This window comes from Ochotona princeps, unplaced genomic scaffold (assembly GCF_030435755.1).
Source record: "Ochotona princeps isolate mOchPri1 unplaced genomic scaffold, mOchPri1.hap1 HAP1_SCAFFOLD_106, whole genome shotgun sequence".
NCBI classification, from domain to species: Eukaryota; Metazoa; Chordata; class Mammalia; order Lagomorpha; family Ochotonidae; genus Ochotona; species Ochotona princeps.
Genome location: NW_026700568.1, coordinates 366,562 through 438,650, shown reverse-complemented (window position 1 = coordinate 438,650; position 72,089 = coordinate 366,562). Strand labels below are relative to the sequence as shown.

The 72,089-nt window shown below is 42.5% G+C and overlaps 1 protein-coding gene and 1 long non-coding RNA gene across 2 annotated transcripts; both read right to left on the bottom strand.

Annotated features, from left to right (window-relative positions):
• Positions 1-13,519: 13,519 nt before the first annotated feature.
• LOC131479315 (uncharacterized) lies at positions 13,520-17,506 on the bottom strand. The gene is made up of 3 exons (XR_009244812.1): positions 17,466-17,506; positions 15,362-15,399; positions 13,520-13,626 (listed from the first exon to the last, which is right to left on the bottom strand). It is a non-coding gene; the product is annotated as an uncharacterized LOC131479315 (long non-coding RNA).
• Positions 17,507-33,685: 16,179 nt separating this feature from the next.
• On the bottom strand, positions 33,686-46,430 carry LOC131479313 (rho GTPase-activating protein 20-like). The gene is made up of 9 exons (XM_058659852.1): positions 46,310-46,430; positions 45,000-45,164; positions 43,246-43,389; positions 41,081-41,122; positions 40,325-40,409; positions 37,168-37,245; positions 34,363-34,429; positions 33,733-33,829; positions 33,686-33,695 (listed from the first exon to the last, which is right to left on the bottom strand). Exons 1-9 carry the CDS (start codon positions 46,369-46,371, stop codon positions 33,686-33,688), a joined length of 750 nt encoding a protein of 249 aa, XP_058515835.1. The 5' UTR covers positions 46,372-46,430.
• Between the last annotated feature and the right edge of the window lie 25,659 nt (positions 46,431-72,089).

The following is a 72,089-nucleotide window of genomic DNA, read 5'->3' as shown; positions in this document are numbered from 1 at the left end:
ACAGACATTAAGTGAGACAAAAAAAAAAAGTTTACACCCCAAGTCTCTTGCCCTCCATGAACTTTCTGTGCTTTGTGGTGATTCTTGAAGTTTAGCCTTTACCAGAAACACTTGGAAGGCATGACAATGCTGACTATGTGACTCACCCCTAGGCCCCCTGAACTCCTCCTGACTTGGCAAGGTTCAGGGACAGGACAATGGGATAAGCATTTTCCACAAGCTCCCAGGTTGATGCTGACACGTTTGGCATGTGTGGTCTGTGAACACACTTGAGGGTCCATTGGCTGAGAACCTCCGTGGAGGTGAATGAGGTGAAGGGTGGAGGATCTCCAAAGCTCTTAATTCCAAGTGCTAGGGTCCAGACATGATCTCCCAACTGAAGGGGTGTGGGGTGATGAGTGCTTGGTGACCCAGAGGCTGGCAGGCCGCCTCGTGACCCTGCCCCAGGTGTTGTTCTGCTTTGATCCTTTGTCTTAGGGACTCCGCTGAGCCTCAGATGAAATCATCTGTAACTTGGATTTTTAACAAAAGTTATTCAAGTTCTCCCCATTATCCTAGGAAAATCCCGGTGAGTCTCCTAGGATGTGTACGGATTTCTGGGGCTCTGAGTCCATCTCTCTGTGCCATTTCTCTTCCTGCTGCACTTGACCTTAACCCCTTCCTGTATTTCCTGAATACTACTCCTAACAACCTGGGTCCAGCAGATTTAAGGGGCATCTGCTGCTCTGGCTGTCCAACACCTCACTTCCCCCTTCCCTAATCACAGCGCCCCCAGTGTGCTTTGGGGAGCTGCCTCTCCCCCAAAGGGAAATGAATGTGGAGGAGTGGGAGAAGGTGTGCAAGTGTCGGGGCTTCCTGAACTCTGAATGGTACGCAGGGTGGCAGTCCCGGTTAACCTTCAGCACAGAGCCCTGAGGGTCCGCTGGCAGTGTTGCCTCTAGCTGGGCTCCTCAGCAGTTCCCGCATTTCTTTGTTCTGATGCGTATCTTCCCACCAGTTCTGCTGGAGGCTATCCACAGCCTTTACTTGGGAAGGGACAGACAAGTCTGGACACCTGGGGTTTTACTGCTAAGATACAAAGAAGTTACCTTGGAATAAATACTAGATGGCCCCATTGGTTAAGCAAATGCCTGGGTGGGGACTGCAGGTGCTCCACCCAGAAGTTAAGATGCCTAGGTTCTAGAAATTCCTGGCTGCAGCTTCCGGCTGATGCCCACCTGCAGGAAGCAGTGATGACTGGCGTGTTCAGGTCCCCAACACTCACATGGGACACAGCCCTGACCCTACCCTGGCCATTGTGGGCATTTTGGAGAAAATGACCCAGCAGATAGAAAACTTTCTGTTTCTGTCTCATGTAAATATTTGGGGAAAGAAGCAGTCTTTCGGTCACTCTAGCCCTGTTCACTCTCATGTCCCATCCTGTGACCCATTCTTTCCCTGAGTTCCAGTCATGTCCCTGCAGGGCAGGGTCTCCACACACTGTCCCTTCCCAGCATCCTCAGCTGCACTGTCAGGGTCTTCCCTTCAAGGGCCATAGTTCCTACCAGTGGGAGCCAAGGTGCCCTCTGTTTGGAAAATACTTTCTTCCCATGCTGCTGCTAACTGTCCACCTATTTATTGTGTGCGAGCCCCAGCATGTGCCAGGTCTTTCACAGAGACCCCGGGTGCATGCAGCAGGGAAAGCTAAAGAAAATGTCTACATGGGTCCGGTGTGGTAGCCTAGCAGCTAAAATCCTCCTCTTGTACACACCAGGATCCCATATGGGCGCTGATTTGTGTTCTGGCAGCCCTGCTTCCCATCCAGCTCCTGGCTTGTGGCCTAGGAAAGTAGTCAAGGATGGCCCAAAGCCTTGAGACCCTGCACATGTTTGGGGGACCCAGAGGAGGTTCTGGACCCTGGGGAGGTTCTGGGCTCCTGGCTTCAGATTGGAGCAGCTTCAGTCGGGAGTGAATCAACGGACATAAGGCCTTCCTCTCTGTCTCTCCTCTCGGTGTGTCTGACTTTGCAATAAAAATGTATAAATCTTTAAAAAGGAAAAGAAAACATCAACATGCTGTTCCATAACCCATATAACAACTAATCCTTTAATGTGAGTAACAAGTCAACTGATGGGGACAAGGGCTGTCAAGCTGAGTCCTGGTTAAGTACATCCCAGGAACTTTAAAAATGGGCTGCAAAGGAAAATGAGTATGTAACAAATGCCTATAAGGCTTGCAAACCCCTCGCCTCTGCTCAGATATGTATTTTTCTGCCTGGCTATTTACAGCAAGGTTTCCTAAGGTCTGTTGGCTGGGCAGGGCTGCTCCAGAACAGCCCTTAGGTGGTGGTGGTCGTATCACTCCTGTTTGTGACCAACTTCCAGCACCCTGAGGCACAGCTGCCCCTGGCAGGTGGGTGGGGCAAAGAGGAGGCTAATTTTGCTGTTGAAAGGGAGAGTGGGGAGATTCCATGACCTCAGAACAGTAGCCCAAGGTCTGAGGAGGCCATGGGATGGCAATCTCTTTCTCTTTCTCTCTCTCTCTTACTTCTGCATTCTACCCACATGCCTGCTGGCCCAGTGCCAGGCCTAAGGGACAGAGAACTTCTTTTGAGTTCGCCTCTTACTATGGGTACTGGGAAATAGAATGGCGAGTCAGAGCCCAGAATCAAACCCAGGCACTCCAACGTGGGTCTCCTAATTGGGATCTTTATCATTGATCAAAACCCTATTCCTAAAATGTTTGATCTTTTCTTTTAAATAATTTAGTAGGCTTTGGCTTGGAGCAGCTTCAGTTTACAGAACAACCGGGTGAATAGTTCCGTGCTCCCATGCATACTCTACGCCAGCACAGGATCACTGTCATTAACATCTTGCTTTATGTCTTAGTTGACAAAATATTTTTTTATTTAATTACATTGTATTATGTGACACAGTTTCATAGGTACTGGGATACTCCCACCCCTCCCCAACCCCCCCCTTGCTGGGTTACTCCACCTTGTTACATAACCACAGTTCAAGCTCAGTTGAGATTCCCTCACTGCAAGCATATACCAAACATAGAGTCCAGCATCTTGCTGTCCGGCCTAGTTCAACGGCTTCTTAAGGAGACCCTTCCCATATACCATCAGCAAAAATTTACATCATTATGGAATTAGTTGGCATAGCAATGAGTAACCAATATGTTAAAAATAAATGTGAGTTCTTAACCACATTCTGTGACCACCTCATTGACATTTCAATTTTAGTTTATGCACAACTTATAACATAACATACATAGCATTACATGTTTTGCATAACATCATATCATCTTAAATTAAGGCAAACATGTGGTATCTAACCTTTTGGGATTGGCTCATTTCCCTTAGCATTATGGTTTCCAGTTTGGCCCATTTGGCCACAAAGAACTGCATTTTGTATTTTTTTAATAGCTGAATAGATGCATTATGACCTAAAGTTAGCTCCCATGGTCTAATTTACACTGGTTATATGGGTTTTGACAAAATGTCAGCACTCACCTTATCATACCTATCCGAAAGAGCTTCTGTACTTCTCCCGCTCACGTCTCTCTCTCTCTCTCTCTCTCTCTGTCTCTTTCCCATCAAATCTGCGTCAAACATTAATTTCCCATCTCTATAGTCTGTTCTGTTCCAGAATGTTCTATGGTTATAATTACAAAGCACATAGTTTAAGCAAAAAAAGAGCTGCTTACTCCATTTAGCAATATGTTCAAGGTTTTTCCATGTCTTTTTGTGGCTTGGAAGCTCTTTTCTTTTATCATTGAACAGTGTTTTGCTGTATGGATGTATCACAGCTCTCCCACTAATTTCCTGAAGGGGATCCTGGCTTATTCCATTTTATGAAAAGTCTGGGTAAGTTGCTTATACATACTTGAATGAATTCATCGTCAGCTTGTTTGGATAGTTGCTTGGGAGCACAACGCTGGACTGTAAGACTGCCTCTGTGAGAAGCTGCCAAGCTCCCAACGTGGTCCCACTGTTGCACTCACACTGTGATGCCGGAGTGCCTGATGCTCTCGGTCCATGACAGGTGTTCTGATTTTAGCAATTCTCACAGCGCAGAGGTGCCTCGCTGTTCTGGTTTACAACGGTCTCAAGCAGACAATTGTGCCTTTTGTTTTTGATTCCTTGCTGTCTGTATTTCTCTTGGCAAGATGTCTTTTGCTCATTGTTAAATTAAGTTGTCTGCCTTCTTATTGTTGAATTTAAAAGTGATTTATATATTTTAGCTGTATATTTCACATGGTTTCATGGTTCTCTTAGTTTGTGTTTTTCTCCGTTAACTCACTGTGCATACCACAGAGCATTCATACACACACTCCAATAAAATCCAACTAACATTTTTCTTTCAAAGACTGTGTGTTTGATATTGTACTAAAAGGCATGGACAGCCCAGGTGACACAGATTTAACATCATATTAAAACATTTCAGGGGTCTGGCGCAAAAGTGTAATGGTTGAGGTCCTCACCTTGAATGTTCCAGGATCCCATATGGGCACTGGTTCTAATCCCGGCAGCTCCACTTCCCATCCAGCTCCCTGCTTGTGGCCTGGGAAAACAGTGGAGGACAGCTCAGAACCTTGGGACCCTGCACCCATGTGGAAGACCCGGAATAGGTTCCTGGCTCCTGGCTTCAGATCAGCGCAACACCAGCTGTTGCGGCCACTTGGGGTGTGAATCATCAGACAGAAGATCTTTCTCTCTGTCTCTTCTCCTCTCTGTACATCTGCCCTTCCAAAAAAAAAAAAATAAATCTTACAAAAAGTCTTAAAAAAAGTTTTGTAATTGCCAATGCTACACTTATGTACATGGTCCATCCTGAGTTAATTTTTATGAGATGTTTGTGATTTGTGTCTAGATTCATTTTTAAAAATATGTGAATGCCTGGTTGTTTCAACATGCCCTAATGGAAACCAACAGTCTTCTCTCCAATAAACTGCCTTATTTTTTTTTTTTGTCAAATACCAGTTGACAACATTTGTATGGGTCTGTTTCTGGTTTCTCGCTGTTCCACTAGCACATTCGTTTGTTCTGCCACCAAAGCCACCTTGCCATGATTACTGCAAACTTTACATGATGTCTCGATGTCTGACGTGTCAGTCTTTTGGCAGCTCTCCAGTATTTCTTCAGTCTTATCTAGTCTTTGACCTTTACATACAAACTTTCAAACACCTTGTCCATAGCCAGAAAATAAGTTGATAGGATTTTGATTTTGGTTACATTGAATTCATGCAGTACATTGGTAAGAATTCACATTTTAGCAATATTGAATCATCTTGTCCATGAGTATGGATTATCTCGGTTTACTTAGCGCTTTGATTTCTTTCAACACAGTTTTGTTGTCTCAAGGAATTAATTTTTTTATTATTTACAAATGGTTCATAACTTGTAAGTGTTAATACAAATAGCATTATGTTTTCACATTTTAATTCTAGCTGTTCATATTGACATGTAATGGCATGCCACACATACTGACTGATTTCTAAGTGTGCTCTTCCTCGCTATAGAAGGAAATCCTCCCAGCAATTCCATAAGGTGGGTTCTATTAGCATCTTCACTTTAGACCCAGGGACAGTTAAGAGGAAAATGCAAGTTGTCCATCTTCACAGCCTGTAGGTGGCACAGCTGTCATTGAAATCGCATAGCTTAACCGTATCACCCTGATACAACGGGCTTCTGTGTTTTTTTTCACCTTAAAATTTATAAAAATCATTGTTAAAGAATTTTGTATGTTGTTATTTGGCATATACTATTTCATTGAGAATTGCACCTGTGATCATTTAAAATGTTCTCTTCCATCTAGGACATATTGCTTACTGTATCTGTTCTACATACACTGAGATAATTATGTCTTATTTACGTATGTCAATGTATGTTTGACAACTGTGTTACCTTTGATATTATAGTTTTTATTACAATGATAATGCTGTGTCTTCTGTTAGTGTGCTTAGTGCCCCCCTCTGTTTGCTTTGTGCTACTTATTTTTGTATATGGATTGCTTTCCTTTTACCTTTTTCTTCTTCAGGTGTTTGAATGTGCAGGACACTCTCTTAAATCCTGGGAGTGGTACTCTGAGCACACAGGAGTGATACATGCTCACTAATGCAATTGCAGTAGCCCAGAATACATCAGCTGAAGAAGTGAAAGCCCAGCTTCATTTTTCACCTTCCCTTTCCCCACACAAAGACTTTCTTCTCACCAGAACGATCTTTTGCAGTTTGGGTATTTTAATACAGCGAGGCTTGTCGATGTTTGCAGCTACTTAGTCTTTCAGAGAAGTTGTCTCCTTCTCTAACTGTTGAACATCTAAGTTTTACTCTATTTCCATTATTGATTTTAAAAATATCTTTATTCAGAAACCTTAGTTACAGAGAGATGAACACTCACACAGAGGGAGAGAGGGAAGGAGGAAGGGAGAGAGAAAGAGGGAAGGAGAGAGAGAGAGAGAGAACCTCCCATCTTCTGGCGACAACAGCCAGGGCTAGGGCACACGAAAGCCATGCACCTGAAGCTTCTTCTCAATCTCTCATGTGAGTGGTAGGTAGGGACCCAAACACATAGTTCATCTTCTACTCTTTTCCCAAGCCATTGGCAGAGAACTGAATATGAACTGGAACAGCTGAGACACAAACTGTCACCCAAATTGGATGCCAGCTTTGCAGGTAACAGCTTTACCCACTATGCCACAATGCCAACCCCTATTTCTGTGTTTTTTTTTAAATCCTCCAATATTTTCTCTTTATATCTGTGCAGATTTCTATTTAACAGATTTCTAAAATGGCATTGCTGATTGCAACGGAGGTGCATTTGAAACAAGCACAAATATTTTCAAACGACTTCATACTGGTTGTAACTTATTTTCTCCCTGGTGACCAGCAAATGTGAGGATGCTCATGCTATCATACTCACAGACGCTTCAATGGCCTCGGAGTCGGCCAAACAGATGAGGAGAGATGAAACTCAGTGTCAGTCAAATACCAGTAAACCAATGAAAAAATTATTGAATACCTTTGTCTCTTACTTTTCTCATATGTTTTCATTGGCCAAGCCAATAAAGAGCGATGTTGAGAGTCTCTTGCCTGGACATGTGTGTTGGTCAGGGAGGAACTCAGGTGACAGGGAGGGAGCCCGCTCACACCGCCTGTCTTGGTACTCTTCTGGCTTTAGTATACAGCACAACAGATTTCATCCGAAGTCAGTACTACTTTTTTTTATCAAGTTGTTTTTATTTTTTTACCATGCTTTTCAAATAAATAATAGAATCTTCAAAAAGGAAAAAGATGTAATTACTGAATACAGTATGTGGGTTGATGAACTAAAAATGCATTAAGATACTAAAGCAGAAGTTAAAAAATGGAATATGAATTAGCAAACAAAGCAAAGAAAATGGATATGCTTTTGAAAATCAAAATTCCTCTGGGAGCTAATAAACTGATCTTTTGAAATCAAAAGTTCCCAGGAAGTTTGGTTCAGATCATAATTAGTTCTGAGAACAATGCATCATTCATAGCATGGAACACTCTCATACAGAAGGCCTGAAAATTCATCAAGTTTACAGGTGTTAGTATGAAGAACTCACAGAAATGCATGTCACAGAAAAGGTCAACATTGCTGAAAGTAAAAAATCCCTGGTTTCACTTTCAACTGAATGTTACATGTTTATTAAAAAGTCCACGCAGCGGAAAAGCACCTACCTGCCTGGGAACAGGGTGCTGTAGCCAGAGAAGCCTTCCAGGGCCCCGCAGACACCTGCACAGGGGTATCCTTCCGGGCAGGGCTTTGGGCTTTTCCTGTACAGAAAGATGGGCCAGCTCTCAGGGCCAGGCTTCCTTGGTTCTCAAGGGGGTGTCTGGGTGTCCACTAAGAAATGAACCCAGGCACCCAGCCCTCCCAGGCGGGTCTCGGGGAGGGCCTTCTGTGAAATGGGGTAACACATGCCTTCTGAAGGCCATGAGCAGTGACAGGGTGGGAGGCCCCAAATCTGAGTGCCTGGGAGTCCAGCCCAGAGGGCTGCCCACAGGAGGTCCGAGGGGACCACAGGGGTCTTTGGGGCAAGGGGAGTGGCCTTGAGTGGGCCCTGGAGGTTTGGGAGTGGGCTTGGTGAAAGCTGAGCCCAGTTCCACGGAAGTGGAGGGCAGAGGTAGACAGGGCGGGGGCGATGAAGAGGCATCCACAGCTCATCCACGCAGTGCCCAGCGTGGGCCACCGCGACGGCCAGAGCGAACCCCGAGGCTGGGTGCGGCAGGTCCCCGTGAGGACTGCAGTGCCCAGTCTCCAGTCCTGACTCGGCCCTGGACTAATGGGGATCGAGGAGGCGGCCATTCCTTGCCAGGAGGGGAGCAGGCCGCTGGATAAAAAGAAAAAAAAAAAAAAAAGGTCAGTCAGTATATGGAAAATATGATGAAAAAGCATGAATTTTCAAACCTGGCCTATGAAAATAAACTTAGTTTTTCAGAAAGATCTATTTTCTTGAAGAGTGGTGGAGGGAGAGACAGAGTGCAATTGAGAGCTTCCATTGGCTGGCTCACTCCCAACATATCAGTGGTTGATGGCCTAACATGTTCTCCCACATGGCTGATAAAGGTCCAAGTACTTGTGTCATGTTGCTTTTGCACGTGCAGGAGCAGGGAGCTGGACCAGAACCAGAGCAACTGGTACTCAAATATGTGCTGCAACTGAGATGCTAATCTTGCAGGTGGCAGTTAAGTCACAGGTCACAATGCTGGCCTTCACACATTCCCTGTATGATTCTTACTTTCCTGTTTGCACTTACTTCTATCACAGAGTTAGTTAGGAGGAACAAAGAGATTTCCCAGCTGCTGGTTCCTTCCCCAACTGACTACAACATCCAGAGGTTGACCATCCCAACCAGGAGCTTCATGTAGGTGTCCCTCATCGGTGGCACATATGTCATCCCCACTTCTTTCCCAGGTGCACACTCAGGGAACTGGACCAGTCCTAGGCGTGAATCAATATCCACTCAGGCTTCAGGCTTCACAGGCAGAGGTTGGTCTGCTGCACTACAATTCTGGCCACTTCCAGGCATCTTTTGCTATGTGTGCATTTGTAAATATTTACAAGCATTGTTATCATGTCATATATATATATACATGTGCAGACAACAGCATTTTGTAGTTTTTTTAATATCACTGTCTAAAAGGTTTTGATAAAATAAACTGAAGTTTATAACAATGCATTTGTAGTGTGCATGTCTGGTTTACTTCTGTATTACTCTACTCCATTGCCTCCCACCCCCACACAGAACTAACCTTTATCCAACATTATTGTACTTGGTGTTCTTTCTCAACCTGTTACATATTTGCCACTTGTGGAACATATTTATTTTCCTTTTTCAGTTTTAGAAAATTACAAACATTACCATTTGCCAGCAGTATTTCTTTTTTGTTATTCAGCGAATGCTTTCATTCTTTCAAAGACCTATGCATACCAAAGTACTAGCTTATATTACAGGCAAAAAAAGCCAAGGCAAAATTATATTTACCTTCCATCAATCAAGCTACAGACAAATTAAGCATAAGAAGAAGAAAAAGAAATGAAAGAAGCAGCTGTCTACTACTGATCTTCACAGTATTGGCCTATTTGCCTAAAATGGAAGGAGTGAGATTAAAGAGTCCAAGATATTGCCCATTGCTTTGCGAAGAAAATGGTGCTTGTTCCATTTCCCCAGGTTCTGTTGTGTTGCTTTTGTACAGCAGAAAGTAAATGAATGTTTGTGTGTAAACTCGACATTCAAAGAAGTTTTGGAAGTGAATTAAAATATGCATTTATCTTTGTGCAAATAACTTTAAAATATATTTGTCAAGTTTTAAGGCACACTGTTCATGAGTAAATCTTATACACATGGATCTCAGAACTTCAGCATTGGTAACCTAGAAGATGTTTTTTTCAATAAATATCTCAAGGATCTTTATTTCTCTGATTAACATGTTCCATCTTACACCACTAAGCATAGACCTATGATTATACTATCTTTCTCCTATCTGCCAGAAAGACATGTATCTGGCAGTGTTACTGCATAACATTCATTTTAAGTTCAAGTTTGGAGCAGTTCAGGCCTTAGGATATCCCTTTAAAACGAAGAAATTACCTTCATCAAGCAGATGAAAGAAAACCCCGATTATTAAAAGTTTTCTTATGGTTAGAATGGTGCTCATGGATTGCAATTGGCAAATCCCTTGGATATCAGATTTCCTCTATTTCCTATTGTCTCCTTCTGAAATTTTATGATCAAAAAGTCACAGACGCACCGTGAAGGCGGGTTATTTCTGCCTCTTTTACTCCACAAGTGTTGATGTGCAGCAGAACCTTCATATGAGCATGCAGCTGTTTCTGAAGCGATCCCATTGGTGTTCTCGTTTTGGGGTGCTTTTAAACTGATGTGAATGTAGTGATTTCCAAATGAAGATGGTGTTTTCATCACTTTGTTTTAAGTACACCTTTTTGTCTTTTCTTTGGCATTTTTAATTATGGCATTATCTCCACTCATGCAATCTGTGGGCATTGTGAAGTGGGGGTTCCACAATATAAGTACAAAAATATCCTGATGGCTGAGTGAAAAACCAAACTGTACACTAAGCCAGAGGGGAATGGGTAACACATATTATGTAGGTAAATGACATAAAGGGATTATTCATGTTCCAGTCCAGAGCTGGATTGCATGAAAATTGTCGCACAACTCAGAATGTGACAAAAGATTGATAATTCATTTAATGGGATGTACAGTAAGTAATAGGGTATTAAATACATTGGACAATAGGACGCTGGACTCCATTGTCTATGCCTATGATGTCAGGACAAAATTAAAGGGCAGAATGATGGACTTATGGCTGTTTATGAAGAACTATAATATTTTAATGATCTGGGGTGAATCAGTGGTGGGAGGAATAAACGGAAATGCAAGAGTCTGGAGTTTTAACATAAAATACTAAAAAATCAAAATTAAAAATATTTCTAAACCTCGCATTTTAAGTTTGGACTGAGATTGGTCAAAGGTATTTAATCTACGAGAATGGCACTGTGGAATAGTGGGGATAATGCAATTAGAGGGGCCGATTGTCTCTTTCTGGTAAAAGTTAACCTTAGCTCAACCACGCACCTCTGAACTTTGACCAATGGGAGATTTGCAAATGTGATGCAAGTAGAGGTGTGAAAAGTGACATTTTCTGCCCCTTCCTATCTCCTCTTTCTCCATAGACAGAGGCAGAAATTACCTGCTGTCGCCAAAGAGACTAAAAAAGAGGCAGCTGAAAGACCAACAAAACATCCCCACACTGACATTGTCAGCTGACTACAGGACTTGATTGACCAGTGAGACCAGAAATATTCAACTGAGCTGGACCCCCAGTAAAGCTGTACTCACGAGCAAACAAAATGATCAAAGCCAGTAAGTCATCAAATGCTTTTATTTTGTGGACAAATGAACTTTATAATGAAATCTAGAATTTCATGGGGGAAACATTGAAAATAGTTTCTCAATAATAAAAAAATGTACTTTGTAAAATTAGAGTTTGATATGATATGGAATCAATACATTCATCGTTATGATGGATAATCAGTAAGTTAGGTTTATAAAAGAATAGATCTGTAAGATTCATGGGATACATACATATGATATTTCAAGTAGTTACAGTATACATAGCTTAGTGCTTTTGTCGAAAATTGGTCATCTGTCTTCCTCTACTAAACAGTTGTCTCATGTAGAGGTTATTTCTTTAAGTCATAACATCAGGCATTACAACATAACATTTTAACAGTAACTGTAATTCGGTAAAATCAGGCATTAGAACATAAGATTTTAACGGTAAGTGTAATTTGGTAAAATCAGGCATTAGAACGTAAGATTTTAAGAATAACTAATTCGGTAAAATCAGACATTAGAATGTAAGATTTTAATGGTAAGTGTAATTTGGTAAAATCAGGAATTACAACATAAGATTTTTAACAGGTAGTGTAATTCATTAAAATCAGGCATTAGAACGTAAGATTTTAACAGGTAGTGTAATTCGGTAAAATCAGGCATTAGAACGCAAGATTTTAAGAGTAACTGTAATTCAGTTTTTAGTTGTTATATGAGCTCTTAAAATCATTTTTTCCAAGTAGGTCAAGCTAGGTATGTCAAAATTGGTATATATGTCAATATCAGTATAAGCGAACAGTACCCTTTTTCAATAAATATGGTACTATTACTCTGTCATTCAGATTTTTGAAGTTCATGAATATTCGATAATAAGTTGTTTATTATCACACAAAATCTCTGTGACTTACTATGAGATTGCCAAAAAGTCATGTTTCAGAAAAAAAATTGTTTTTTGTTGTGACCGATATAATGAAGACTTATGGACATATGAGAAGGCAATGTAGCTGATATTTTTGAGAAATGATTTTTGCATTGATAAATATATTCCAGGAATTAAAAATTTAGAAGACATTTTTGATGAAATTCTGATTGGCTTTTTGTTATAGAAAGTACGTCTTTTGATTTTTCCTATGCATTGAATCTTTTGACTCTTAATGTTCAATTTTATAATTACTCAGCTAATGTTTTCAACAAGGGCTAGGAATCACTTCATCATTGTGTGCAGTATTTAACTAATAACATTGTCATAGGTGTTCGATAAATTCATATTTAATCTTCAGTTTCTACAGAATTTTAAAACCATCATTTCTCCTGGGGATAACATCCAGCTTATTAATGGTATAGAAGCACATTTGTTTCAATCCTACAAATGAACAGATATTTCAAAATAAACAAAAAAAGATAAAATTAAAAACTATAAAAATGAATTTAAGGGCTCAGCGGTGTGGCCTAGTGGCTAAGGTTCTCGCCTTGATCCCATGTGGCCGCTGGTTCTGATCCCGGCAGCTCCACTTCCTCTCTCTCTCTCCTCCTCTCAGTATATCTGACTTTGTAATGGAAATAAAATAAATCTTTAAAAAAAAAAAATGAATTTAAACATGAGTTGGTATTGGCACAAAAAAATTACATCCATGCATATATTTCTCTGGTATATATTTTCATGAAATTTTTTCTGAGATCTCTGAATATTATGTTTATATTAACAGAGACAATCTCGTAAAAAAGTTTATCAAAATACATACTAAAAAATCTATGCATAGATTTAAAGTTTTTGTACCAACTCAGCTCACTTTTTAAATTCATTCTTACAGTTTTTACTTTATCTTAAAACATTCCTTATGTAGGAACTAGAAATCCCCTTGAGTAATGACGATGAAAACTGAAGGGTGACATTAACTGAGCTGATATTTTGGAACAGCTTATTACTCTGTGTGCTGTTTAAAGTCTCTCAATGCTAAAAGAAAAAACTGAGTTTGTAGTGATTCCTATGTTGTTAACAAAAAAAAAATTGGCTATTTCTGGGCATAAATTTCATCCCAATTTTGAATTTTTGCATTTTCTTCTTAAAAACAGAGTTTGGGTTAATATTGAAATTTAGAAAATTAGACATACAAAAGTGTGGAAAATACTAAAAACTGAATAGGTGGAACAGAAGAGCTGTGTGGCCTTCTACTAGATGTGTCTTCTGTCCGTAGGATTTCTTGAGCCTTCTTGCCAATCATTTGGTCTTCCAAGTTGCCAGGATGTTTCTCTGTTGAAGAAAAAACCAGAAAGAATGTTCTGGTTAATAATCATCTCACAGTGTGGAAGCACCCTGAATCCTGCTTTAAGGACTTTCACCAAAGATTTCCTCCAAGCAATGAAGGGACTATCAAACCATTGCCAATAATCAGCAGTTTGAGGAGTAGGTGTTAGAACTGTTGCAGGGAAGGTAAAGAAAGAAGTCCTAAGGAATCATGCCAAATGAACCCTTCAGTGACTGACAAGACAAGGACAGGAGACATGGCGGTGAGCATGCCAGGATCACTCCTGGGATCCTCTCCAAATAGAAAACCCAGGTAAATCGCTGAAACTGAGTGTGGATCACATCTGGGAGTGGTGTTATTAATCCATTCAAGAAAAATGACTTTTTAAAAATTTATTTATTATTTTTAATTCATTAATTACATTGTATTATGTGACACAGTTTCATAAAAAGTCTCAGTGTCAAAGAGTGAAAAAATAGATTATTATAAATCCAGCCATAACACTCATCATGATGATGTTCATGGGGTTTCAGAACATTTAAGAAAAATACAAGTTGTGAGAAAAAAATGGATACTTAGTCTTTCTGATCCCAAATGAATTCATGTTCAAAATTCACACTACATAGGTTATCTTTGAATTCTGTGTTTGTAGAAAGCATTCACACTGAAGGGACCTGGCAGCTCAGCATGTTAACATTCAATGCTCAACTGTGAGACAATGAATCACTTGAAACAAAATGGTTGTTTTAGTTTTGGTAACTCAATTTTGTCCAAAGAACTGCATTCATTCTTCATGGACAGAAACAGAAGATGCCAAGCAAACTTTTTTTTAAATGCAATCATTCTAGAAAAAAAGTAGTTCTTAGTGTGAGGTTAAAAGATGTGCATAGCAAATTTAAAAACATAGGGAACAATGCCAACTCAGCTTCCGTCTTCAGTAACTCTGAAGGAAGGGGACAGTAGACAGGGGTGGGCCTACGCTACACTCAGGCTGACACCATCTCTCACTGTATAATTTGGTCATTGATTACACTTGAGCTTCTCTGTTTTGCATGTGTAGCTTAATTCCCTCTGCTAAAGAAAAACAAGTCATTTTCTTAGTATATTTTCAAGCAACAGTCTTGTATCAACATCTGAGCGCAGGAAAAAAAAATAACAATTTGACCAAAATACAATATACCCATGATACTTGTGATGAGGATTTTAAGGAGGTTTCCAATTCACCATGGAAACAAGCTGATGAAAAAACTACAACTTATGAGAAGATAATGATTTGATACCTTTTGGACCAAAGTGACCCCCTATTGCATACTTCTTCACACATTTAACATTTTGTATTCAAATGTAACATTGTATCCCTAGAGTAAGAGCTACTCCTTGGAAAAGCCAGAGTGAGGACATAAAAAAAAAATAAACTAGTGGCTTGTAAACTGCAAATTCAGTGTTCTACTGACCACCAGGATGAGAGACATGAGGAGTAACAGGAGTCTTAGTTTAGGTGCCACATGCACAATTCTCTGCCAAGACACTGTACCACTTTAAGAAACTTAAGATTTCAAGCCAAGTTAGAAAAATGAAACATGCTGAAAAAGTAATCCTTTGACTGGCACACAGAGTATCCAGGAATTATGCTAAACCAGCTTTTTAGTACCACAGAGGGCCAACATATGACATATGTGGGATCAAACAGAATCAGGCTAGGCTTGTTTGACATTGGGAGCTTTTGGTCGTTCAACATACCTGGCTCGGGCTCAATTCTGGCAGCTACATTACATGATCTGTTGAAGAAAAAACAAAACAAAACAAAAATTGTCAAAATACTTGTAGATCACATATCCAACTCCATATCTGACTGCACTGAAAGAACTTATTCAAAATCCATGCAGTACCAGTTCCTATTGCATACTGATACTTTTCTGATTATTTTCTGAGATTAGCTTATTAAAATATGTATACTAAAAAAAAGGATCATGGCTTTAATAACTTTTGAGAAAAAAATGTTTATAATTCACCCATTCTTTTCTTTTTCTTTCATTCTTGACTATCATTGGTATTAGTGACTTACACTTACTCCAGCAGGAACAAAAGGTAAAGAAAAACCAAATGGTCTGATAATCGGAAAAGTGCTGTGTCCACTGGTGTTCCACTGAGAGCTCAAGGAACTTGCAGCAGCCTGTTCGCCGTTCAGAGGTCCTGGGTTGGGTCAGACTCCATGTTTGGGGTCCTGGCTGCAGCCACCGTGACCACGTGGTGAGCTGGGCCTAGGCCTGCCTGGGCTCAAGAGGCTTCTCCCTTCCTGGTAGGTAGGCTGGGAGGGCATCTCTTGGGAAAAAGGCAGGCCCTGGCTCAGGACAGAAGAGCATGCAGGCAAAATGACGGTATTTGTTTAGGGGCCTCATGGACAGTCCTCCTGAGATGAAGCGCAGGCCTGGCTTCCTCCCTCAGTGGATGATGCTTGTACAATCAGTGTTATTAAACAATGGGTGGTGTTCCAATGTGTATTTATTTATTCTGTTGCAGGAAAATGAAACTTTATTTAAAAATTTTACAGAAATAGATTCATCTAAGTATTGGACAGTGGTAAAATATTCTGAATCCCAGCATTATGCACTTATACTGAGGATTTTCATGAGAGTTTTGAGACCTCAGGCCAAAAAATTAAGGGTAGTACACATTACGATAGATAGATTTAAGCTTTTTCTTTAACAAAGTATATTTGTATTCTGGATTCCTTTTAAACATGTGTTATTTTTATCTTTGAATACCATTTGTGCAGAAAGAATTGGAGTTACACTACAATATCAAAGAAGGATAAAGACAGATAAGCCGAGTGCATCTGGTCATTTGGAGTGTGTCCATTTAGTATGCAACTGTAAGACAACGACGGAACAGCCTGAAGCAAAATGGTTACGTTCCACTGCAGCACGTGTTCCTATGGAATCCCATCCACTCCTCATGGACAAGGATTTACAGCAATGCTTGCAAAATGCTATGCAAGCATTTGAGAACCAGTAGTCCCTCATATGAGGTCAAAGGAAGTGACTGAGAAGTAAAATCCTAAAGAACATGCCAACTGTGCTCTTCCAGAGATCAGAACACACTAGACGCGGATGGGCCCACGCCCTAGGTCAGGTGTCAGCTCCCACTCAAAAGTTCTGGTCAGCCATTCTATGTGACACTGATCTTGATGGCAGTGCTGGTATCACTTCTTCTGCTAAAGCAAAGCCTGGAGTTTTCTCAGTATAGCTGAAGACAATATACTCATTTCAACCTTGAGTGGCAATGAAAAAAAAACATCAAAACCTGATAAACCCATGGGACTCATGTGGCTTCTGAGACACAACAGAGATAAGTTTACACAGTTACTGCTTGATGAAAATTTGATGTCTAGTCTGAATACTTTTGAGAGAAAAACGCCTGTATGCTAAATTTATTTTTAGATTTTACATTTTTGTCACTGATAGCATTTTTGTACTTGGCATCACAACCACACTTTGATAAAGCAAAAGACAAGGGATAAAGAAGCTGACAGTGCTGTTAGTGTTCCATAACAAGTGATAGGAAAACATTAAACTACAGCATGATCTCAGTTTGGCTGCCTCTTGGCTGATTCTCCCCCGAAGAACCCCTTCCTCCTTATGTGTAAGCTGCAGATTTCAAATGAAGCTAGAGAACTCAAACATGCAGGTTTTGATGGAGTTGCCTTTTGAGTTACATTAAAGCAAGCTCAAGGAAAATCAAAGAAAATGCTAAGGAAGTAGGCTGACTCGACTCTGTAGTGACTAAGAGATCAAGGGACAGAAGTCACCAATTGGCATTGAAATAATGTGTTCAGGCAACATACCTGACAAGACATCAGACTCCATCCTGATAGAACATCACCTGTTGAAAATGGGAGATAAAAAAAATTCTTAGTGTGTTTTTAAATATCATTTAACCAGCTGAAAACTGCAACACAATATTTTTCACCACAGACTTATTCTCACAATGTGGGTGTTTATGAGACTGCCAGCATACAACACACTCTATGAAAACTTATCCATAATAACACAGTTTATAATTTTGAAAATCTCAGAGCAACACAAGTATTAATTTTAAATGCATCATGAGCTTTCTAATATTTCTCAGTCCAATTATGTCTTTACCAGTGTAGTTTACATCATTAAAGAACAAAGATAAATACATAGAAAAGGAAAGGTTATAGGAAGTAGAAAAGTGCCAAGTCATCATTCTGCTTGATCCGCGCAGTTCTGAAGACTTCATCAGATGAGGAAGGTTACTCAGTTTCTGGCAACTTAGTTTTTAGTGGGCATTTCAACTAATTATAGGGCAGAAAGAAGAAAAAAATCCAAGAAACCATGCAGACTACTCCATTAAGTCCCTCAGAAGACAGAGGGCTTCTGATATGGGTGCACCCCTTTCCAAGCTGTAGTGGTGCCCATCCACTGATGCTTAGAGGACTTGGTCCAGTTCTACTCATGGACTTGGACACTGGGTGGCATTCCCAAGTGGGTTTGATGATGACAAAGCAGAAAAACTGATGATGCCTGTGGATGTGTTCAGAAAACTGTCTCACCTCTGGATCAGAGCACACATGGGAGATTTGCCATCCCAACATCACCTAAAGTGGGGTTTTCAGTGAGGCTAGCCTCAGCAACACAACCAAACTTAAACACAGATCATGAGATAGAATGCAGCGATGGAGCCATTTGAATGTTGAGCGAACTCCTTCATAATTCCTGTCAGATGTGTATTTTTGATTCACAAGCAGTGGCTTTCAGAGCCTCGCAGTTACCCCTTTCAGAAGTTAAAGTATAAAAAGTATAACAAACTTCTTGGTGTCCTGGGAAGTGCCTCTTGAGTGTGCTACTGAGAGACAACACTAGCACCATAGGAAAGGAAGTGGTTCCCTCAGTGCATGTGCCCTGTGGGAACTTGTCACTCAGGAGTTCAATTCTTAGGCAGAAAGAATGTTGGAAAGCACCAATGCAGTCTTGCAGAAAAAGCATCCCTTATTGTTTGTTCTGTGTGTGAGTGGAGAACATAAGGTGCTTGAACAAGGGATTTGGCTAATTAAACACATGAAATAGGGGGCACAGGTTAGAAAATAATTGGGGCCCATAACCAACTCAGGCTTGGCATCATAGGCCTCTGGCTGACCGGACTTATTTGACACATCATTCCAGGTTTCCTGCAGGTGGAATGGGAAACAAAACACGCCTTATGTGAGCTCCAAGCAAGAGTCAACAGCCCTCAGATGGCAGGCAATAAAAACTGCTTACAACAACACAAAATCCATGCCTAAAACATATTCCTGGAAGAATTTTGACTATCCTGTACTTCATACAATCATGTAGCAAGGGAGAATAGTGCTCGGATAGAATTGAGTGTAAGAACATATAGACATCTTTGTATGTTATTTCTGAGAGCATTTCAATTGGCCAATGAGTGTCACCACTATCTCCTGAATATCAAGGACACTTTCAGAAGGCATTAGGATAGAGAACGGTGAAACGATCAGATCAGGGGCCATGGTGTGCAGGGAGACAATGGAATCGTGGTTGTCATAGTGAAGTGAGTACCCAAACGGTTCCCCAAAGGATCACCACTCATCCTGCACAGCTCATGACAGATTGCAGCAAAGATAAAACCTCATGTGAACTTGTATCAAAAGGGAATTTCATACAAGGTACATGATGACATAGGGCATTGAAAGGGAAGCCTGAGGAGGCATGTTCTTGGGGCTCCCTAGCAACATAGGAGAGAGGAAAGGATGCAGGATGAGCCAAACTAGCACTTGGATTTGGTGCCCATTAACACGTGGTCACATGAGCATTCTGCTCATTTATACTATTGGATGCTGTATCCCATTTGTGTTCTGCTGTCCTTTGTCTTTTTAACTGAAAAAAAAAGGTTAGTCTGTCTTCATAGAGTTGCAGAAAACAGACTCAGTATCAGATGAAAATAAGTTCTTTGAAACCCAAGCATCAACCTATTGAGTGATAAACTGTATGAGAACAACAACAATTATCAGTGATGTAAAATGCATGTGGGAAACAAAGTGTAGAGGTAATAGAGCTTCTGAGTAGACACTTGTCATTTGAAATTCATTCTGTTGGAGCAACATGCATAGGTCCAGCATTGAAACACCCTTGTGATCTGAACAAAGGGTACAGCTGGAAATCCTGAAAGGCTCCGGTAACACGCAGAGTAACTATTCAGTGGGCAGTTGTCCATGCAGAACGGAATAAGTAACTGGGTAATTGTAGGGTCTCAGTACAAATGCCAACAGGGCAAGTCACCGTCCAGAAAAATCTATCCCTCTGGGGTAGAGAGATTGAGGATGTCAAAGACATTGGTGGTAAAAAATCTAGACAAACTATAAAAAAAAGAACCACAAGGGTCATGCACAAGAATTGTGGCAGACATAAAAGCCTAGCTCAACCTTGGGGTCAATGTTTATCGGGAAATCAAACTTTATTCCATACCTGAGTCTGATGTCGAACCCATTGTGAAATTTAATATCTCTGTTGAAGAGAAATAAAAAAAACAAAAATCTGAGTGTATTTTTCAGAAAAAAGACCCATATCCACATTTGGGAACATCACAAATATTCATACACCCAGACATCACAGAATCCTATGGTGAGACTTAAGACATTTCCAAGGTTCCATGATAAAAAGCCTTTTCAAAGCATTCTATGAGAGTTTGACAGGGAGATGTCAACCACTTTGGGGCCACAACACTCACATACAAATAATTTTTAGAGATGGAATTCATTACTGATATTGCTTTGTGTTTTAACAACTGCCCCTTATAGTTCCACAAAGAAAAGTAACAGGCAATTAGGGAACCTGGGAGGCAGATGAGTGCCCACTCAACGCTGTGGTGGATCAAGGATATAACAGGTGACTACTGCCTTGCTTTCCAGGACACAAAAACAAGTCTCCATCAAGAAATTGGTCTACCCTGCACAACTACAGGGAGTAAACCCAGGAGAGGAAGGCTGCCCACCACACATGCCACTGACTCTGTCTCTCTACCACTTTAGGAAAGTGGTTCCCCTGGGAGCCGTGGTTCTTATTTCCTACCTGAATCGGCACAGTCAAATCTGTCACTTTGGACGAGTCTGAAAGGAAACAAAACAACAATCCATCTCAGATTGCTTGCATAAAACACACCCAAAGTGACATCTTGAAACAGCAACACACAGCGCTCCAACAAGCTCCAGCTTGGCATCATGTTCCCCTGGCAGCCCTGGTTCTTATTTCCTACCTGAATCGGCACAAACAGCCAAATCAGTTATTTTAGATGGGTCTGAAAGGAAACAAAACAACAATCCATCTCAGATTGCTTGCACAAAACACACCCAAACTGACATCTGCAAACAGCACCACACAGCGCTCCAGCTTGGCATCATGTTCCCCTGGCAGCCGTGGCTCTTATTTCCTACCTGAATCGGCACAAACAGCCAAATCAGTCACTTTGGATGAGTCTGAAAGGAAACAAAACAACAATCCATCTCAGATTGCTTGCATAAAACACACCCAAAGTGACATCTGCAAACAGCAACACACAGCGCTCCAACAAGCTCCAGCTTGGCATCATGTTCCCCTGGCAGCCGTGGTTCTTATTTCCTACCTGAATCGGCACAAACAGCCAAATCGGTCACTTTGGATGAGTCTGAAAGGAAACAAAACAACAATCTATCTCAGATTACTTGCATAAAACACACCCAAAGTGACACGTGCAAACAGCAACACACAGTCTCACAGATCTTCCTGCCATCAGCTTTGAGGTTGAGACCCATGAGATGTCTGAAGCTCATTCATAAAGAGTGCGAGCAATGCTTCCTAGTTGAACAGAGTGGCTCCATTTCACCCAGACTGGGCCAAGGCACTTCAGATGCCACTGCGATCTGCTCACTGCCACCAAGAGCCAGCAAACAAAGCCCCATTGGCCACGACAACGCATCACTGGCAGAGTTGGTTGTACCCTCAAACACACAATGCCACGCAGCATGCAAAGATGCCAACCAGATCTCATTGTGTCTGAGCAAAGCTAAGTGCCCTTGCAAGTTGTGTCAGAGGTCGTCCAACTGGTCCATGGACGAGGTCTCCCATGTGTCCTTAGTCTCAGTGCAATTGCACATCCCATGGATGGAATTTGGGCCATCTCCTAGGACACAGGGACCTTTTGAGGTCTGTTGCTGACCTGGCACTGACCATGAAAGGGGATTCTCAGACACATTGCAAAGGGCACCTGAGTCACACCAGGAAAGGCCACAGTTGGCAGAGGTGCCCCCAACAAGCTCCAGCTTGGCATCATGTTTCCCTGGGAGCCCTGGCTCTTATTTCCTACCTGAATCAGCACAAACAGCCAAATCGGTCACTTTAGATGGGTTTGAAATGAAACAAAAAAACAACCAATCTCAGATTACTTGCATAAAACACACCCAAAGTGACAACTGCAAACAGCAACACCTAGTGCTCCAACAATCTTCAGCTTGGCATTATGTTCCCCTGGGAGTCCTGGCTCTTATTTCCTACCTGAATCGGCACAAACAGCCAAATCGGTCACTTTGGATGGGTTTGAAATGAAACAAAACAACAATCCATCTCAGATTACTTGCATAAAACACACCCAAAGTGACACGTGCAAACAGCAACACACAGTCTCACAGATCTTCCTGCCATCAGCTTTGAGGTTGAGACCCGTGAGATGTCTGAAGCTCATTCATAAAGAGTGCGAGCAGTGCTTCCTAGTTGAACAGAGTGGCTCCATGTCACCCAGACTGGGCCAAGGCACTTCTCTCATTCAACTTCTCTTGGTAGGTTGGATTTTCTATTGGGGTTGCTTGAGTGTTTGGGAATTGTCTTTCTTCACAGCCTTTCATGGCAGACCAAGTTTCAACTCCACCCAGGCATCATTCTCTCCTACCAGCGACTCCTTGGCCTTACTTAGGTATCTTTAGGATAGCATTAGGCTCTGTTCAATGAAGAATCAGGGGTGGAAAGATAGGTTTAAGGATAGAGCTACACCAGTGATTCATGTCAACCTCTTCTTTTTCAGTCCTGACACTGGCTGCTGTGTGCATGGCTCTCCCGTTGCAGGAGGCTGTTGATAAGTATGAGTAGAGCAAAAGCTGAAGAATATAGGAAAGTTTCTACTTGGACTTCCTAGTTGTGTTCCTATTTGGTGTTGACAGTGCAGTTAAATAAACTGAATAGTTTGTGACAAAATAAATTTAGATCTGAGAATTGCATCGGTAATCTTATATTATAGCTGCATAATCGAATGTAGCAAAGACAGAAAAAATGCAAATGCCCTTGCAAATATGAGTGGCTAAAACTGTGGCACATACACTCCCTAGAATATTATTAAGCTGTCGAAAAGAATGAAGTCATATTGTTAGCAACTAAGTGATCCCAATTATGGACCTTTCTGCTCAGTGAAATAAGTGAAGTATCAATGAGCAATACCATATTTTCTATCTAATAGTAAAAATTCAACTTCTAATTGGAATGCATGGTGTCTAGAAAATGGAGAATTTAATATCCAGATATCCAGATTCTTTCAGCATACACAGAGTTATCCACCTAATTAGCATTGACAAGTGGATAGTGAGATCAACAAAGAGCTATTCTTACAGCATATCTCTGGGATCAGTAAGTCTCCACTCCATTCATGTGACATTCAGTGACATTCAGTACAGTGGTCAATAATTCCATACCAATACTACTTGGTGTGAATAAGAACCCAGTGGGTGTGGTAAAGTCTACCTCTCCTCTGATTCTGGTCTTGGTGTGACTACATGAATCCTCTTCACAGCGCACATGCTTGTTGTGGTTAAAGCACAAGCTAATATTTTTCTCTAACTGTGTTGGCTATATTTGGAGATATGTCTGGATTAGATGTGAATGATATTACCACCTTTTGATTTCTGTGATTTCCACTTTATCCTCATCAAGGACACCAAGCCAACTATCGTAGAGTTCCATTGTAAAAGGAGTTCCAGTTATGATCCAAAGACAATCCTTTAATGCGGCTGCCACTGTCCTGTCCAGCAGGACAGTCAACGGGGTCGCAGCCACCTAGGAGAGAATGAAGGGACAAGAGACACAAAGAATGGACAGCAAGACAGTAGGTCTGATCAAGCTGTCAGTTTATTGATTTCAACTGAGGGTTTTTATATTCTTCAGTAACTAAGGCTCAGGGAAAGAGAAACTGGGACGCAAGCCATGGTCTCAAGACCAATTGTTCTTGAGCAGCCACCATATCAACAATAGTAACCAACATATCGACAATAGCGTAGGTAATCAGTAACAAGATATCGGTAAGTACAGCATCAATCACATTCTGAAACAGTTGCTAGGAACAATTGAAGCTAAGCGTGTGATTAGTTTCATAACTTCTTTCCCAAGCATCTAGCCAACCGGGGGTTTTCCACTGTCCCATAGGTCTATATTCAAAATGGCTTCAGTGTGGCTATAGTGCACGGCTCCTGACATCTCCCCTTTTTCTATATATCAGTGAAAGCGGCAAAAAGAGAAAGGTTTGTGAAGCAAGATAAGCACTGCCTGTCTTAGGTTCATTCTGAGGGACCCTCAGCTCTTACCCGTCTCTGGGCAGCCCTGCCAGTCATCCAGCGCTCCCTGTCTTAGGTTGGCAGGGTATCAGAAAGGTGCCCGTCATTGGCTAAACACTTATCTGGCAAAGGCTGTGCTCCATTATATTAAACAAGCCTCTTTGAAGACTGGAGCCGCATGGCATGAAGTGGGGGGTTATCACTTGGAGAGTCCTGTCAGATCTTATCTGTCTCTGATCACCTATTAACACATAACGCTCAGCCAAACTTGAGCGCTAGGATTTTCCACAGCCAGTGCCATCATGGCTTGTCCAATGACAACTTGCTCCCAGGTTTGCTGTTTGTGCATGCAGTACAGGAAGAGCATGGCAACTACTAGTGCAGCAACCATCGAGGTTTCTAAGGCCATAATCCTGCTCCATTCCTTGAACATGCAAGCTGCCAATTTAATGCCATTTAGAATAACTTCTCCTGACATGGGTGGTACTCGGGTCTCATTTACTTTAATTATACTGGTGGCTAACTGGTGAAATTTAGGAAGGTGCTAGACCATTGTCCCTGGAGGTATTGATTGATTTTTATCACTTTGGCCAAAACATTGTGGACTTTTACTGGAGTGACACATATATGATGGTATATTGGGGAGTAGCTGGTGAGATTCAAAAGGACATACTTAACAATATATAAGTATTGTTGAAAATACTAACATTTAAGAATCTCATAGTGCTAACATTGTTACATGTATACAAGACAGTTTTACCAGGAACTGGAGACCCTAACTGCCCATTATTCCATCTAGCTCCTACATTTCCAAACAGAGAAATGGACCCCAGCTGCTTTTAGGGAAAAGGGACGGCATCATCTGTTCTTAACTACTTCCTGCTGAGAGGGGGGTGCCATTGGGTAACAGTAGCTGTAGGGGATCCATCTAGTGGTTCCTGATAGAAGGCAGAAGTCATTAGGTGTTCGATGTACATCCTGGCACTTGAAAGGTTTCTCTTTCTTGAAGTCTAAATAACAAGACATAACATAGTTAACTTTCCCAGCCTAGCAGGTTGTGAGTTCGGTTAGCAGTTTGAATACTTGAGCTTCAGAACTTAGATGTAAAAGAATTGTTAGGTTTCAATCTTTGTCAGAGTAAACTTTAATTTAAGACTGTGGACTAGATTTACATCTAAGTTAACTCCTTTAAGTCTCAAATTTTGGAACATATTCAATGAGCTCAATGCAATACATGAAACTTCTTTTAGCTGCATAAATTTGCTAACCTAGATCAATCAGAAGGCACAGTAACAATGTAATGATTAGCATACAGCATCAGGATATAAGCCCATCACAGGACAGGTAAATGCAAGCTGACTTCTTAGAGCAAAAGAGTTAAATATTCAGACATAATAAGAAACTGAGATGATAAATCTTTATACTAAAATACAGCAAGGTGTACTATTAATTTTACTATGACTCTGAATATACAGCCCTGCATGGGAAGCCAGTGTACACAGTGACTCTAGTGGATTTAACAAATTAGCACTCTTATGTGTGACGTCAGTGATCACCTGAGGCTCCAGACACGCAATGTTTAGGCTGTGGAAGCCTCTTGAATCAACAACAACCCCATTAGACCTGGCAACACACAAAGTGGAAGTTCTCTCTTCCATTGAGAGAAGAGCACAACCATCCTCGGTGGTTGCTTCTTTGCACTGGGGCGTGGACCACTGAGCTCCTTCACGGAGGGACACTCTTAGCTCAGTGTCCTGGCTTTCCACACTGATATGCTTGCTCTCTTGCTGGCTCTCCTGTCAGACCAGAATGGCGTTTGGGCTGATTCTGAGGCCACTGAGTGCTACTCAAAATTGTCAGTCTATTAGTCTGCTGTAAGAGCTGTTTCCCATGTTGGAGCATTTTAACATTTTCTGACATCTGAGTCATCATTAAGCACTTACATACATATACCCATATATTTTCCATCTAACTTTTGAGGATTTGGGCTCCCATGGCCAATCTTGAAACTGTACGCTAGCAGTAAGTCCATTTAAAATCGTGTAGAACTATTGAGCTGAACAGATCTTGTAGGTCCTAAGAATACAGTAACAGACATGACTCTCTAAGAGCTTAATTATGCATCTATACATAATTTAAAAAAGGATTTAGCTTAGCAATTCTCATTCATAAACATGTACATGTGTACCGGGTAACACATAAAACAAAACAGCTTTTGCAACAGGTATTTGAGAATTCTCTTAAATATGTAAAAGTTACCAATTCTTTAGAGTTATATTTTGCTTTTAGTAATCTGAATAAACCATACCTATAGTTTACAATTAAACTTTAGCTTTAATGGATACAATAGGCTTGCTGGAATCCTAGAAAATAAAATATCTATGTTTAGCATTGTGATACCACCTGTAGGATTTTACACACTCTTGTACTTTTTAGACTTAGCCATCCTGGCTCCCCACTGGCAAGGTTCCCCACTGGCAAGGTTCCCCACTGGCAAGGTTTCCCAATGTCTTTTCTGCAATCCCCTCTCACCCCCAATTTTTTTTTTTTAGATTTAATCAATTATTTGTCCCACAATTAACTTCATTAGCAGAAAGATACAACTTTTGAAACACATTCTTCTGACTTTGAGACTGTCGGGCCTATCTAGAAATCCCAGAACCAAAAGAGTTAAGCCTATTAAATATGCCAAGAGGCCTTAAAGTATCTGGTCAAAGATTCCTTACTATAATATCCATTCATTTAGTCAGATTGATTCAAACAGCAACAGATCAAAAAAAAAAATTTTATCACTTATAAATGATCACCCAAACATTTCAAAATAAACACATACCAGAAAATACCCTTAAACACAGTTCTTTTAAATCATGAGAATTTAACAAAGACAATATACAGAACACAAGGGATTACCCAACTGAAAGGCAAAATGTGTATTTCCTTAGTCAGTCACCAAAAGGGAAATATAACCTTAAACACAGGATTAGTGCATAAAATCAACTCATAACTTTTTAAGAACTTTAACAAATTTAAAGATTGGAACAAGAATAGAGCTTACTGAAGCTGGATAGGCAATTGACAAAGTCACCAATTAAACAGAGGCTATTTAAAGTTCAATACTTCAAATTCTTCTTCTTCTTCTTTTTTTTCTTCAATGCTTACATTTTTTAACAGTTTTCACAATTGAAGATATTTTTATTTTTAGGCATTTACTAGCATTGCTATGTATGCACACTTCAAAAACTGTTTTTTTTTTTTAACACAGATATCAATCTTAACGTCAGCATGTATTAGGTATCAATGTTAAAGACTTACACAATATTGTAATAGTATCTTTAAAATTATAGCCAATTATATGTAAAGCTTACAAGATTCATTCCTCAACTTTTCTTAAGACATTTTCTTAATAAAAGCATACCAACTTTTAAATACAATGGCTTTAAGCAAATTTCAATCATTTCTCCTAATTCATGGAAACACATTTTAGCACAAATCCTCCTCAAAACCAGGAAAGAGAAGTTTTTTCAAACAGTCTTTTTCTAGCTGATTTGGAAATTTTTCCCTTTTAAAATGAAGGCAGATAAAAATCACCACAACAGCGACAAAGTCAAAGTCCCAAATTTTTCAAAAGGCAGACTCCAAGCATGTCCCTTCCTTGTTTTATGGCTGATGGGCCTGGAGCTTCCCCTAAACTTCTGTTTTATTGAAGTCAAGAGAGCTGAAAAAACTTAAATTTAGCTGTTGTCTTGAGAGACTACCTTGGAATTTATTGAAGTTAGTTAACAGGTTTGGTTATCAATAAGATGAAAATTAGTTAAAAGAAGATGTTAAAACACTGTTTTTCACAAAGAATCAGACTTCAACTCCATTGTTTTAAAGGCAAACATTCAGAAAACATACACATTATGACCCATTTTACTATACATCTTTAAAGAATTCGTTGTTCTCCTGCAAGTCAAAATTTCACATATTTCCTTGTAAGTAAGAACACAAGTAATTTACAATCTGGATCAATTTCATGAGTAGGAAACATTTTGACCAATGAACATAAATGCTCTTCTATTTTAATAGCATATATGATGCAATAAATTTAGCATAATTTTGTAATATTGTGAGATTATAATCCAAATTATTTTAAATGACAAGTACATTATTTAAATTTTATCTCAATCTTTGAGAGTTCCAGGTATCCTACTAGAACCCTCAAAGTCATGAGACTTGGTTTAGAACTCTGAAGAATTTAGAGGCCTAAATGAGTTAAACAAAAAGTACCTTTAGCATTTAACTGAACATGTTGAATACTGTTAGACCTAATCAATGCCAGGACAACACTGTAATCTGAAGACCAAACAGCAAGAAAATGACACACGAATTTTTTTCCCCAGTGGAGGTGGAGAGTCTGGTTTGGCCAGGTCCTGTTAAATTTGTTAGACCTCTCTAAAATTATTTACCAGGAGAGAGAAAAGGGGCTAGTCATGGTCCGTCCCATCTCGTCTGTCAGTCACACACGCACCCAATTCAGAACAAGAACAACAACTTAACAATTCAAGACAAAGACACAACTGGAGAAAGAATATTAAAACAAAATTTAGTTTTGTCCGGACAAAAATAATAGAACACCAACAATATTGACAAAACATAAGCACAAACACCAAACATGTCAGAACAGAGACATATAACTCTCAAACCTGTTGCAACTTCCAACCTCTTCTTCGACACACTTTAACCTGGAGATATTTTGTAAAACAAGCACACATAGGTTCATCTCATGCTTTAAATTAATTTAACAGTGGATTTGGACCACTCTATATCAGATTACTTTTGTTAAGTCAAGTTACAGAACACATTTTTCTTATCTTTTTTTTCTCTCTCTCTCTTTTTTTTTTTTTAATAAACCTTAAGTGGCTTATCTTACCCTGCCTCTCTCAGCTAAGGGGTTGGGTAAAGAAGTGGGAGATGCATGCCTGAAAAGGACTCAATAAAAGCAAGAGTAAAAGGTGTCTGAGTACCATAATCTTTCACTGCTTGCTTAATATTTTTTTAGATCTTTAAACTGCAGAGGTTGATGTTTGTGATGTGGTGTCCACCACCTCTTGCAGGGGTCTGAATAACAGGGCAGCATATTACACTCTTCTTGGGGAGATCTGAAGCCTCACTCTTACGGGGTTCTATTACAGGCTCCTCTTCTAGTAATGAGGCAGGGGCTGAAGGAGCTGCTGCTTCTGAAGCATAAGGTGGAGGTGGGTGAGAGGCGTCATGATTGACTATTATTCTGAGAGAGTATAGCTTCTGGGGCAGATTGATCAAGGGGTTTGGCACTGGACTCTGCCTCAATATCTATAATGACAGAAGATGGTCGAGAACCAGGGGAAGGTGAGGGGATAGGTGTGGACAGCCGAGAGTGACTTTCTTTAAGAGATCATTCTCCCTCAGAAGCCAAAATCTGTAAATCTGGATTCTGAGACTCAATCTTTAGGATATCATAAATCAAAGTCCAATAATTAAAGGCAGTAACAGGAATTTTCTCAGGCTCAAAAACCTCACAATAATCTTTAAAACAATCACCTACTCTACACCAAGTTTTCTCATCAATAGAACCATCCTGGGGATGCCAGGAACAAATCAGACCAACAAAATCCAAAAAGGTTTTGAGGTCTTTCTTTTCACCCTAATTCCTCGTGTCTTGAATGAATCTATAAGACCTTGCAAGAATAGGTCATGTTATGATAATGCTTGTCCCATCTTACCTTGGCTCCGTAAGATTTGCGCCGTGAATATTTCCCACGAGCTCGACTTCCAGCGGGTCAACCGTGAAACTGCTCAACCGGTGTTCCTTTTTGACGAGAGGCCTCTCCATGAATGATGGCACGGCGTTCTCTCTGTCGGTGGTCTGCACACATCCACGTTGGGCGCCAATTTGTCCTGTCCAGCAGGACAGTCAACGGGGTCGCAGCCACCTAGGAGAGAATGAAGGGACAAGAGACACAAAGAATGGACAGCAAGACAGTAGGTCTGATCAAGCTGTCAGTTTATTGATTTCAACTGAGGGTTTTTATATTCTTCAGTAACTAAGGCTCAGGGAAAGAGAAACTGGGACGCAAGCCATGGTCTCAAGACCAATTGTTCTTGAGCAGCCACCATATCAACAATAGTAACCAACATATCGACAATAGCATAGGTAATCAGTAACAAGATATCGGTAAGTACAGCATCAATCACATTCTGAAACAGTTGCTAGGAACAATTGAAGCTAAGCGTGTGATTAGTTTCATAACTTCTTTCCCAAGCATCTAGCCAACCGGGGGTTTTCCACTGTCCCATAGGTCTATATTCAAAATGGCTTCAGTGTGGCTATAGTGCATGGCTCCTGACATGCCACGACAAATGGAGACTCATTCTCCCAATTTAATGTATTTCCAAACATAATTCTTTCCTTGAGACACAGAAATGATTTTATGTTGTCAATGTTTTGAAAAACACCCTTTGTTGATGGCCCATTTTGCCTTAAAAAGCGAAGCATCTCCTGCGAGGAATAAAACGTAAACAAATTACAGGATGTTTCACAACCACCAGCCCAGAACATGAGCCGGATCTGCAGAGGAACAGATACAGTGCATGAATTAACATGGCAAGAGCTGATTGATGGGAAGAAAGGAAATCTGCTTCAGTGCCTCTAAGTATATTTTCCAGTCATCCATCTAACCAATGCCCATACACTGAATGGTTTTGAATGCTGATTTTAACCTCATCTTCCTCTTCCAAGAAATCAAACTTTTAAACCAAAGTTTTCTTCTTCAAGCTTCCAGTGAATCAATCTCTATCATCTACCCTGCTGTTACTATTTCCAAAAACCTGTTTTTCCCAACTAGGAAGATATCATTGCCACCGTTATTGACATCAGCCCATCCTTATCTAAATAACTACGGGCTGCATTCTTACATTCTGTGGCTGCCCACACTCATCTAAAACCAGGGTGAAGGCCCACATATGACAGAATGCCTTCTTTGACTGCATGCCTATTATACCAGATTTACACTGCCTTCTACATCTTAATGCCAATAGAGCAAGACGTGTTTCACAAATATCACAGGGAATTTGTCATTTATTAGGCTCTTTATATTTTATGCCTGCAACATAATGTATTACCTGATACTTTTTCACCCATTGATGACATCATCTTGATCAGGACCCTGGGAGCTCCTTGAACTTGTGAATGGAGTAAGGTCTGGGAGAATGTCCAAGATGGACCTAGTCTGATAAATTCCTTCCCACCCAGGAGGTATCTCCTTATACACAGGAGAGAACAAACAGATACACTGGGCAATCAACCAGTGTGCATGCTATTAAAAATCCTTGTTGGAAATAACAGGGCCAAGTTCTGTGGCCTTTATTCAACACATTCTCTTATGATAGAAGTATGAACACATTTGAGAATAATGTGTTTAAGCATTTTAAATACAAACCAAACTCATGTGAGAGAGGTTGTGTGAGAAGTCTGAGTCATCTAGACAAAGGGAGTAGAGGAACACTTCAAGCAAGAGGCTGCAAATGAGGGGCTGTGGACTCAGGGAATCAGATATGCACCTTTCCTACGTCAGTGAGCAAGTCACTGGAGGACACTGCTGAAACCAGTGAGATCGACTACCACTTTTCCTGTTGTGTTTCAAGTAAGACTGCAATTCCTAATCAGACTGTGCTTGTTTTTGAGGTCACAATAAGAGAACCAGTCAGCCAAAGCCAAGGGCTGACAAATGATTGTCACATTTGAAACAGTTGTAAGAGGACACTTAATACCTCAGGTTCTCAGCGCTCAGGAGGCATAACGATCATAATGATACCTAACAAAATGATTGCTGTAAGATCATTCATTTGAAGCCTAACCGGCTGTGCAGAAGAATCAGTGTCCAGAGACAGGCCGTCCTGGCTTGCTGCAGCGCCCAGGCAAGACAAATAATTTCTGAAAAATGCTGAAGAGAAAGTAAATTGATTAGATTACACCTACAATGACAGATTTTCTTTCTACATTTTCCATTTGACAGATTTTTTTTGAGGGGGAGGTCAGGGTTAGAAAAGAGAGGAACTGAGTCCTTTCCACATACAAGTTAATACCACCTGAATTAGCTAGTTACATCCATGTGGCATTATGAATTTTCCTCCAAATTACCTATAAGGTGCCAGGCAGGTGTTTAGTTTATTGACTTAGATGCCTGAAGCCCATATCAGAGTACCTGAGTCTGATGTCCTCCAGGTTCCAATTCCAACTTCTTACAAATCTAGGCCCTGGCTAACAAAATTAAGTTCCTGCTTCTAGCAAACACAACATGAATAAGCCCCCAACTTCCAGCTCCAGTCCTGCCTCTCACAAGGGTGACATGGGTAAGATCCCAACTTTCGGCCCTGACCCTGGCACAATCATGGCATTTATGGAGTGAAGAAAAGAACAGGAAGCATCTATCTCCATGTGTCTTGCTCTTTGTGTCTCATCTCCTAAGGATGAGGATGCTTTTCAAGCTCAATTCTTCTGGCAGCGATACTTCTCAAACAGTTTTTGCCTTTGAATCATGAACACCCCACACTGGACTGTATGTATATCCTGCTAAGCCTAATCAGTGGATTCAGAAGTCAGATCTCAAGGCCAGAATTGGAGGAGAGGTAGACTTTAACACACCCACTGAGCATAAAATGTTGTTACATAATAACAAAAATCAATTTAGCACACTATCCACAGTCACTTCAGCCCAAACAGAATCAATCTGAATTCAGTGCCAAAACTTTTAACTCTCCTTCAGATCTCCCACCTGAGATGGGAAGTCATCATTTCTTGGACCTTCAGAAGTGATGTGATTTCTGGTAAAGATCTATTTGCAATGCATAAGGACACACCAAGAAATCTTCAAATCACTCATTCACTGCTGCAATTGCCACACATCAAGGGATGTGGCTGAAGACGGGAACTCCACCTGAGTCTCCCACGTTGGAGGCAGGGGCCCAGGGATTGGGTAACCCTCTGCTGCCATCTCAGGCACACCGCCAGCAAGGTCTATTATCATTGGAGCAGCTGGGAGTCAAACTGGTGCTACAACGGGATTCCAGCACTGTAAGATGCATCTTAACTCACTGTGCCCTTACATCTACCCCTCAGAAGGCAATTTCTGTAGATACCCAGGTTTATACATGCTTAATTTTATTGGGAAAATGCACAGGACATCTAGAGCTGACAGAAGTTCTAACATTAGAACAAGCATAATCCTAAACTGTGCTGGATTCTGATTTCAAACCATTTCTCTCAAGCTGGTTTTGTTTTTTCATATTCATCCTCCCACACAGGGAAGACCTTGGTGTCAGAACACCTTGGTGTTATAATCTATTTGTGTTCTGATTTTGTTCTCAGGAATGCAGATATGTCCTGAGAGCAGGGCATTGCATCTAATAAAAGTACTCACCACCTCTACGCTGGGGTCTTGGCTTGCCCTGGCACGTCAGGATAAACTGCAGTTTTCCATCAGCTAAGATCTCTGGGGTGGACTCCAGAAGGATATGGGGAGAGGTGGGCTTCCCCAGTGCGGACTGACGGATGGAAGTTCGATAATAGTGCTCCTGAATTGTGTATGGATTTTCATGGCCTAGGCAGAGAAGAATCTCATTTTATATCAGGCTGATGGTGAGAAGTATAATCAATCACACTTACTGTCAGTGTAGGCACTGCACTGGTGCAACTCAAGCTCCCCTTTGCCTATGGAACAGCATCAAGAAAAGAAAAACACACAAGTGTCTTATGGAACATAAGGTGAAATGGGGAATTTAAATGACATATGTATCCATCATCTGCTTGAGAAAATGAAGTTCGATTCAATTTTCATTTCATACCAAAGGAACAAGTCCAAGAAATAACTTTCATCTGCACCTGTAAAAGCAGGTGACAAACTTTATTTTTGTTCCTTCTATATTAAAAACCAGTGTATGAAGTCAGAGATCAGGCACCTGTGTCTGCCGTGGAATGAGCATGTGGCACTGCACTTTTAAATGGGTGAATGACGATTGCAAGAGGTTGTCTCCTTTATGAGAGCTTTTAACCTTTTGGGCAAACATGGATATACAGGTTTTTTAAGTGCAATTTTGAAATAATTAATATGTTTTTATTTTCCAGAACACTTACCCATGAGTGGGAATGGGGCCTCAGTCTTACCATAATGGACCCACAGCTGGTAATCTCTTTCTGAGCCCTTGGAGAAAAAAAGGACTTGGCCTCAAAACATGTTTTCATCAGAGAATACTTAAACATGTATTTCCAGAGCATTTCTGCATTTCCAAAGAAGAAAATAACTGGGACCAGGGCCAATACTATCTGATCCACAATTCTGCTCAACAAAGTGGCCTAAGGGTTAAGGAATCACATTTATGCTATTACACTAACGAAGACAAGTCTACTCCTGATCATTCTTTCAGCCATCAGCAGACTCCTAGGAGAATGGTATGATTTTCTTTTCCATGACTCTGTTCATGTACAAGTACTGTCTGCCAGGACTGCCTAAACAAGGTGACACCTACATGACATCATAAGCTCAGCCATCCAGAAAGAACAGGCACAGGACCAGAAGGCAAGGAAGAGAAAGCAGAACTAACCCATCAGCTTCCATTCCCACAACTCTTACTGTGGGGATGGTAGAAAGCAGGGTTCTCAGCTGGAAAAGCAGGCCACAAGAACGTGATTACCCACGCAACTCTAGAAATGCCAGTTGAAATGAGCACATCAATATGTTTCTGTTCAATGTTTTAATTCCTTTCAGGAGCGAGCAAGCCAAAATGAGATTCACAAGGAGTAATCGTTCATTGCCTGATGATAGCCTTGATTATTCAGGAAATGCACTAGCAGGCATGGAGGCTCTCACACAAATATCCATTTACATACACATAGCTTCACTGCCTAAAAATTACTCAGGAGCAGGAAGATCTAACGAAACTCTTGCTTGAAGGTATGGAACCCTTATGCTGCAGTGCCTTAACTGGCACATACAGATACAAATGGGATCCACTTATCTGTAAATTGAAATTCCTTTTTTTCTGATAAGACTCCAAGAAAAACTCTGGCCATTAGATAAAATCAACTATATTTAAAGTCAAATCTTTGTCACCAACCCCATTCATATAACAACTCACTCTCCTCCAAGGCCTAGCTCTTCTTCAGAGTTCACATATATTACTCACTAGACTTCAGTGCAGAGGTGTATGTTTTACTCAGTACACAGAAACTCAGCAATTCATCCTTCTTTCAAATGTATAACTCATTTGTGCTGCAGTGAAATAATTGGTTTCTTATACCAACTCTGCTTGCCCTGGCAGCTTTTAGGAGACTTGAATACATTAGAAAAATCTTGAATATTAGAACAATATAGAGCTTTCACAGTTATAGGGAACATTTTCCAGGAACCCATACTATCAAACTGTTCCTTATTTTTCTGCTGATAGAATGGCAAGCTCTTCAGTGATAGTGAGGATAGGATTCTGATGGTCCCAATATAAATGCCATTGCATCCTTGGCTTTTAGTCACTTCTCATTTGTGTGGAATTTTCACTTCATCTCAAATACCACATATACATATTAAAAATCTGCTAATTTCTATCAGGAAAAACATCAACAATAAAGGCCACATGTATGCATCTGTCAGGATGCAATCACTTAAAAAAGAAAAGTAATGGGTTAGAAATCAGATAGGAAACTCACTACCCACAACAGAGGGTGTGGGGTTAAGCCGGGACACTGGACCCGGGACACTGCCACTGGATCCTCTCGGAATCCTGAGGATGTGCATCCCAACACAGCACTGATGGCCCATGTATCTGGATTCCCACCACCTACACAGGAGAATTGGATGAGCTTCTCAGCTGCAGGAATGAGCCCTGCTATTATGCTAAGCATTTGTGGAGGTTGTCCATAGTAGTGAACTCTCGACTACGTGTGCCTGTGTGTCTCTGTTCCAAACAAAGGAAATTAAAACACAAAACATACAAGAGGTGTCTATACACATTCCCCAGAAGCCCAGCTTTCACTCACACCTTACCTTTACTGAATTTTACAGGTACAGGGCATGTCATTCTCAGGACCAGTATCTAAAGCACGACTCTATTCATATATTTTATGTCAACATTCACAATAAGAGGATTTTTAGCAGGTGGATAAGATCCTTGAGAACTGTATCACAACACTTGGACTTCAATTCCAGCTCTAGCTTCCTGCAAAGGTACACTCTGGGAGGTAACTGAAAATGCTCGAGTAATCAGGTCCTTTCAAATACTCGGGGTTCATCAGTTATATTCCTGGCTCCAGGACATCCTAGGGCACTCTAGCCATCTGGAGACTGAACCAATGGAAGGGAGAATGCTCCTTGTATCTGCTTTTCTCTCATCTTTCTGCTTGCTTCTCTTTCTCCCCCTCTCTGCCTTGGTATGTACTCTGATTCTCAAAACAAACAAAAAATCAGACATGTACTTTAGGGATCTTCATGCTGAGATTATGAGATAGAGCAATAGGGTCAGCAGTTATGGAATCAGGGTAATCACAGTGTACAGAAACAGCAATCCAAACACACGTCTACTATTTTCTTATTAAGACATTAGAAAGCTGACAAAATGCTTTTTACCTTTATGAGATTCAAATTAAAACCTGTGGAAATAGTCATCTGAAATTATACCCATGTTTTATTAAACTATGCCTTCCAGCTCATGCAAAGTTTAAAATCAAAACATAAGAGCAATGACCATACACAAATATCCCTAATGCATTCTACCCCATGATTTCATGTTTCTATGGGCAATACACATTGTATATGCAGTTGGTCCCTTATGCCTCATAGTACATCATACAAACATACACACTGTAGGTACCTATGTACCAGTAGCAACATGGAAATACATTTATCAAAGATCAAAGTTGTTATTTTAAAGCAGTTCTCAGGTTACTTACAGTTAATCCTAGCCCTGGCAATGCCATGTTGATAACATCCCTGATGGTGTCTAAATTATGAGCTGCTAAAATGGCAGACTGTAAAAGAGAAAAGGAGAATATAAACTGGTGATATGGAGAAACATTTCAGCACATGATTACACAATTATAAAATCCTTACCCAGTTAAAGGACAAATTTGAGGACTATCAAATAAAAAATAGAAAGTGTCAATGCTGAATAATTTATTTGCATCACTTTACATAACTCAGAGCCAGGAGAAAAACTTTCATTAAAGTATAGGAAATAATTTAATATGGTATGGAAAACATAACATAGGATCAAAGAGAAAGAATGTCAATTCAGGCAGGACCCGTAAAGGGACTGATTCTCTGCAGCAAAAATTCTTTCCTTCACAGGGAATTGTTCTGCAATGAAGGGCTGGTCCCGCTCCTTCCCTGGCTGGTTGCTTGTTTATGTTCAGTCTTGGTCATGTGAGGTTAAGAACCGACTGTGGAGGACATTCTTACTAAACCACTTTGTAGGAAGCGCCCTCACAAAGACAGGCATCACACCTACTTAGATTTTCACTCCCCATATTCATTGACACTGTGAATCCACAGTTCAAGAACAAAAATGCTCAATATTTAAGTCCTATTTTTGAGCTACCTGAAAGCCCTTCCACAGAAATTTGAAGCTCTGCATTATCCATTTACAGATAATTTCCCTTCATTTTGAAGGAGAATCATCTTTTTATAACACGCAGATCATAAAATAATGGTTTATCATGATATACAGAAGCATTACATTCAAAATAATCATTACCAGGATACCTGCCTCTCCTTGTGATCTTGATATCTTTGTAAACAAAATAAATTCAAGTAAAAGAGTTGGTGAAGATGGATGACTAGGAAAGGTTAGCAAAGGAGATGAGAGTTGGTTAGAATCCTGAGGTAGAAATTCTGCAGAAGCCACAAACACACCACAGAGCAGTGTGGATGGTGAGGTCAAGCAGCAGTGGGAGGACACACAAAGCTGGAAACTGGAGGAAATGCCAGAAGCAGAGACAGAGATGGGAGCAGACCATGGTGGCCGGAATCACGGAGACCGAGATGGGAGCAGACCATGGCAGCCGGAATCACGGGCGACATTATCAGATGTGAAGTCTTGCACACCCACTGATTCTGGGTTCAGACTGCAGCCAGAGAGGAAGAAAGACTCCTGGCTGGTCACTGCAGGGAAGGCGCACAGTTTTCCCCATTCATCCGCAAAGCAGCTGGACCAGAGAGCACGAGGCACATTTAGATGCGAGGGGTGGACCAGCTGTCGTTTAGTTAGGAAGGAACTTGGAGGGGATGGACCAGCATCTCATGGTGGCTGTGGTGGCTCTAATGCATGCCTCACTAAGCACAAGCAGTTTACTCTACACAGAGGAATGTAATTCTCTGATTCTGTCAAGAGGACAGGTCCCCAACTGGTGTTTAACCTGGGCTAGTGGCCAGGAAGGGGGTGGTGCACAGGTCTGGAACTGTGAGGTGCCCAGATTCACACCCTTCTACAGGCCGTTGGCACAAGATACCAAGAGAGGGCCTTCATAGGCTGCTGGTGCTGGCAATCCCTCTGTTCTCTGCAGTCAGGGGAGACTCAAAGACCTGAGGTGAGCTTCAGCACCCTGTGACTGTTCTAACACAGTACTGCTGAATTACTCCACACCAGAAACAGAAGATACTGAAAACAGGATGGGAAGCAGGAAAGACGTACACACATGTGATCAGTAGAGGAGGCTTAGACTAGTCACCAGAAAGCATGTGGAACAACAGGCAGTGGAGCAAAACGTGTGCAGAAGAAAATATCAGCTAAAACATCTTTTTTCAAGATTCGTCAAAAAGTGCCATTCAGTAGTGAACTGGAAACATCCATTTTCAGGAGAAAGAACTTTAGGAACTCAACATGCACTAGAACTGGAATGTACTATAGGAAACGATTGTTTCTGTGAGATAAAATTAATGAACATTAGAAGGAAACAGATCTCCCAATATGAATGAGTAGCATTGGTGTTGTATGAATATCTGCTGCAAACAACTCTGTTGAACTATCTTTTTCCCCTGCAATGGCATTTTGTGTGATCTGACACTGGCATAAAGCACAGAGTACATCTGTTGTGTTGGTCACACCCAATGACATATTGGCTAGTGTACCCTAACTTCAGAAATCAAGTGTGATCCCATTGAAACTGCTCCTTCCAACAGCATTCAAAAAAATGAGGCAGACACACTCTGCTCTCCTAAATGCTTCATCCCTTCAGAATTCTACTCAGTTCTGGCAAAGTAGAAGTTAGGTGTAAGTAGCTCAGAGCAGCAGCTGACCCTGGAGTGGGTCCTGTCCCAGAAAGGGAGCATCACAAAGTGACTATCAACTGGAATATGAAAAACAGGTGGAAGCATTGTTTTAATTGGTGTTCAATTTCCAGGTGAGGACTGGACGGTGGCTGCACAAGAATATGATTTTATTTAGGCTTGTGCAGGTGTTCAAGGATTAAAGGGTACACCACATGGAACTGACTTCAGAAAAGGCACATGAAGACACCTATCTAGAGGGACAATGAAAAGAAATTTTTAAAAATCCAAACAGGACAAAATGTAAACCAATCAGGCACATCTGGGTTACAGCCTATACTGTGCATGGCATACCCATCTCTAGTTTGTACATTGCATTCTCTTAAAATATTCCATCAGAATAAATGAAAGTATTTTAACAAACATGAAAACTGGAAATGAAATCATCATCTGAAAGTAGTAAAAATCAGAGGGAAAGATTTATTTCCCAGAACACTGCCTTAGAAAAATAATGTTTTTAAGAATGAAATTCTATGGATATTCAACAGGAGATTCTCGTTTTTAGCACAAGCACTGAATCACCAGATTCCATTGCTTCACATAATCTCTTACTTGATACACATGAAGTACTGAATGTATATCTGAAGATACATTAATACAAGGTTCTTCTATCACGCTCTCACTAACCCTCCAACACTCCCAGTTCCTCTCCTCTCCTCTCTTCCTCCCTTCTCTCTTTATCACTCCTGTCACTTTTTCCAGCCCTCCTATCCCTGTGTCTCTTTCATTATGGCTAAGTCATATAATTGTAGTTTAAATTTTTTTGGTGAAAAGCATACTTACACTGGAAGAATTATTAATATTACTGGTAGTGATTTTAACCAGAGTATTCTGCAATCCATCCATCTTCTGGCTTTGGGTGATTGATCTAATAAAATCCATAAAATACACAAATAAATTAGCCAATCATTCTTTTCAAATCAACCCATGTTTATATATATATATATATATATATATATATATATATATATATATATATATTTCATTATATGTGAAAATTTTGTTTGAGTTATTGAAGACACATATTTGTAGACTATGCATGTCTATGCTCATATATCTGTAGCATTTTTACTCTTATAAGATGTATCCATGGAAAACATCTGCATTTAGAGTGCCTTACCAAGGTCAAAATATGGGTAGGAAAGTAATTTGGGAAAGGAACATGTGGTCTTGAAAATAATTTCTGTGATATGTCAACTGAGCATTCTTGCCTGCACTGAAGGAACTGACATCACCAACACACGACCTAAAAAGGGTAACAGGCAGTGTTGCTGTGAGACTCACCCAGCACAGCAGCCTGGATTTACGGGAATTTACTATATACTGAGGACCATGGTTGCTTCATTCAAAAGGTTTTAGGCAGAGAAAGAATGAGGGGTGCATCTAGAACTTCCTCAACAATGAATATATCCAAGGGAGAAACAGTCTGAAGATGATCTGAAGTGTTATTAAGGAGGTTTCATGTGGTGGCACTGCTTCCAGAGATTATGTTCTCTGATCACAAACTAAAGACACAAAATGTGTATCCTGCAGAAATACCTTTCCAGAAAGCGATGCCATTTATCCTTCAGTTCCACAGACCTGCAGAGAAGAGGGAGAAAATATTACACTATGTAAAAAAATTGATTCCATGTGATTTAGAATTTCAATTTAGATAAATATATTAGCAGGCATTCGACAGCAACAGTAGTTCAGGTGTAAGTGCTACTTTTCCCTGCCTCTACACGTGGGCTCTGGATGGATTCTGCTCTTCCACAGCAGAAACTGATCTGAAACTAAAGCCCGAGTTTCAACAGTGGGATGCTTACTCAGTGACCACAGGAAAGTTTCCACTAATTAAACCTGAGTGCTCTTGTATTTTGAAGTGTTATATAAATGTAAAATACACTATGACTCAGGTTAAGTCCAAATGAAGAAACTACCATGTGGATGGAATACTCAATTCAGAAATAAGGATATAACTTGTGGGGGGTGGGCGTGTGGAATCCATATTACTGTAATTGTTCATAGGGATTGTAGAATTAGCGTATGTTAAACAAATACATAGGAAACATTTTTCAGAAGTATGTGTGAGGAATGTCAGCTCTCCTACTGCTAAAAGACAAATGCTTAAAATCCTTTCTGAAATATCATGGATGTATCTGCTAAGGATCAAACACACATGGACTTATAAATTGCTAGCATTCAGAACAGGTATGGCTAACTACAGATCACATAAAATCGCGCACTTGTGAGACTGGGTACATTCACCATCCTGTGCATGCCAAACTCTGTAATAATATTTTGTTACAGAGTATTTTCATTATCCCAAGAATAAACTCTGAACTCAGTAAGCAGCCATCCCAATTCCCCACTGCCACCAGATCCTACACCACATCACGTAATTCCCTCAGCACCACAAGCGTCACGCACTAACATCTATACCTATAAGAGGGTTTTCCATTCCCATTTTCACCAATCTTGAGAGGCATGTTTATTTTTGCAGCATGTGTTTTTAACTTTGTGCTGATGAAACTTCATCATTTTCCCCTGTTGTGGACTGTGCTCACTGGCTCTGTATTTCAGGGGATATATAATGGAAGTGTAGTGGGGACTGATCCATTCAGATATGGAGACAAAGCACTCTGTGTCTCTGTGCATACAGACCAGAGATGGACACCCAGTGAAAGAACTGAATACATCCAAACAGTAAGCTGATGGACTCGCTGACAATGTCCGTGCCTGCATTGTAGGGAAACACTTCAATAACAGCATGATGGACTTGTGACTGTTCATGAATGACATCCACTGTACTAGAGGGGAAATCAATGGGGAAGACAGGGACCTTGGGGAAGGGCACAGGCAACCCCAGAGCCTGTGTCCACATCATAAAACAAAATACATTTTTAAATGTAATAAAAAGAATGTGAGAGACAATCAGAATTCCAATTCGCTGGTTCACCTCCCGATTGTCCACAACTACCAAGTATGTCTCTGGGAGCTGAGAATTCAATGCAGGCTCTTCCTGTGGGGAGCAGAACCCCAGTGCCTGAAGACATCACCAAGGTCTGCTTTAACAAGAAACCGGAGTCAAGGTAAGAACTAGAAGTGGAACCTGGGTTTTCCAACGTAGGATAGAAGTTTCATAAGTGCTAGGCTAAACACTCATCTTGTAGTTTTTTAAAATCACTGTTGTTAACCTAGATACGCAATCCAATTTTGAATACATTGCTTGTAATTTGACAGCTGTATTAAAATGAATAAAGCAGTGTAAGGGGGTGGGGGTATGGCGAAATAAATGCACCTCACTTCAAGGCAGCTAATTTAGGTCCTGGCTACTTCACCCTTTCGATCAGCTTCCTATGAATGCATCTGAGAAGCAGCCTGTGGTGGCATAATTACTTGTACATCCATCACTCACAGGTGAGATCTAAAAGGAATTGTGAGGCCTGGAGCCAGTTTGACACAGCCACAGCTGTTAAAGGCATTCAGAAATACACCAGTGAATGAAAAAAAAACTTTGACAAAGTAGAAGACACACAAATGCCATGACTGAAGGCATTGCGAGTCAGTAGTAATTATAGAATCAGATCAAAATGTTTCCTTTTCCCAAAATTACGTTTGTGGGGGATTTAATTACACATATGTATATTTCCTGGGCTAGGCAAAATGACTACTACTATTCACAAAAAAGTGATATTACAGGATTCAGAAGTGGTACTTACGAGAACTTAGCAGTAAAATTTTGCAAAGGCCATCCCAACTTCAGTGATTTTAATTCAGGACTGTCACCATGCTCCACAGTATTTTTAGCAAGCCATATGTTGTTTATTGGAACCCGGAGTTTGATTTTGAACTGCTTTTTGTACCTAGAGAAAGATTATCAAATGAGATGTTTATTTCTCAAATGTGATGGGAACAGCTCATTCCTACATATTCCCTCTTAGTGCACAAAACAAGTGAGGGTCAGATGGGCCATTGCTGGGTGTGTCCTAAGTGAGGGATGACCCAGGGCACCTACAACACAGATGGGCCACCGCTGGGTGTGTCCTAAGTGAGGGATGACCCAGGGCACCTACAACACAGATGGGCCACTGCTGGGTGTGTCCTAAGTGAGGGATGACCCAGGGCACCTACAACACAGATGGGACACTGCTGGGTGGTTTCCTTTCTTAATACTGAGTGCAGTAAGTACACAAGAAACTCTATCTTAAAGACATTACATTTTAAACTCATTCCCTGGTTATCTATATCTTACTGAATTCAACGGTGTTGTGGGGAGTTGGAAAAAAATCCTTAAATACTACATGAATTATTTCCAAATAAGAGAGACAGACTCAAGTCTTGGAATAGCTTTAGTGTGGAAAGATTTCAAATACGTTTGAATCTCGAGTTTTTAGAGCAGGAGTGGGGAACATCTGGTTCCCAGGCTGTATGAGGACAGAAAAGTCATTTGGGATAGTTTGGTCAAGGCAACTGCAGGCTGGATTCAAAATGCAATAAATTCATACTTTTTAATGTTGGCACTTCGACTCATTCAATGAATGATGTTATAAATATTCAAATGGCCCCCGGCAGAAAACAAGTTTCTTCACCGCTGTAATAACCATAGCTTATTTCAAATTTCCCTTCTTAAGGTCTGGTTCAAACAACGTGCCTCAACGATTCTGGCTAAGGCTGTACTGCCATAGCCGACAGTCTACAGCCAAATCACAACCACAATGCAAAATGCATCCCAGCCGAGTGCTCAGAGTGTGATGAGTAAGTGCAGAAAACAGCTCCCACTTTTCTGCTACAGTCACAGGGTGATCAGCAGCTTCAGCAGTGTCCTTGCTGGACACAGGTGTGGCCCAACCCAGCTTCACTTTGACATGTTGTCTTCCTCATTGTCAACTCTAACTTTCAAGTGAATTATAGAAGCAAGCAGTGACAAGCCTGAAGAAAGATGCTCAGGGTTCAGGGCACAGCAGTGTAGGACTCTTGGAGTCCATCTAATCATGCAACACAGGAGACCTCGTGTGGAAAGACCCATAGCATCCTGGGGGAAGGAGCCTTAGCACAGCAGGGCCTCTGGTCGCCTAAGTCAGACAGCTTGGGGCACTCAGTCTAGAACAGGTGGCTGCTTCTCATGCCAAAGGCAATTTAAATGTTGCAAGGACTCCTCTCTGCTACTTTACCTTATTCTCTGCACCACCTCTATCCTCCTAAAAGAACACAGTCTACATTTGCCACAACCTTCAATTATCTGCTTGCTATTTTATCATATGTATGAATCCCAAGAAAAGAGGAACCCTGACCCTCCTATTCTTGATTGCATTCTCTACAAGCAAAAGAAGCAGAATAAATCTTCACAGAATAATTCATAATTAAGGGAGAAGCCCAAAACATTTGCAGAGACCAAACTAAACCACTCTGTTTACTTAGAGAAAGTACACAAAAATGATTTTAAACCAGGAAAGCATGCTTGGAATGTACCTACTTGTTGTTTGTAATGAGCAGCACATCACTGTACAGAAAGGCATGACGCTTCTTGACCTGGTTATTACTGGTCAGCTTCACTGGTCCATGCAGTAGGAGGCAGCGTTGGGGGGGCTCCGGTGAAGTCATGGCTGCTGGGCCATCAGTTTTACAACCACAGTTGGGCCTGCTCAACATCAAACACCACAGAGCCATGGTAAAACAATTGACAGAATGAGCTTTATGCAAAACATCTGGGGTGACACATGACCAAATTATAACCTCACTTTCCCAAACAAGGATCTCCAACTAAATGTAATGGGGTGCTGTTTTTTAAAAGTCTGAAACAGCAGAGGTCAGAGACGCAGACAGATGGGGGAGACCCTCAAGGGAGAATCTAGGGGAAACCAGAAAGCAGCAAGTCGGAGCAAGAGGTGTCAAGCAAGAACAGAAAGAAAAGGTGGAAGCCACTGGTCACATCAAATGCTGTGGAAGGTGTGGTGCGAGATCAGCAGGCACTGATCATTGGAGTCAGCAACATGAAGGCCATTGGTAACCTTGGACAATTGTTGGTGGAGTGCCGGAAGGAGTGCTTGCTAGATAGGCTGGTAGGCAGAATGTCCCCCCATCAACCCACCCAAAACGTAAGTCTTAAACACTATGTGACGTAACCTAGGAATGTGTCAATTGCAAAAAGAGAGTACAGATTGAAAAAGTGTGAAAAACCTTCACATAGGGTTGACTGCCCTAGTAGGCCTAAGCTAATCAAGTGGGATCTCCAGATCAGAGCTGTCATCCAGCATTTTTTAATGATGTTTGTCAAGACATACTTACAATTGGGTCTCAGGTTGGCATGATTATTTATACACTAAATAGGCTCCCCATCTTATCTAAATCAGTGTTCTCATTAAGGCAGTGTGGGAGTGCTAAAAAGCACCAGATCATACTGTAAGTATCTAAATTTTCTTAACACAAAGCCATGTTTAGATGTGAACTGCTTGAGTTAGGACCATCTCTAACAGGTGTATGTGGCCATAGAAGTTAAACCCATGGGCCTGGGAATAACACAAAACTCTTTCCTAAACAGGAAAGCTCCTCTGTAGATTGCTTTTCAGGAGGGAACTGCTTCCCACTGAGCTAAGGGAATTGTCTCCCTGATGATACAGGGCCTGCTCTGGAGGTCAGCAGTGCCACATCAGCAGAACCTGAGTATCCTCACATGTTATCAACAACAAAATGACCAATTACTCGCCATCTGGGTTAACAAGCTCACAACTCCTCCTGGACTACTAGTCAGCTTGGGTGATCACAAGTAGAGGATGAAAAGATTACCTAGAACTGCGGGCCTGTGGACGAATTCCAGGAGTGGAGTTCTTTTTGGCTCCTAGAAACATTCCCGCTCCCTACGCTGGCCGTAGGGAGAGACGTGGCTAGACTAGCATGCAGACGCTGGGCACACCACTAGGACAAGTGAGGGTTCTGCAGTAGCTAGGCCAGCCCACCACTGTGATGTCAAGAGTTCTAAGGCTCATGCCATAACTGACCAACTGACAAACTCACACACCAGTCTGCTGTGCTTGGGCCCTGACTTTCAATTCCTCCAATTTAATCTGAGATAATCATTCCTGCACATGAATCCTATAGATGAATAAACCTCTCATTCAGTTTGTCCAAGTGTCAATATTTCCCTAAAGTATACCATAATATTATTACTGTGTCATTTTCATAGTGAAATTACATAATACTGTAGATAACAATTAGTATAAGCAACAAATGTTTAACCCCGTTTTCTACTCCCTGGCACTAGGTGATCTGTCAAAAGAAGTTCATGTTACTTACAGCTTTGAAGATTGCAAGTCCACGATCATGTTCCCCCCACTGACTCAGCTGCTCTTCCCGGTTCAAGGTCCAGCACCTTCACATTGTGTCCTTGTGCGGCAAGGAAAGAGAAATCAGGGCTCCAAAGTGGGAGCGAGGTGGGGGACTCAACCCATAGCAGTCTGTTTTCATTTCTGTCACTGAACTCTGGACTTTCCACCCTAAATGCCAAAAGAAGAAACAGCGTAAAGATGAAGCCTAGCTAGATGCAATATTATTTCAGCATGTCACAAACATAAAATACTTATTTATCCTATTTCTACTCTTCAGTTTTTAGATGAGCAATGAACTGTCTATATAGGAGAGAAGGTTGCATAGTGGTCATGGCAGGATCGTGGCAATCAAACCATGTGACTCTTGAACCCTATTAGGTATTTGCCATGTACAGGGCACTGGTAAAATCCACGATTTTATTAGTCTCAGTGTCTCCACTCCAAAGCACAGGTGACAGTAAAAGCACCTCAGAGGACTTACGTGAGTATAAAATAAGAGAACAGAAAACTTAGTAAGCCAACTTACACTGCACTTTCCTAGTAGCTTCAAGTATGCTTATTGAAGACAGGAAAACAGTATTTTTCAACATAATCAACAATACTATGGATGTTTGTCCAAGCACAAAGAGAAATGCTGGAGAATACATCACACACTACAGCCCAGGGAGCAATTACCAAACAAGAAGATGCTGCAAGGCACCTTACAGACAGTGTTTCATGGCCTCAACATCAGCTTCTGAGACAGGAAGAATCTACAAATGGTTAAAATGAAGCTAAGGAGAATTGTGCCGCATGGGAACCAGAGACTTAAAGTTAGTAGAATGAGGACTGTCTAATCTCTAATCCACACAGTTTCCCTACAAACAAGCAGCTTTCCCAGATATAAAAGTGGGAAATCGCCATCCCAGCGTGAAATCACACCCTGCTCAGGTAGGTGGCAAGATCGTATTCCTGACATTGACCTGCAGCTTTTCCACTTTCTGCAGCTGCATATGACGCTCATTTCCAACAACTTCTTCACAGCCTTGATTCTGCACTCCTCAGTCCTCGTGCGAAGCTTTCTGCTAACTCTCAGACAGCCAGTTTGCATTAGCTCCCAGAACTACCTTTAGAGGCCTGTTACATGAAGCAGTCAGACCCTGGCATTGAACAGACTGGAATAACAATCAGAAAACAGCGAGTTCTTTTTTTTTTTTTTTAATTATTTATTATTTAACTTCAGTATAATCTGTGCTTTCTCTGATGTCTACTCTTGCCCACCTCAAGGGCAGATGCAACACTTTCAGCTAGGGCTCCATAAGTCAACCCTTCACACATCTCATTTATTCTGATTTCCTTCCTGGGCCCTTGTCACTGCAATGATCCTTCCTGCAGCTGGCCCTCTGGACGTCTGTATCTTTGCCTCCACCAAGGAAAGGATCCCCATCAGCTGATGTCAAGTACCATTTGCTCACTGCTCCTTACTGCCCTCTGCTGTCCAGAACTACTTGTAACATTTCACCTCCCAGGCTGTTGGCATCAGACTGGCAACTTCATTCAGATGAGTGAATACTAACATGCCAAATTTGAGAATATGACACAAAATTAACTACATACATGAGCAACATTTAAGAAAACTTTCAAAAATCCAAAACAGCTTTAAATCTGTGCAATCCTATATAAGGAGCACAAGTTGAAGAGAAATGAGGTGTTTAATACCTTAAGAGAAAATGCCTCCATATGACTCCCAGTAACTGTTCAAGACTGACACACATTACAAACATTTATACACACTCTTTTTCTAAGATTTATTTATTTTTATTGGAAGATCTGATATGCAAAGGAGGAGAGACAGATTGATTCACTCTGTTGATTCACTCCCCCAAGCAGCCGCAATGGCCGGTGCTAAGCCAATCCTAAGCCAGGAGCCAGGAGCCAGGAGCCAGGAACCTCCTCCAGGTCTCCCACGGGGGTGCAGGGTCCCAAGGCTTTGGACCGTCCTCAACTGCTTTCCCAGGCCACAAGCAGGGAGCTGGGTAGGAAGTGGGGCCACCGGGATTAGAACCGGTGCCCATATGGAATCCTGGCGTGTTCAAGGCGAGGACTTTAGCCTCTAGGCCACGGCACCAGGTTCTATATACACTCTTATACCTTAGTTGTAAAATGTTTTTCTTCATCAGAAAATTTGTCAAGTTGCTATATCAATAAAAAAATATCAAATGCAAGAATGCTCCAATTGCACTACAGAGGTTTCTGTTCCTATAGGCAGTTAAAAATCCAGAAGTCCCCAGAAAAACAATCTTCCTAATGAGCTTATTCGTCACATTATCAACATAGTTACCATTTGAAGAAGTGTACTATGATTAAGAGCACATATAAAGAGAAGCGCAGAGTAAAGTTCTGGCATCAATGATGATGCCAGCTCAGAGACACTGCAGAAAATGCACCCCTCGGGTCTGCGACAACATGACTGGCATTTCAAGCTACAGAAAACATTGTAAGCCTTTCAAACAGGTGGTTTCAATTTTTTTTATATAACTTGTATAATACATGGGATAACAGAATCTCAAGAGCTAAGTGGTTTTTCGGTCTGCAGTCCTACTTCTGATTCCCACATTCCCTTATGAGCTGCATGTAAGCAAGCTTTCCAAGAACCAACTGGCAACACAACGAACAAGGAACTGGACACTGTCTCTTGTCTGGGATTGTTATCAAGGCACAGCTTTTAGTAAGAACGTGGGATTTACTAGTCTCTCAGTTGTTAAAGTTAAAGAATGTGACTTACCTTTATCGCGGCTACTCTCAGTCTCCTTGCCAAGTCACAAATGCTTCCTGCATCTTCACTGGCCAGCAGTGTTTCCCAGTGTCTGGTCTGATACAGCCAGCGAGCAACCTTCCATTTGCTACAAACGTCGCACCATCCAAGTGGAGACATCTTTTTTCTTTCCTCAAATGAGCCATGGCCCTGGTTCTGGCAGGCTCCCTGGAAACAGCATTCATAATGACAAGCAGACTATCAACAAAGGTATTCATCACAACACACAACTTCCTTCTTTAACTTTTACCTAGGACTATCTGTATCTATGTGTCTTAAAAGCCATTTATTACATTTTCATAATTATTAAAACCATTTCTTTAATCATTAAAATATAAAATATGATAATAACTACACCTTCGCCTGTGTCACATCCGCAGCTATTTTTGTCACACAACTTGCTCCAAGTTAACCTCTGCTAAGGTTTATTTGCATGTAAAAAATACTAGCCTTAAACCTTACAAAGGAAAATGTAGATCACAGCAAAATTCTCTACCCTCACTGGGCATGTAGATTCTTCAAAAACCCACACAATATTGTCAGGGAAATTATGAAATTAAGTAATTACCTAAGGTACTGACATCCAATTTTCTTCCCTCTTTAAAATCAAAAACTGCACTTTTTTTAAAGCAAGAAAACCAGGGAAAGAGAGAAGTGGGAATTATGTTTGGTGCCCTCCACGTGTTCTAGTCACCATTACTGAAATGACATATTTTAGAAGAAGCCACACTGCTGTGCAGCAACGGCTTCAAGGGCCACTGGCCATCAACCATGCAAGAATTTCTTGTCCTGTGCCTTCTGTGGCCATAGCTTCCACAGTGCTCCAAGCAGACCAAGGCCTGGTGCAGCCACATATATGAGGGTCATTGCCTACCCCTAGTGTGGCAGGGCTTCTCCAAGCATTGTGTGTGAGCACACCACCACAGCTCACAACACAGCGGGTTATCCTGCGTCTGAGCTACCTTGTCCACAGGTTCCACTAGAACTTGGAGGTACTCAAGCACAAGGAGATACACCAGCTGGGCAGGCAGAAAATGTCACGGTGCTCAAGGCCAAGGCACCAACAAAGGTGCTTCAGGACCTGCTGGTGGGCCCTGGGCCTGGAGCGTGCAGCATCACCCTGCTAAGGCAGACTAAGACAACAGTGAACATATCAACCATGCAATATCTCATACAGGACATTACGAAACGCAGAAACTTCATACTTGGGAGTTACAGAAAAACTTTACTTAAAACCTTTTCAGGGAAAATAAGTCATTAAGGCATGGAAGAGATGGAGCAACTGCTGTGGCCCAACATGTTAAGCCTCTGACTGTGATGCCAGACATCCATGAGTGGCCGCGGCTTCAGGTCCAGCCCCTGCTCATGTGCCTAGGAAACCAGTGGAACACACAGCAGGTGCTTCAGTGTCATCCCCTCACACAAGACACCCAAACAGCCTCCTGGTTTCAGCCTAGAACAATAGCAGTTGAAGCTGTTTGAGGAATAAATGAAGAAATTTCCAGCAGATGGAATGTATCTCTCTCATTCTTTCTCATCCACTGATTGCAAAATCAATCATAGTTTGCTTAAAAAAGTATTTATTGGTTTGTAACTTAGAGATACAGAGAAAGGGTGAGACAGAGATTTACTCCCTAGACGTCACCAGTTGCCAGGGATGAGCCAGGCAGAAGGCAGGAGCCCAGAGCTGCTTCTGGGACTGTCAGACGATGCCAGGGCACCAGCATTTGCACCTTCTTCCACTGCTTTTCTTAGGCCGACAGCAGACAGTTGCACTGGAACTGAAGCAGCCAGCACACAGCCCACCTCCCTACGGGAGGCCAGCATGGCAGACCACAGCTGTTTTTAAAGATTTACTTATTTTACTTGGAAAGGCGGAGTTACAGAGGAAGATATCAAGAGAGAGATCTTTCAATTGCTGTTTCAACCCCTAAATGGCTGCAGTGGTTGGGCTGAGCCAGGAGCCTCCTCTTGGTTTCCCACATGGGTGCAGAGGCTCAACAACTTTCCCAGGCCATAAGCAGAACCCCAGTTCTGTACTTCCAAATTCAACAGCATGACATTAAAAAGACTCTGCCCCTTGGCCTTGGCTAAGTCCTCTCAGCTTCAACACTGTGGCTTTCCCCCAGACCCAGCCTTCTTTGCTCCTCTGGAAGTGCCTCCACCTCCACACACCCAGGCTTCACAGCTGAAGTCCTCATCTCTGCCCAGAGGCAAGCCCTCCTCCACACTTCCCCTGCCAATCTGAGTATCAGCAAAGGAGAGAGGCAGAGCTTGTGTCTTAACCGCTACCCTGGAAGACCAACTCAGAAGCACACAACCAGTATTGAAATGGTTACTGCAACACTCAAAGTCACCATAACAGCCAGCAGCTGCCAAGCCTCCTCTTCATCTAGCATCAGCATGGCATCTCCAGCTAGCATTGCTTTGTTCTTACCACCTTGTTTATCTGGGCTCTCTTGGCTCTCTCCAACATGCAGGCAGAGGTCATGAAATCCACAAAGGTAAAACAAGTGTCTTCCACTTTAACAATTATTCACTAAGATGCTAAATGTGTACTCAGAAAGTCACGGCTACATGCAAGCTGACAGTGTTCTAAAGGACACGGGACCCACTCCTACATTATTTGTTCTAGTTCCCTCAGACACAAAACAAAAGTTTTCAAAACAAAACAAAGCCATTATATCAGGGTAACAAGAACAACAGGTGCACATAAGCATTTATGCAGATGTTCAGGCCGGCAGTAAACCACCTTCCCTCTTCATTCAACACTTGTGAGAGTGAGCAGAACTGGAATCAAAGCGTGTTATCCTGACAAGCATGCCTGACCCAAAGAATGTGAAGACTAAACTGACAATTTTCATTATTCAGTCATTCAGCCTGATTCACAGTCGAGACAGAAAACATGTCTGAAAAGCATCAAACTCATCAACAAATTGGATACAATAGGTCAGTCTCTCTGACAGTATTCTATCTTACCAATTCCAGCCAGTACTTTGGATGGCTCTCCTCTCACATCCTATGAAATCTACATAGAACCGGAACATTCCCAATCCCAGGATGAGGGCACACACGCCTACAGATCACCTGCAGTGGAAACAACTTAACCTGACGCCCCACCTTGGCACGAAAGCAGCATTCCAAGTGCACTGACTTGTCTATGTGATCCTCTTGCCTCAACTCAAGCCATATTTTCCTACTTTGAGAAGCAGGGCTAAGGAAAAAAAAAAGGCACGAGCTATCAAATACCCACAAAAATCCTCCTGACACCTGTGCTCTTAGACACCACAAGGAAACTCCAGGACTCGCCAACAGCAGGTTCAACAAGCCGGATGAACTGAGTCAGGGAGGGTTGCACTTGAACTTCAGAGCATTTTCATTTCTGTCTCTAAACTTGGAGTGCACACACAGATCCCTCAGGACCACGGGCTTGTTGGGCCTCAGATCTGAGCTAACCTGGACCAACCAGGACCAACCTGGACCTCCCAGCCTCCATCACAACACCCTCCCCTGGTCTATCACAGTGATGCCACTCAGGGCCCTCCCAGCCCTGTGCAAGTCACACAGCCATGCAAACAAAGGCCCCCACACTTCTCCCCTGCCTCTTCTTCCGACGACAGGACTCCTACCTTGACCTTAGCGGTGGATCTCCTGAGGTGGTATCCTGAACGTAGAGGGCAGAACCCATCTTGGGACACAAGTGAAGGCACTGCTTGCAGCCGGCAGCTGCAGCTGCAGCTTAAAGCAGGCACGCGGCGAGAGGGGCGGGGCGCGCAGCGGAAGGGCTGGGGCAGCAAGTGGCAGCAGTCAGAGGCGGCTTAAAGCAGCACCCAGCAAGCAGGTGGACATGGGCAGCGGGGCTGGCTGCCATGTCCGATGGCACAGGCGGCTTAGAGAGGTTTGGGCAGCAGCCAACGGGCGCGGGCAGCAGGCGGCCTCGGGCCCCAGTGACTGGTGACTGCAGGCAAAGGCATCTTAAAGTGCCACAAAGCAGCAGAGGGATCTGGCCCCAACAGGTGACAAGGGGCGGAAGAGACTTGTGGTGGCGCCCAGCATCAGCATGCAGGCGGACAGGCATGCAGGCGGCGCTGGACGCTGGTGGCCACCGGCAGAGGCGAAGTGAGGCGGGGCTACACCAGCCGCTTTTGAAGGTTGCCAGAGACTGGGCGCAGACGGCTGGCGGCGGCCAGAGGTGTCTTAACTCTGCCTTGAAGGTGCGGGCTGAGTCCAGAGGCTGGTGGCAGCGCGCAGCACCTCCAGGCAGCGCGGGCGGCAGTTGGCCACGTGCAGCAGCACGGCTGGGCCGAGGGAGGCTGTTGGAATCCCGTCAGGGGAGCCTGTAGCGGCTCTAGCCTTGGCTGCTGGCCGCTGCGAGCAGACATTTAAAGTGGCTCCAGCGGCTGAAGACCGCTGGCAGCAACAGGCGATGTGGGCGACGGGTGGCATGCAGACATGCCAGCTGCGGGGTTGGTGGTGCCAGGCAGAGGTGGCTGATCATGGGGCCCAGACCATGTCACCAACAGAAAGTGGGTTGAACAGCAGATGTTGAACGGCTCAGGATCAGGCGGGCCGCTCAACTGGAGGAGGGCAGCAGCTCATGAATGGGCTCAGGCAGGTGGGGGTAGCTGTTCAGGGAGGCGGGTGCAGGCCAGGAAGGAGGAGAGGGAGGCAGGAAATGAAGGTGCCTCCCCACACGTGGGGGTCATCCAGGGCTCCTCTGGGGGGGGCACCCACACCCCATCCACAAAGCTAGCTAAAAATTATAGCTCCTTAACAGCTTATGTTCAAAGGGAGACTGGGTTCGTGGCAAGAAGGAAGCACAGGTAGAGTCCCCAGAAAATCGGAAAGTTTAATCAAGCCGTTTTTCACAGGATGTTCCAGGGAAGCTGATGTTGCAACATTGTATTACTCCAGGTGCCGGGAGAGTTGCAAAACAACCCTCAGAGTCAGACTTGTATTTGTAGTATCCAAGAATAGATGTTGTCTGAGGAGGAAGGGTCTTCCTGGACTCCTCTCCTAATGCTTGTGCAAGCTCAGGCTTCTCTCGGCTGCCATCATGGCGATGCCCGGCCAGCCTCGTGCCCCACACTAGAGAAAGGACCCTGACAAGGGCCTGACCCAGCTGTACTGGCAAGTCTGGCTGCACTGCACCCTTGCCAAAAGAAAGCATGGGCAGAGAGCTGCTGTAGGGTAGAGTAGGGAAGGAGGGGAGCCGATCCAGCAGAGAAACAGGCCAGGAGGCGCGAAACTGTAGGGAGAAGAGCAAGAAGGTCACTGGAGTTCACTAAAGCAAGAAGATCTACACAGCATGAAGGAACAGCCGCAAAAAGTAGGAAAGAAAATACAGCACGCCGCGAGAAACCTGGTGAGTCACGATCCCAGGCAGGGGGAAGGCGGCAGAGGCTCAACCGCCCCAGGGAAAACAGAGGCGGCTGGAAAGATAGGCGCCCACACCGACAGGGGCACCAGTCCCCTGGAAGGCAGGAGCCCCCAGAGGAGGCTACTGGACTGATCATTGGGTGCATTATCCCTGCAGAAGTGGAGGAAAAGCAGGGGAGATTTCCCAGAGGCTTGCCTACCCGCTGCTCAGCGGCTCTGGGAGAGTGCAGAGGGAACAGGAGCAGCGCTGTGGGACTGGGGCTCAGAGATCCCCGTATCGGCTCCGAGCTGTGGACTGGCTGCAGGAGAGTCCGTGGATCTTGTTGCTGGACTCGCACGGAGCCCCAGAGGCTGGGCAATGCTCGACAGGGCCTCACGTCCTGGGCAGAGGAGCAGACTAGTGGGGGCACGTCTCACCTCAAGGGCTCTGTGCCTCTCAGAGATCCGCTTCCACCCTTGAGAGAGTGCAGCTGAGGAAGTGGCTTCTTCAGGGCAGAGTCCCCAGCTGGGCTCAGCTAGAGAGGCCAGACCGGAGCAGGCTCAGCTGAACTGGCTGGACAGGTTTTCCCAGCAGGAGCCCGCTCCGAAAGACCTGCCTGTGGTGTTGCAGCCCTCGGTGGAGCAGCGAGTTTGGCACTGGGGCCACGGAGATCTCCAGCCCAGCACAGGCCGGGGTTGGGGATTTTAGACTCCGAGCAACAGGAGCCCTTGCTGTGCTAACCTCAAGCCCTGAAGGAGAGTCTCGGCTCAGCACTGAGGCAGAGACCCCCGCTGTATTAGCCTTGTGACCCAAAGCCCAGGCACAGCTCAGCAGAGTGAATCTGTAGGGCACTGCCTTTGAGAGGGAGCCACAGGGGAAGGGGCCTGGCACTAGGGCTGGCCCACAAAGCCTCCTGACCCAGCTCAGGGCTGTGATCTACAGACCCTGAAAGCAGCTGGTGACTCAGGCAGTAAGCCCTGCTGGGCTCAGCCAGAGACCCCAAACCAGAGCCGGCTCAGCTGAATCACCGCTAAAATCTCAAAACAACAAGAAGCAAAAACACAATGAGGAGAAGTATCAGAAAAAGCAAGGACCCAGAGGAAAGATCAAGCACTCCCTCCCAATACAACCAAAAACTAATCTCAATATCTGAGATGCAAGACGAAGACATAGAGGAACTATCAGATAAGGACTTTAAGAAGCTAATGATGAAATTCGTCAGAGAGAGTGAAAAGCGCTGGGAAGAGTCTAAGGCATTCGAAAACCATATCACTGCAGAAATAAATCAAGTCAAAAAGGGAATCCTTGATATAGAGAACAAAATTGAAAGCCTAACCAACAGAATGAACACAGCAGAGGACAGAATATCAGAATTGGAAGACAATCAGAATGAAAGGCAGCAGCTCATCAAACAGTAGGAGACAAATCTAGAGAAAGCCAATAGGTCCATACAGGAAATGAAAGACAACCTCAAAAAATCAAATATTAGAATAATAGGCCTTCCCGAAGGAGTGGAAAAGGAGACAGGCTTGCAACGGGTGCTCAATGAGATAATACAGGAGAACTTCCAGAATACTGGAAATATAAATCCAGCACAAATCCAGGAAGGACAAAGAACCCCCAGTAGATACGACCCGAACAAATCGTCTCCCAGACATGTGGTCCTCAAGCTACCATCAAGTGAATACAAGGAAACCATTCTAAGACAAGTAAGAAAAAAGGATAAGATTACTTTCAGGGGAAGGGAAATCAGGATCACAGCCGACCTATCAGAAGAAACGCTCCAAGCAAGGAGAGAATGGGGTAAAACCTATCAAATCCTGAAACAAAACAACTGCCAACCAAGAATAATGTACCCAGCAAAGCTCTCATTTATATTTGAGAATGAAATCAAATACTTCAACAGTAAAGAGAAACTCGAAGAATACATCAACACGAAACCAGCTCTGGAAAATCTCCTCAGGAAGGTGCTAAACCCAGAAAGAAAAAATACAAACCAAAATCAAAGATGGCAAATGGGAAGACCTCCCCACTAAAATCCATACAAGAAAAGTCAACCAATCAAAAACTCTAATAGTCGCAAATACACACTTGCACACTTACACTCATGGCAGCCCAAAACCAATTCCTCTCAATATTATCTCTAAACACAAATGGCTTAAACTCACCAATCAAAAGGCATAGATTAACGGAATGGATCATCAAACAGCACTCTTGCCTACAAGAGACACATCTAACCAGAAAATCCTGTAAGAAATTTAAAGTGAAAGGATGGAAAAAGACATTTCATGCCAATGGACGAGAAAAAAAGGCTGGTGTAGCTGTTCTAATCTCAGATGACCTAGACTTCAAGCTGACAGACATCAAAAAGGACAGAGAAGGACATTATATATTGGTGAAGGGACTGATCCATCAAGAAGTAATTACAATCGTGAACATATATGCACCTAATTCCAATGCGCCTAGCTTCGTGAAGCAACTACTTACAGACTTAAGGGGAGACATAGATACACACACAATAATAGTGGGCGATCTTAACACCCCGCTAACAACTATAGACAGATCAACAAAACAAAAACTCAACAAAGAAACAACAGAGCTCGTACAAACATTAGAACAACTAGACTTGGTAGACATTTATAGAATTTTTTATCCTAAGACCACAGATTATACATTTTTTTCAGCAGTGCATGGCACCTTCTCCAGGATCGACCACATGATAGGACACAAAGCAAATCTAAATAACTTCAAAAAGATAGGAATCATACCATGTACCCTCTCAGACCACCACGGAATGAAACTGGAAATCAGCAATTCAAAATGCCCAAGGAAATATAGAAACTCTTGGAGGTTGAACAATATGCTATTAAACGAACAATAGGTCAGGGAAGAAATTAAAGATGAGATCAAAAAATTTATGGAAACCAATGAAAACTCTGATACAACATTCCAAAACTTGTGGGACACTGCCAAAGCAGTGCTACGGGGTAAACTCATCGCAATTGGAGCTCATGTCAAGGCCTAAGAAAGTCGCCAAATACACGAAATAACCACACACCTCCAGGAATTGGAAAAGCAACAGCAGATGAGCCCCACACACAACAGGAAACAAGAAATCATCAAAACAAGGGAGGAAATCAACCAGATAGAAATAAAAAAAAAAAAAAAAACCATACACAGGGCCCGGCGGCGTGGCCTAGCGGCTAAAGTCCTCGCCTTGAAAGCCCCGGTATCCCATATGGGCGCCGGTTCTAATCCCGGCAACTCCACTTCCCATCCAGCTCCCTGCTTGTGGCCTGGGAAAGCAGTTGAGGACGGCCCAAAGGTTTGGGACACTGCACCCCCGTGGGAGACCCGGAAGAGGTTCCTGGTTCCCGGCTTCGGATCGGCATGTACCGGCCCGTTGCGGCTCACTTGGGGAGTGAAACATCGGATGGAAGATCTTCCTGTCTGTCTCTCCTCCTCTCTGTATATCCGGCTTTCCAAAAATAATAAAATCTTAAAAAAAAAAAAAAACCATACACAAAATCAACGAATCCAAAAGCTGGTTTTTTGAAAAGATAAACAAGATAGACACCCTTCTGGCCCGACTGACAAAGAAAAAACAAGAGAAAGCAAGAATTAACAGCATCAAAGATGAAAAAGGCAACATAACAACAGACATTACAACCATTAAGAACATAATCAGAAATTACTACAAAGCACTGTACTCCAACAAATCAGAAGACCACCAAGAAATGGAAAAGTTCTTAGACTCACACAACCTGCCAAAACTTAGCCCAGAGGCAACAATCAACCTGAACAAACCCATAACTGAAGCAGAGATTGAATCAGTGATTAAAGACCTCCCAACAAAGAAAAGCCCAGGCCCAGACGGCTTCACTCCAGAATTCTACAAAACATTCCGAACAGAACTAACCCCAATCCTCTACAAACTCTTCAATATAATAGAAAAGGAAGCGACCCTTCCAAACTCATTCTATGAAGCCAACATTACCTTAATCCCAAAACTGGGCAGAGATCCTACAGAGAAAGAAAACTACAGACCTATCTCTTTGATGAACATTGATGCTAAGATTCTCAACAAAATCCTAGCCAACAGAATTCAAAAACACATCAGACAGATCATTCATCCAGATCAAGTAGGATTCATCCCTGGAATGCAGGGATGGTTCAACATTCGGAAATCCATAAATGTGATACACCACATCCAAAAACTGAAAAACAAGAATCACATGATAGTATCAATAGATGCAGAAAAAGCTTTCGACAAAATTCAGCACAACTTCCTGCTAAAGACTCTAACCAAGGTAGGCATAGATGGAAAAATCCACAACATAATCAAAGCAATATATGCAAAACCCAATGCCAGCATCATACTGAATGGAGAAAAACTGGAACCCTTCCCACTGAGATCTGGAACAAGACAGGGATGTCCGCTTTCTCCGCTGCTATTCAACATAGTTCTAGAGGTACTCGCTGAGGCCATAAGACAAGAAAAAGAAATCAGAGGAATCCAAATGGGAAATGAAGAAGTCAAGCTTTCACTCTATGCAGATGACATGATTCTTTATATGGAAGAGCCAAAAGGCTCAACACAGAGACTACTAGAACTTATACGAGAGTTCGGTAGAGTGGCAGGGTACAAAATTAATGAACAAAACAATAGTGTATGCTAACAGCCCCAAGTTGGAAAAAGATCTAACCAGCAAGATACCATTCAAAGTAACAAAGGAAAGCATGAAGTATCTGGGAATTAACCTAACCAAAAATGTAGGAGACCTATTTGAGGAAAACTACAAACTACTTAAAAAAGAAATTGAACAAGACCTCAAAAGATGGAGTAACATCCCATGCTCCTGGATAGGTAAAATCAATATCATTAAAATGTCTATACTGCCAAAAGCAATATATACATTCAACGCAATCCCAATCAAATTGCCCAAAACATTCTTCACAGATCTGGAAACAATGATTCAAAGGTTCATCTGGAAACACAAAAAACCACGAATAGCTAGAACCATTCTCAAGAACAGGAAGTTAGCAGGGGGAATCACAGTCCCAGACCTCTGGACATACTATAGGGCAGTGGTTATCAAAACAGCCTGGTACTGGCAAAAAAATAGAGAAGAAGATCAATGGAGCAGAATAGAAACAACAGATGGGAACCCACAGAAATACAGCCAAATAATCTTTGACAAAAAGACAAACGACAACCCAAGCAAATGGGAAGGTCTGTTCAATAAATGCTGTTGGGACAACTGGTTGATAGCCTGCAGAAACAAAAAGATAGATCCACATCTTTCACCATATACTAAGATCAAATCTAAATGGATAAAAGATTTAAACCTACATCCAGAAACCTTCAAACTTTTGGAAGAAAATGTTGGAAACACACTGCAACACTTAGGGGTAGGCCCTCACTTCCTAAAAAAGACTCCAAATGCAGTAGAAATCAAGACCAAAATAAACAATTGGGACCTCATCAAACTAAGAAGCTTCTGTACAGCTAGAGAAACAATCAACAAAGTAAAAAGGCAACCCACAGAATGGGAGAAGATCTTCGCACACGACTTAGGTGATAGAGGGCTGATCTCCAGAATATACAAAGAGCTACAAAACAACCAAAATGTCAAAACAAACAAGCCACTCAAGAAATGGGCATGGGAAATGGGCAGACACTTCACAAAGGAACAAACCCAAATGGCAAATAAACATATGAAAAAATGCTCAAGTTCCCTGGCAATAAGGGAAATCCAAATTAAAACATCAATGAGGTACCACCTAACGCCAGTAAGACTGGCCCACATGAATAAAAGCACCAACAACACTTGTTGGCGAGGTTGCGGGGAAAAGGGAACCCTACCCCACTGCTGGTGGGGCTGCAGGCTGGTACAGCCTCTATGGAAATCAGTATGGAGAACATTCAAACAACTCAAATACAACACACCGTATGACCCGGCAATAGCACTCCTAGGAATATATCCAGAACACTTGTTTTATGAGAAACCAACATGCACTCCTATGTTCATAGCAGCACAATCAGTAATTGCAAAAACATGGAAGCAGCCAAAATGCCCATCAACAGAGGATTGGATAAGAAAGCTATGGTTCATCTACTCCATGGAATACTACTCAGCTACTAAAAAAAACAAAATGCAGTTCTTTGTGGCCAAATGGGCCAAACTGGAAACCATAATGCTAAGGGAAATGAGCCAATCCCAAAAGGTTAAATACCACATGTTTGCCTTAATTTAAGATGATATGATCTTATGTATAACATGTTATGTTTTGAATGTTATAGGTTGTGTATAAACTAAAATTGAAATGTCAATGAGGTGGTCACAGAAGGTGGCTGGGAACTCGCATTTACTTTTAACATATTGGTTACTCATTACTATGTCAATTAATTCCATGGTGATGTAAATTTTTGCTGATGGTATGTTGGAGCTTTTAATTGATCGGGATGATACTCTGCTGGCTCTGTCTTCAGACCAGAGAGTGTATACCTAAGAAGCCGTTGAACTTGACTGGACAATAAGATGCTGGACTCTATGTTTGGTATATGCTTGCAATGGGGGAATCTCAACTGAACTTGAACTGTGGTTATGCAACAAGGTGGAGGAATCCACCATGGTGGGAGGGTTTGGGGAGGGGTGGGGAGAATCCCAGTACCTATGAAACTGTGTCACATAATACAATGTAATTAATGAATTTAAAATAAAATAAAAAAAAAAGAAAGCATGGTAATGTGTTTGTATCTGAACTGAACTTTCTCACTCCTGTTAAAATGAAGTCTAATAACAATTCCTTAGGAAAATTAACATCTTGCTGTGATTAACTCATCACCCCCCACAAAAACAGGAATAAATCTTAAGACCTATGTCATGAGAATTCCCTAAACTACCCGCACAATAATGTAAAAGGGAATAAATCATGACTTTCATGCACATCAATGACATAGAAGACAAAAAGCAAGACAAAATAGTGATGTTTCTGTTAGGCTAAGCAAAAGCAGCTCCTGAAGGCGCTGCGTGCATAAAAGGGCAAGCCAGGAACCCCTGGTGCTGCATGCACTCCACTGCCAAAACAGTGTTACAGTCACCAACAACCATCACAACCAAGTTTTATTACAATGCAAGGCAAGGGAACCGACCGACCAACCAGGCAACCAATCAAGTGGGACCAACACCCCGTAACAGAATGCATCCCTGGGCAGCACATTCATAGAGTGTTTATAGGGACAGTTTACTAAAGCTTGTTGTGGTTGGAGCCTGGGCCTGGCTCTTCTCTGGCTTAGTAGTCAAGATAACCAGACTTAGGCCTTGAAGCCACCTGTGAGAAAACCAGACTCAGACCTCGATTCCTGGGAACTGAGAACTATTCATGCTGAAGGTCATGTAGACAGCTCGGCCCGCGAGTTCACAGTCTCACACAGTTTCACAGCCAAGCAAGCAAAGCAGAAATTGTAAAAGTGAAAAGTACTGCAGTGAGCGATGAGCCATCTTACTCCATTTCGTTTTCAACTCTACACTGGTTACCCTGGAACACCAGCAGCGACTGAATCCCGGTGCTGTCTCTCCTTGCTGCCTCCCTCTGGCCACAAACAAAAAAGCTTCACTGGTTTTAGTGCCATCTCTGCCGAGGTCAAGCACACTGTCATCCAGAAATGCTTCCAAGGCAGAGGTCTGCACAGAACACCACTTGTTATGATGTCACGCCAAGGCCACAAGCATGCATGAACTCAGGAGCTGCCACCTTCCCCATCTCCCACATCTAAGACGTAGAAAAGCCCAGTGCTGAGTAGCCTGGGCGGCCATCTCCCTCATGGGTCACCCTGCCATGGGGATGTGGCCCTGGGCTGTCTCCCACCAGGGAGCAGGCTCTCTCTCTCTCTCTCTCTCTCCTTCCACCAACTATCTGCCATCTCCTCCCCACAACCCCCCAGGCATGAGTTCTCTGGCCTGGTGCCTGTGCCAGATGGTGAACTTCACTGGAGAGTGCTCCCAATAAACCTTGCTTTGAGCTGAACTTTTATTCTGTGTGGATTTCTGGTTCTGAACCCCAAATTTAAACCCAACAGTTCCTACTAGTGGGAAAGGCAAAACCATGGGTAAGTGGGAGAAAGCAGGGCAGGGGAAGATGACCATGGGAAAGGAGAGAGGGGATAGAGAAGAGAGGCTTCCTGCCATAGTAACAGGAGGGGGCTCCTGGAAGAGCTGCCCGTACCCCAGAGCAAGCTGCAGCTGGTGACAGCAGGAGTGAGTACGGAAACACCTCTTTTCCTCGCTCCTTGCAGAGTGAGTACTCAGTCCTGAAGCCCAGCCAAGGTTACTGTGGGCATTGGAGTGTAAACCACTGGGCTGAAGATCTCTCCCTGCTCCACCACCCAGCAGCTCAAAAACAAAACAACTGAAACATTTATCCACCCACTTTCCTCCATATCTCAACCCTCCTCACCCTAACCAGAGACCCATCTCAACTATGTAAATAATATTAAAAACAGCAAGTAAAATGATTAAAAGGAGATTCCAAGAGAGGGAGAGACACATGTCCACCCACTGACTCACTCTCCAAATGGCCACAACAGCTGGGTCAGGGCGAGGCAAAATCCAGGAGCCAGGAGCTCCAGCCGGTCTCCCCTGCAGGTGGCAGGAGTCCAGTACTTGGACCATCTTTTGTTGCCTTCCTAAATGCATCAGAAGGGACCTGGAATGGGGAAGCAGAACATCCAGGACTCAAACTGGTGATCCCATATAGCATGCTGCATCATGGGTGGTGGCCAATTCTGTTAATTCTTCAAGTCAGTAAGATCATGCGTTGCTATTAAAGTTCTATCCAACTCCACAAAGTCGGACAGGAACTTGCACACTGATGCCATTCCCTTCTTCCTCTCACTTCTGCCTCTGCCTATTCTCTAGTGCCTTTCAGTATCTGATTTTTCTATTGTCAATGGGATCTATTATTTTGATTTGCAGGACAATCTGTACAAATTTCTCCCACTGCTACTGCAAGATCCTCATTTTATATTCTCCCAGATCGTGTGACTTGGCTGCTGTGTGGTTCTTATCTGGTCCTGATCCAAGATTCGGAATGTGGCTCTGCATATCCATAAATATTTAAGAACATTTTAATTCAGGCCAGTGATGTGCATCCATTTCTGGTCTGTTTTCTGTGGGAAGAAACTGCCACCAGCTGACTTTTACTCCACGTACTCTTTCTATAGTTGAATTCTAAAGCTGTCTGTTTCCCACTGATTGGAAACAGCCTTTCCTTTCTGGAAGAGTAGTTGACATTGAGGATTTGAGGTGCTGCCTGTATTTCACAGCTCAACACCACCGTCTTCCGTTGGCTTGAAAGAACTGCTTGTTTTTTGATGAGCTAATACTGGATTTTGAGCTGTTTGATAGTTGCAAGGGCATATCCACTTTGTGAGAATCCAGTGAGTGGTACACTATGTGGGCATATTTACATATTCATGTTATACTTTGATTCTCTAATGACAAATAATATTTAAGAATATTTTGTCCACATTGTTATGACCTTCATTTTTGTTCATTTGTAACTTTAAAAATGTCCCTTTTACTTATGCCTAATATGTTTTAGAGATATGCTTAAATATCTTATATAATTATTTTCAAGTTATTTGTTTATATTAATTTTGATGGAATTTTCACTGTCGAATGATCTTTAAATGTTTTCGATTATCCAAGTTTAATCAGAAAAAAATCTAATTTTAAAGTGATATTATAGCTTTTGGAATGGTAATGATTTTGTTTATAAAATTTAAAATACTTTTAAGAGTGCAGTGTGTTATATATGTGTGTGTATATATATATATATATATAATGTAATGGTCAAATATTTATTATTTAGCATTTTCAATTTCTTCTTTCCTGATTCTCCACAGAAAAAAAACCACATTGCTGTTTTAAGTTCAGCAACTTACTGTGTTGTGTTAGCACTAGAATGTATTCCACTGACATATTTTGGTATTTATTGTGCAATCTATCTATATATTCCCTAAACCTTCCTTGATTCTAGGAACCACAATTCTTTTTTCCTTCTTCAGCAGCAACATTTCCTGCTTAAAAGCACGCGGCGGCGCTGGCTTATTCCACTTAGTACGTCCTCCAGTCCCGTGCTCGTGACCGCAAATGACAAGATTTTGCGGGTTTTTAATGGCAGAATAAGCTTCCCTTGCATGTGTGCATGTAAATTCATGCAGTCATCTGCCAGTGCTTTGGCTGATTCCATGTCTTGGCTACTGAAAAGAGCTGTGATCAACAGGGGAGTACAGGCATCTTCAAGAGGCTGCTCTAACTTTTTAAAGATCTACTTATTTTTATTGCAAAGTCAGATATACAAACAGGAGGAGAGACAGAGAGGAAGATCTTCCATTCATTGATTCACTCCCCAAGTGGCCACAACAGCTGGAGCTGAGGCAAATCTGAAGCCAGGAGCTCTTCCAGGTCTCCCACATGGGTGCAGGGTCCCAAGGCTTTGGGCTGTCCTCTGCTGCTTTCCCAGACCACAAGCAGGGAGCTGGATGGGAAGCAGGCCTGCCAGGATTGGAACTGGCACTCATATGGGATCTAGGCACGCTCAAGGTGAAGAATTTAGATGCTAGGCTACTGCGCTGGGTCTGGCTTTTTAACTTTCTTTGGGTATATACCTACAAGTGAGTTTGCTGGGTTTCATAGTGATCTTGAATTTTATTTAGTTTTTTGACAAAACATCTGCTTGAAAACAGACAGTTGGCACATCCCCTCCCAGCTGGCACATCCCCTCCCCATTTGGGTGTCTAACAGGTACCTGAAGCTAAACGTCATTCACACCTGTTCATGTTTGTCCCTTTAGAAAGCAGTCCTCACATACCCTACTTTCCATCTTTCTGCAGATTTTGTCAGATGTACCTACAAAACGTGGAACGGCCCTGCCTGCAAGGAACTCCATTCTCTCTCACTATTACAAGTTTTCTAAGGGATTCTGTGGTTCCACAGCTCCACATAGCAAAATGTCTCCATAAAACTTCATCTGTATAGAGCTAGCATAAAGTTGCTGCCCTCACTGCCAACATCCCAGATGGATGCTGGTTCTAATCCCGGCAGCCCCACTTCGCATCCAGCTCCCTGCCTGTGGCCTGGGAAAGCAGCGGAGAATGGCCCAAGCATTTGATATTTATACATGTGCAAGACCAGGAGGAAGATCTGGGCTCTTGGCTTTGGACAGGTCCAGCTCTGGCTATTTCAGATAGAGTGGAGGGTGTGAAGCAGCAGATGGGAGATTCTCTCTCTCTCTCTCTCTCTTACTGCAGCTCTTTCAAACAATCTTAAAAAAAAAAAAAAAGGCATCTGGTATCGCGATATCCTTCTGTCCAGACCCACCAATGGTAGCACGGGAATAAACTTCAGGTTCTTAATCCCAGTCTAGTCTTACCACGCTGGCATTTGCCAACCCCCTTGATTGTATTTCTGACCACTCTGTCTCTTACAGTCCTCCTCACCAGCCCCCACTGTGCTCCAAACTCAGTCCCTCTCCAGGGCTGGGTGCCTCAATCAGAACTGCTTTCGCTTTAACTCTCTGCATGGCTGCTGCTTTTGCATCATCCTGGCCTCACCCTCACTGTGATCTGCCTGCCATGGGCCCTCCACTCCATCCCTGTCTGTATCACAGGCAGTATCCTGCCAAGGCTACAGTGAAGGTCTGCTCCCTGCTCCCCTACACAGTGCTGTCCCTGCAGTCCTCACTCCCGGCAGGTGAAACAGTGCCTGTCACCATGCCGCAGGGAAGTGTCAGCCAGCTGCGGCCTTGCAATGACATGTTTCTGCCCTCTCCCTCTCTTCCCCCCTCTCCTTCTGCACGTGTGGGTCTCTTCTTTCTATAACTCTTTCAAATAAAATAAGTTTTTCTAATTGTCCCCTTGCATTCTTGAATGTGTTTCAGGTTGCAATGTGCTATGTGGCATCCTGCTCTTAGCTGACTTCCCTAACAGGTAAATTTTATCTTGCCTTTTTAGGGTTAAGAAAGAGTCTTCAAGACAGGAGGAAAACCAAACTTATTAACTGTGACAACTCAGGCTAACTCAGCCCGATCATTTCCAAAACAATGTGCAATGCAGCTCGCTAAGGGGTACTGATTTTAAATCTGTCGACGTGCTAGTACATATTTGAGTCAATTTTAACAACTAGCTCTGGCCATGCAGGACAGGGATGTAGTTTTTGTCTATTTCCTTGTAAATTATTCTAACATGGCTTATCCCAAGCTGCAATGTAATGTAGTATCAACCAATGTACACCAGTCCAGAGATCTTAACTTCTGGCCCTGGTGAGCCTATTGCAGCATCCTCTGTCTGCCCATGGCATTTGGGCATGTATTTGGCATGTTCATTTTGCTGTCTTCTGGCTGCTGGTACAGCACTGGAACCATCCTAACGTGTACCAATGCTCCCCAAGTAGTTATGATGGAAGACAGCATTGCAGGAGGACATTGCACAAGTGTGTGTCATGTGCACTTGTGGAACACATGGTGTGCTCACTGGAAGTGGAAATCTCTACTACCTAGCGGCTCTTCACCCACCCGGCAGTGGGCTGAGACCTGTGGTCCTCACCGCCTTGCCAATATGCTGCATCATGCGCAAGGATTGTTACCAATCTAACTGATCTACTCCACAGACTTCCCACGCAGCTTCCCTTTTCTGAGATCGAATGACTATTCATTTGTAATGAACATTTTAGTGTGTTTTATTATGCTTAATTCCAGTAGTGACCAGAATTTGTCTGTCTCTAGTTGATCATAATGAGCATTAACAGGCTACTATGGAATTTCAAAGACCAGATAACAAAATTAGGTTGCATGGCTTTTTTTCCTCCAAATTCAAAAGAAATACACAACTTTGAGCATTTAGAGAGAGAACTTAAGATTTATAAAAGGTTGGGTTGGTGGGGTGAGCACTGTGGTCCAGTGACAACAGCATCCCATGTGAGTTATCCAGTTCCCTCCTAATGCACCTTGGGAAGTAGCAGAGAATGGCCCAAGTTCCTGAGCTCCTGCCATCCACGTGGGAGACCCAGATGAAAACTCTTGGCTCCTGGCTTCGGACTGACCTGGGCTTGACTGCTGCAGCCATTAGGTGAGTAAAGCAGAAGTGAGAACATCTCTGTATCTCCCTCTCTCTAAATGACTTTCAAACAAGTAAACCAAAATGGTGACAGCAGCCAGGAATCGGTCAGGTTGAAATCAAGATTCTAAAGCTCCATCCGAGTCTCCTAAGGACCTGGGCCATTCTCTGATGCTTTCTCAGACACATTAGCAGAGAACTGATCCAAAGCAGAGCAGCCACACATTAACCAGTGTTCATGTGGAAGGTGGCATCACAGGCAGTGGCTGAGCCCTCTGTGCCACAACCTTAGCCCCTGTAACTTTCACTCCTTTTTCTCCTTTTTCATTAATTCAACAAAAAAAACCCTAAAACATTAGAACTGGAGATCAAGTAGGCACACGGAATCTTGATTCTCACTCATTCATTGCTAAGTCTCTCACTGTCTCACATTATAAACACATTCATGACTGCCTTTTTCAAGGTCAGATTACACAGCAGGGTATGCAGGCTGGTCACAGAGTGGGCGGGGGCTGGCCAGGCCACAATCGGAGGCCAACTCCTCAGCTGAATGCTGTCCCTCTGGTGGGAAGGAGGCGGCCTGGACATGGAAGCAGGGAGACCACAGTGATCAGGTTGTTCTGTAAAAGCAGCATCTATGTGGGACATGCAAGTGGACTAGAAAGGGAGAAGTTGACCGAGTCTTGAAGAATGCCCTGAGACACTCAACTGACAGTGAGTAACCATCTGATGAGCACATCTGGTGAGGGAGCCTATGCTGGGGAGGGCAGCTGCTGATCCCCACCCCGAGTTCCCCACCCCGAGATCCCCTGGGACGCAGACCACACCTGCAGTGTCTCCATCAGCTCAATGGCAACAGAGATGCAGCTGTGTCTCATTATCAGGCAAGTGCTCCCTGTTGCTGTCTGAATCTGGCATCTGCTTCTAGCACAGGCCTGAGAGGTCTTGCATCTCCTCCCTGCAGATTTCCATCCCATGTCTAAGCTTTCCTGCGACTTTTCCTGGGTACTGTTTTTTGTTTTTTTTTTTTTGCATTTTTACAGATTTATCTTATTTTTACTTGCAAGGCAGAGTTAGAGGACAGACACGTACAGAAAAACACAGCTCTTCCATCTGCTGGCCCACTCCCAAAATGGCCGCAACTGCCAGAGATCGGCTGGTCCAAATCCAGGAGCCAGGAGCTTCTTTCATGTCTCCCACAAGGGTTCAGGGCCCCAAGGACTTGAGCCATTCTCCCCTGCTTTCCCAGGCCATAAGCAGGGAACTGGATTCGAAGTGGAGTAGCTGGGATTAGAACCGGTGCCCTTACGGGGATGCCAGTGTTGTAGGCAGAGAATTAGTGCTCTATCCCATGGTGCTGTTCCTTCCATTTTTTTTTTTACCGGATTCTAAACTTGAAATAAGCCAATCACTTGAAGGGTGTGTGCTCTGTTCTCTTGCTGCAAGAAGCTGCACACCCTGCGGTGACATGGCAGGGCGGGCAGACCAGGGAACAAAGCACTCAGCCACCAACTTGATCTTTTTCTGTTCCCTGTCTTGCAGGGTGACAGATTCAGATGAGTGTAGTAACTCTGCCTGCTTTTACTTTTCTTATAAAATATTTCCATCCACTATGCATCCAAGACAACTTCTAATGTGATTTTCCTTATCCCTGATGACACAGAAATCTACCGACACCAGAGATCCGAGTTCAGATCTGCCCTGTTTCTTAGTAATGGTGGAACCCTGAGTGTAATGATCTTGCCAGATTTTCATTTGTTTTGCTGCTGCAGTTGCTTGACTTAAAAAACTATGTATAATGGGCTCGGCAGCGTGGCCTAGTGGCTAAGGTCCTCGCCTTGATCCCATATGGCTGCTGGTTCTAATCCCAGCAGCTCCACTTCCTCTCTATCTCTCCTCCTCTCAATATATCTGACTTTGTAATAAAAATAAAATAAATCTTAAAAAAAAAACTATGTATATGTATTTGCTTTTGAAAGACAGAGTGAAGTGGTGGGAGAGACAGACTCGGGGAAGTAGATCTTATATCCATTGGGTTACTCCCCAAACAGGTTGAGCCACAATGGCTCAGCCTGGGCCAGGCCAAAGCCAGCACCCCAGAACTCCATTTGAGTGTATTAGTAGTGAGCTGGATTAGATGTGGACCAGCTAGTCCACAGCATACTGCATTGTGAGATTCTGTGGTTGCAAGCAGTAGCTTACCCTGCCACAATGCAATGTCACTCCATATTTCCATTCCTTAACCTCAAAAATTGTAATGATAGTATTTATGTTTCCCAGTGATTTTTGTGGGATTTGTGAAATTAAGTGCTTAGTACCAGTTTTGCATTTCTATTTTTTTTTCTTTTTTTTTTTCTTTTTTTAAATTTTATTTTAAATTCATTAATTACATTGTATTATGTAACACAGTTTCATAGGTACTGGGATTCTCCCCACCCCTCCCCAAACCCTCCCACCATGGTGGATTCCTCCACCTTGTTGCATAACCACAGTTCAAGTTCAGTTGAGATTCCCCCATTGCAAGCGTATACCAAACATAGAGTCCAGCATCTTATTGTCTAGTCAAGTTCAACGGCTTCTTAGGTATACCCTCTCTGGTCTGAAGACAGAGCCAGCAGAGTATCATCCCGATCAATTAAAAGCTCCAACATACCATCAGCAAAAATTTACATCATTATGGAATTAATTGACATAGTAATGAGTAACCAATATGTTAAAAGTAAATGCGAGTTCCCAGCCACCTTCTGTGACCACCTCATTGACATTTCAATTTTAGTTTATACACAACATATAACATTCATAACATAACTTGTTATACATAACATCATATCAAATTAAGGCAAACATGTGGTATTTAACCTTTTGGGATTGGCTCATTTCCCTTAGCATTATGGTTTCCAGTTTGGCCCATTTGGCCACAAAGAACTGCATTTTGTTTTTTTTAGTAGCTGAGTAGTATTCCATGGAGTAGATGAACCATAGCTTTCTTATCCAATTCTCTGTTGATGGGCATTTTGGCTGCTTCCATGTTTTTGCAATTACTGATTGTGCTGCTATGAACATAGGAGTGCATGTTGGTTTCTCATAAAACAAGTGTTCTGGATATATTCCTAGGAGTGCTATTGCTGGGTCATACGGTATGTTGTATTTGAGTTGTTTGAATGTTCTCCATACTGATTTCCATAGAGGCTGTACCAGCCTGCAGCCCCACCAGCAGTGGAGTAGGGTTCCCTTTTCCCCGCAACCTCGCCAACAAGTGTTGTTGGTGCTTTTATTCATGTGGGCCAGTCTTACTGGCGTTAGGTGGTACCTCATTGATGTTTTAATTTGGATTTCCCTTATTGCCAGGGAACTTGAGCATTTTTTCATATGTTTATTTGCCATTTGGGTTTGTTCCTTTGTGAAGTGTCTGCCCATTTCCCGTGCCCATTTCTTGAGTGGCTTGTTTGTTTTGACATTTTGGTTGTTTTGTAGCTCTTTGTATATTCTGGAGATCAGCCCTCTATCACCTATGTCGTGTGCGAAGATCTTCTCCCATTCTGTGGGTTGCCTTTTTACTTTGTTGATTGTTTCTCTAGCTGTACAGAAGCTTCTTAGTTTGATGAGGTCCCACTTGTTTATTTTGGTCTTGATTTCTACTGCATTTGGAGTCTTTTTTAGGAAGTGAGGGCCTACCCCTAAGTGTTGCAGTGTGTTTCCAACATTTTCTTCCAAAAGTTTGAAGGTTTCTGGATGTAGGTTTAAATCTTTTATCCATTTGGATTTGATCTTAGTATATGGTGAAAGATGTGGATCTATCTTTTTGTTTCTGCAGGCTATCAACCAGTTGTCCCAACAGCATTTATTGAACAGACCTTCCCATTTGCCTGGGTTGTCGTTTGTCTTTTTGTCAAAGATTATTTGGCTGTATTTCTGTGGGTTCCCATCTGGTGTTTCTATTCTGCTCCATTGGTCTTCTTCTCTATTTT

Bases quoted from the DNA above. Each gene is read 5' to 3' on its own strand.
- LOC131479313 (XM_058659852.1), bottom strand. From the start codon at position 46,371: ATGTTTCTAGGAGCCAAAAAGAACTCCACTCCTGGAATTCGTCCACAG. The intron at 41,123-43,245 runs GTAAGTACCACT...TCTTCTCTGCAG, and splicing joins AATTTTACTGCTAAGTTCTC to GTCTGTGGAACTGAAGGATA. The intron at 40,410-41,080 runs GTATTTCTGCAG...GGATTTTATTAG, and splicing joins TGGCATCGCTTTCTGGAAAG to ATCAATCACCCAAAGCCAGA.